The sequence below is a fragment of the Pelobates fuscus genome, chromosome 5 (genome assembly GCF_036172605.1).
Source record: "Pelobates fuscus isolate aPelFus1 chromosome 5, aPelFus1.pri, whole genome shotgun sequence".
In the NCBI taxonomy this organism is placed as follows: Eukaryota; Metazoa; Chordata; class Amphibia; order Anura; family Pelobatidae; genus Pelobates; species Pelobates fuscus.
The window spans coordinates 323,883,986-323,956,074 of NC_086321.1; the positions used below are offsets into that span (position 1 = coordinate 323,883,986).

Below are 72,089 nucleotides of genomic sequence, written 5' to 3' on the forward strand. Positions count from 1 at the left end.
CCAGTCCAGAGTTCCTGTTTAACCCTCAAAATGAAGTGTCGTCTCGTTCTTGGGGGGAATTGGATTGTAAGCTGACTGCCAGGAGTGTAAGCGGATTGTATGCTTTTCTTGTTCAGCTGTTCCAGTTCGGAGTGTTATTTCGTATCCAGATCGGGAGTTTGGTGTTCTGCAGTAGCTGTGCCTGTCTCTAGGAAAAGGGGATTATCGCCTAAACGGATTTTTCCTCTTTTATGCTGAAACGGTCCGTTACAATTGGTGGCAAGCGGCGGGATCGTTCCTACAACCAGAGGGACAGCTACAGACAACACCATTCCTGGATTACAAAGTAAGGGCAACGCCAGTACTCGTACAGCGTCCCCACCAGCAGTCATGTTCTATCGATATGAAGGCGTAGAGTTTGCTACTGAGGTAATGAGGAGAATAGCCAAATATGGCCCGAATCCCCTGAAGGTGATTGTTGATGCAGCTATACAGCAACTGCTTGAAGAGAACCAGAGGTCACGTGATCTCGAGCACGATTTCATCCTGTTAATGGTGAGTCGTGGTCAAGAAGATGAGGTAGCCGATATCCTCCTCCAACACAAACCAGAGAAACCCAAAGTAGAGGACTGCATGGAGTGGTACTGGAAAGGCCCCCAGCAGGCAGGTGGAGATGGGACCGAGGTCTCTCTACCGGCCCTACAGGGATGCTGGGCAGTCGGCCCAGATCCCCAACAGCAGTGTGTACCCCAGGGAGCTGATGGTGTTGTCCATCCTCCCCAGCGGCAGTGTGTACCCCAGGGAGCTGATGGTGTCGTCCATCCTCCCCAGCGGCAGGCTGAGTTACAGGGGGCAGAGGTAGTTGTTCCTGCCCCCCAGCAGCAAAGTGATATGCCAAGAAGGCAGTGTGAAGTGAAGGGAGAGGAGAGCAGCGTCCTCCCTCCCCAGCGGCAGTGTGTACCCCAGGGAGCTGATGGTGTCGTCCATCCTCCCCAGCGGCCGTGTGTGTCCCAGGGAGCCGAAGGTGCAGTCCTCCCTCCCCAGCGGCAGGCTGAGTTACAGGGGGCAGAGGTAGTTGTTCCTGCCCCCCAGCAGCAAAGTGATATGCCAAGAAGGCAGTGTGAAGTGAAGGGAGAGGAGAGCAGCGTCCTCCCTCCCCAGCGGCAGTGTGTACCCCAGGGAGCTGATGGTGTCGTCCATCCTCCCCAGCGGCCGTGTGTGTCCCAGGGAGCCGAAGGTGCAGTCCTTCCTCCCCAGCGGCAGGCTGAGTTACAGGGGGCAGAGGTAGTTGTTCCTGCCCCCCAGCAGCAAAGTGATATGCCAAGAAGGCAGTGTGAAGTGAAGGGAGAGGAGAGCATCGTCCTCCCTCCCCAGCGGCAGTGTGTACCCCAGGGAGCTGATGGTGTCGTCCATCCTCCCCAGCGGCCGTGTGTGTCCCAGGGAGCCGAAGGTGCAGTCCTTCCTCCTCAGCGGCAGTGTGTAACCCAGGGAGCTGATGGTGTCGTCCATCCTCCCCAGCGGCAGTGTGTACCCCAGGGAGCTGATGGTGTCGTACATCCTCCCCAGCGGCAGTGTGTCCTGCAGGGAGCAGAGACAGTCAGTCTCGCACCCCAGCAGCCGGACCAGAGAATGAAAGGGGAGACAGCTGGTTCCCCTTTCCACCAGCAGAGAGAGTGCCAGGGAGAGGAGCCTGCTAACCCCTCTCCCCAGCGGCAGTTTACCATCCAGAGAGAGGAGCTTGTTACACCCTCTCTCCAGCGGCAGCCTAACCCACCAAGGGGAGATGTTAAGCCCCACAGCTGTGCAGATGGGACCGTAGTCTCTGCACTTACAGCACCAGGGGTAGGGACGGTCGGTCCTGTTCCCCAGCCACAGAGCGATATATCCAAAGGGGAGACAGTCGGTCTCCAGCAACCAGGCTCCAACCAGACTACTCCCGTGGTAGTGCTGGCAACAGGACAGAGTACCGCTGGTCTCTGCCCCCTCAGCAACCCACCAAGGCAGCCTACCAGCCCCCCACACAGCCGTGGTGAGGCACCTGAACCCGGACAAGATCCTCCCTCACCCAAGTGTAGTAACTATTTATTGTGGGTGGGCTGCTCTACTATTTCTGTTTTGTGGGTGGGTTGCTGGACTAACCAGGGCACTGACCGGCAGGAGGTCAGATACCCTGTTAGTCTAATTGGTAAAGGGGAGAATTGTGGCGAAACCAACTTCGCCACTGTGAACTGGAGAAGCCTGGTTGCTAGCCTCCTGCCCTGCGACTACGGCCCATGGACATATTGCTCTATAAACACTATATTTGGGCATTTATATTGCTGCTACTGGCCCTTTAAAATCAGCGATGGACATATTGGGACTTTTGGGACTAATGTCCCTTTAAGACTTTGTAACATATCCGAGTAATACTGTCTTAAATATTATGTAGGTATTTATGTGTTCAGTTAAACTGGGGATATGTAGAAATGTGTGTTTTATGTGTTAAATGTATCAGTATGTAATTTTATGTCTTTTACTGTCTTTTTGCAACCATGTGGTTAATGGAGTCTGACTCTAGTCCTAGATAATTGGATTACTTCTCCAATTATCTCCAGGGCAGAAGGGAGGAAGCCGGGATGCATTGTGGGGGATATTTTACTTCTGTTTGAGCCAGATTGTGCCATGCTGCAAGCCAGGGCCCAAAATATACTTTTAGTAACTTTTAAACCCCTGGTCGGATTCATGCCATTTTTTAATATGGTGTTCCCCTGAATGGATTGATTGTGGATATGTATTTTTATGTGAATGTGATGTATGGTTTTAAAGTTATGAAAGTTGTGTAAAAGTATATTTTACTCTGTATGCATAATGGGATTATGTGTCACACTAAGGGGAGGGGATGTGTGGGAGGTAACATCTATGTCATTGGTTCTTTTATGCCTCCCCCTGGGTGTGGCCTGTATAAGTGAGTTGGAAATAAAAGCCAGGCTGGATGAGCCAGTCCAGAGTTCCTGTTTAACCCTCAAAATGAAGTGTCGTCTCGTTCTTGGGGGGAATTGGATTGTAAGCTGACTGCCAGGAGTGTAAGCGGATTGTATGCTTTTCTTGTTCAGCTGTTCCAGTTCGGAGTGTTATTTCGTATCCAGATCGGGAGTTTGGTGTTCTGCAGTAGCTGTGCCTGTCTCTAGGAAAAGGGGATTATCGCCTAAACGGATTTTTCCCCTTTTATGCTGAAACGGTCCGTTACAATATATATATATATATATATACTTAGATCATATATATAGTATGTATATATATATATATATATATATATAAAATGTAAGTATATAATTTTTTTTTTTACACTTATTTTAATTTTATTTTATTTTATTTCCAGCCAGCAGGGGGACTGTCATTACAGGCAGTCCCCCTGCTGGCAATGCAGCAGTCAGCTAACCCTGCCATGTGATTGTGAGGTCCTCGCAAGGACCTCACTCTTACATGGCCAGGGGGACCGGAGGAGGCAGGATCCGCCGCGGGGGACCCCCTGGGATCCCAGGTGAGTCTCCCCAACCACGATCGCCGGCCTGGGATCGTCGGCGACCGGGTAAGTAACAAAAAACCGGAGGGCGTACTATTACGCCCTGTGGCGTTTAGAGCCGCTTAGAATAGGGTGTAATAGTACGCCCTCCGGTTTTAAGGGGTTAAATATGGTCTCCTCCTTTACTGTGTTGATTCCCTTTATGTATTTAAATGTTTCTATCATATCCTCCCTGTCTCGTCTTTCCTCCAAGCTATACATGTTAAGTTCCTTTAACCTTTCCTGGTAAGTTTTATTCTGCAATCCATGAACCAATTTATCAGCCCTTCTCTGAACTCTCTCTAAAGTATCGAAAGCCTTCTGGAGATATGGTCTCCAGTACCAGGCCCGGACTGGCCGTGGGGCCGAGGCCGGCAGGGGAGATCCCAGGATCTCCCCTGCCAGCCCCTGCAGGGCCAGCGCTACCCGAGCGCCGGCCCCGCTGTGTGCCTCCATGGGCCGATGGGGAGATCAAAGATCTCCCTCACCGGCCCACAGGCACTGGTACAGGCGTCCGGTGCTGGGGTGTGAGGGAGGCAGGCAGGAGGAGAGAACACCGGCGGAGCTCTAGCCAGCAGCTCCCCCGGGTCCTCTCGCGGGATTCTGAGCACCGCGGCAACGCTCAGATCTCGCGAGAGTGAAATCTAGCCTGCAGGGGCTAGAGTTCACTCTCACCACTGGACCACCAGGGAAGGAAGCTGCAGAAAGGATCCCCCCTCCCAGGCATAATGTAAGAAGGGAGGGGGGATATTAAACAACTGCCCCACCTCCACTAGGACCACTAGGACTAGGACCAGGGATCAGGCAGCACCCTCCATGGCACCACGGCACCCCCCCATGGAAACCCGGCTTCCCACCCCCTCCCAGGCTAAAGGTAAGAAGGGAGGGGGGGGAATATAAATATAACAGTTTATTTTTTATTATTAATAAAAAATTATATATTTAATTTTAAATACAAAATACACTCACACTAACAGCCCCCTCACACACACACAGCACCCCCAGACACACACAGCACTCCCAGACACACACACACACACAGCACTCCCAGACACACACACAGCACTCCCAGACACACACCCACAGCACTCCCAGACACACAGACACCGCACAATCCCAGACACACACCCACAGCACTCCCAGACACACACACACAGCACTCCCAGACACACACCCACAGCACTCCCAGACACACACAGCACTCCCAGACACACACAGCACTCCCAGAAACACACAGCACTCCCAGACACACACAGCGCACCCCAACACACAGTGCACCCCGACACACAGCGCACCCCCAGACACACACAGCACCCCGACACACAGCGCACCCCCAGACACACACACAGCACTCCCAGACACACACAGCGCACCCCGACACACAGCTCACCCCGACACACAGCTCACCCCCAGACACACACAGCACCCCGACACACAGCGCACCCCCAGACACACACACAGCACCCCCAGACACACACAGCGCACCCCCAGACACACACGGCACCCCGACACACAGCACACCCCCAGACACACACAGCGCACCCCCAGACACACACAGCACACCCCCAGACACACACACAGCACCCCCAGACATACAAAATACACTCACACTAACAGCCCCCTCACACACACAGCACTCCCAGACACACACACACAGCACTCCCAGACACACACACAGCACCCCCAGACACACACACAGCGCACCCCAGACACACACAGCGCACCCCCAGACACACACAGCGCACCCCCAGACACACACAGCGCACCCAGAAACACACAGCACTCCCAGACACACACAGCACTCCTAGACACACACAGCACTCTCAGACACACACAGGACCCCCAGACACACACAGCACCCCGATACACAGCGCACCCCCAGACACACACAGCGCTCCCAGACACACACAGCGCTCCCAGACACACACAGCGCACCCAGACACACACAGCGCACCCCCAGACACACACAGCGCACCCCCCGACACACACAGCACAGCCCCCAGACACACACAGCGCACCCCCGAACACACACAGCGCACCCCCAGACACACACAGCACCTTCAGACACACACAGCACCCTCACTCACACACACACACACACATATATATATATAATTTATAATATATAGATATAATTTATAATATATATATATATATATATATATATATACACACACACACACACTACAGAACCCCTCACACTGCACCACTAAACACATTACGCTCCAGATAAACGCTAGATCCCTTGCCCTATATGCACTCTTAATCCTCCACACACACACACACTCTCTCCCCTATACACACTCTGGGTCCTTTACACACTAGATCTCCTACACTCACACACACACTGCACCACCTACACACACACTACATTCCTTGTCAGCAAACACATACAATATTCTCTAAACACACACCTAAACAACCCCTACACACACTACGTCACCTATGCACACACATTACAGCCCGTATGCACACACTCGCTACATCCCCTATAACACTATGCCCCCTATACACACACTCTCTACAGCCCCTAGCCACACATATTACACCACAAACACAAATGAAATTGACCTATTTACACAATACCACACCACGCTCTACACACACGCAATCCCACAAGCAGGCTCCAAACCAGGGCTCGAGTCCTGCAGGAACGCGTGGGAACGGCGTTCCTGCACTTTTTTCACAGCAGGAACGCCGTTCCCCCTGCAGGCACTCAGGGGGCGGCAAAAAATGCCGCCCCCAAATGCCCTCTGTTCCCCCTGTCATGGGGGGGCCACCTGATTGCCTGCCCCCCCCGGCGGGCGGCTCTCTCCCTGTCACACGCGGCGAGGGAGCTGTATCCTCTCTGCTCCCTCTCGCCGCGTGGGTTGTCTGCTGATGCAGGGAGCCGGAATATGACGTCATATTCCGGCTCCCTGCATCAGAAAACGGCGCGCGGCGAGAGGGAGCAGAGAGGACACAGCTCCCTCGCCGCGTGTGACAGGGAGAGAGCCAACCCGCCGGGGGGGGCAGGCAATCAGGTGGCCCCCCCATGCCAGCCTCACTGCAGCCCCACTGGACCCCAGGGACCCATCCATGCCAGCTTTCCTGAAAGGTAGGGAGGCTGGGTGGGTGGGCAATGTTTATTTGAATAATTTGTATATATGTATGTCTGTGTGTATGTCTGTTAGTGTATGTATGTCTGTGTGTATGTCTGTTAGTGTATGTGTATGTGTGTGTGTGTATGTCCGTTAGTGTATGTGTATGTATGTCTGTGTGTATATGTCTGTTAGTGTATGTGTGTGTATGTATGTCTGTTAGTGTATGTCTGTTAGTGTATGTCTGTTAGTGTATGTCTGTTAGTGTATGTCTGTTAGTGTATGTGCATGTATGTCTGTTAGTGTATGTGTATGTATGTGTGTGTGTATGTCTGTTAGTGTATGTGTGTGTGTATGTCTGATAGTGTATGTGTATGTCTGTTAGTGTGTGTGTGTATGTCTGTTAGTGTATGTGTGTATGTCTGTTAGTGTGTGTGTGTATGTGTGCGTGTGTGTGTGTATGTCTGTTTATGTGTGTGTATGTCTGTTAGTGTGTGTGTATGTCTGTTAGTCTATGTATGTGTGTGTGTATGTCTGTTAGTCTATGTATGTGTGTGTATGTTAGTTCATGTCTGTTGGTGTATGTGTGTGTTTGTGTCAGTGTGTGTGTGTGTATGAGTGTATTTACGTCTGTTAGCATATGTACGTGTGTGTGTATGAGTGTATGTGCTTCTGTTAGTGTATGCATGTTTGCGTGTATGTGCTTCTGTTAGTGTATGCATGTGTGTGTGCGTATGAGTGTATGTGCTTCTGTTAGTGTATGCACATGTTTGCGTGTATGTGCTTCTGTTAGTGTATGTTTGTAAGTGTCTGTCAAATCAGTGAGAGTCTGTTTGTCATTTAGTGTGTGTGTGACTATTAGTGTGTGTCTGTCAGTGTGTTTGTGTGTGTCTCTCTGTCAATGAATGAGTGTGTGTCAGTGAATGTGTGTGTGTGTCAAATCAGTGACGTCTGTGTGTTTGTCACGTAGTGTGTGTGTTACTGTCAGTGTGTATCTGCCAGTGTGGGTGTCTGTCAGAGAGTGTGCTTAGAGGGACACTATAGGCACCCAGACAATTTCAGCTCATTGAAGTGGTCTGGGTGCAGTGTCCCAGTCCCCTTAAACCTGCAAGTGTAATTATTGCGGTTTCTCAGAAACTGCAATAATTACCTTGAAGGGTAACTCCCCCTCTAGTGGCTGTCTATCAGACACTAGAGGGACTTTCGGCTAACTGATGCTGGACGTCCTCACCCCTGTGCATGAGGACATCCAGCATCTGCTAAATACCCATAGGATTTTACCCAGGATTTTAACCCCATCAGTGTCGAATGAGGGAGGGGGGGCACTACAGGGAATTATAGTGCCAGGAAAACAGCTTTGTTTTCCTGGCACTATAGTATTTCTTTAAAAGGAGCAGGAAAAGGTGGAGTCTAAAGAGGAAGGGGTGGGTTCTTAATCAGGAAGCGGTGCACCCTTGACAGGAAGGGGTGGTAAATTTAGATTAGGGGGTGCTCAGGTATAGTCATGCCTAGGGCAGCACAAAATTAAATTACACCACTGTGTGAGTGTCTGAGTATGTGTGTGCGTCTGTGTGCATGTGTGTGTCTGTGAGTGTATGTGTGTGCACGCGTTTATATATGCATACGAGTGGGGTTTTTTTTGGTGGGGGAGAGTTCCCACACTTTTTTCCCCAGGACTTGACCCCTGCTCCAAACACATGCACCATACACTTTCCTGGCCCTTTTGTCCTCTGGTATCCCACTTGTGGAGACACCAGAGACAATTTAAAAGCAAACACAGCGCAAACATGTTATTAAATTTGCTTGCGCTGCGCAGAACAAATTCAGGGCCTTTTTCTAATGCCAGCGCTCTTCAGTGGGGCTCTGTGCATTGAACCAACATGCTCACTTTGAGAGGGGGCGTACTTGTCATTAGTGATGACAAAACACACCCTCTCTGGCCCCGCCCCCTTCTTAGGGGGCCGCTCTGATTGAAAAATGCCCGGGCCTAATTTTTTTCCCAGTCCGGCCCTGTCCAGTACTGTGTACAATACTCCAAGTGAGGTCTCATCAGTGTTCTGTACAATGGCATGAGCATTCCCTCTTTCCACCGCTAATACCTCTCCCTATACAACCAAGCATTCTGCTAGCATTTCCTTCTGCTCTATTACATTGTCTGCCTACCTTTAAGTCATCAGAAATAATCACCCCTAAATCCCTTTCCTCAGATGTTGAGGTTAGGACTCAATCAAATATTCTGTACTCTTCTGCCCTTGGATTTTTACATCCAAGATGCATTATCTTGCACTTATCCAGATTAAATGTCAGTTGCCACAACTCTGACCATTTTTCTAGTTTCATTTGCCATTTGGCTTATCCCTCATGGAACATAAACCCTGTTACATATATTAGTATCATCAGAAAAAAGACATACCTTACCATCAAGACCAGGGCCGGACTGGGATAAAAATTCGGCCCGGGCATTTTTTTTATCACAGCGGCCCACTAAGAAGGGGGCGGGGCAGAGAGGGTGTGTTTTGTCATCACTAACGACAAACACGCCCCCTCTAAAAGTGCAGGCCAGGGCAGACCATGCGCAGAGCTCTGCTAAAGAGCTCTAGCATGAGAAAAAATCCCTGTATTAGTTCTGCACAGTGCAAGCAAATTTAATAACATGCTTGCACTGTGTTTCCTTGCAACTTGTCTCTGGTGTCTCTATAAATGGATACCAGGAGACAAAAGGGCCAGGAAAGAGTATTGTGCATGTGTTTGGAGCCTGCTTGTGGTATTGTGTGTGTGTATAGAGTGAGACGATTGTGGTGTGGTATTATGTAATAAGGTCGGTTTTAGTCGTGTTGTCTTTGTGGTGTAATGTAATGCATATGTGGCTAGGGGCTGTAGAGAATGTGTGTATAGGGGATGTAGCAAGTGTGTGTGTGTGTGTATAGGTGATGCAGTGTTTGTAGAGAGTGTGTGTTTAGGGGTGTAGTATGTGTTTGCTTACAAGGAATCTAGTGTGTGTATAGGGGATCCAGAGTGTGTATGTCAGGAATGTAGTGTGTGTGTGTGTGTATATATATATATATATGTGTGTGTATGTATACATATATGTATGTACATATGTTTGGAAGTATTGTGTATGTGTATGGTGCAGTGTGTTGGGGAGGTTCTGTGTGTATGTGAGGGGTGCAGCATGTGTGTATGATGGATGCTGTGTGTGATGTGTGTGAGGGTGCTGTGTATGATGTGTTTTGTGATAGTGCGGATTGTGATGTGTGTGTGAGTGCGATGTGAGTGAGAGTGCTGAGTGTGATAGTGCTGTGGATAATGTGTGTGAGGTGTGAGGGTGCTGTGTGTGAGGGTGCTGTGTGTGAGGGTGCTGTGTGTGAGGGTGCCGAGTGTGATAGTGCTGTGTGTGATGTGTTTTGTGATAGTGCCGAGTGTGATAGTGCTGTGTATGATGTGTGTGATAGTGCTGAGTGTGATGTGTGTGATAGTGCTGAGTGTGATGTGTGTGTGTGAGTGCTGTGTGTGATAGTGCTGTGGATGATGTGTAAGAGTGCTGTGTGTGATGTGTTTTGTGATAGTGCTGAGTTTGATGTGTGTGAGAGAGTGCCGAGTGTGATAGTGCTGTGTATGATGTGTGTGATAGTGCTGAGTGTGATGTGTGTGTGAGTGCCGAGTGTGATAGTGCTGTGTATGATGTGTGTGATAGTGCTGAGTGTGATGTGTGTGTGAGTGCTGTGTGTGATAGTGCTGTGTATGATGTGTGTGATAGTGCTGAGTGTGATAGTGCTGTGGATGATGTGTGTGAGTACTGAGGGTGATGTGTGTGAGGGTGCCGAGTGTGATAGTGCTGTGGATGATGTGTCTGAGAGTGCTGAGGGTGATAGTGCTGTGGATGATGTGTCTGAGAGTGCTGAGGGTGATAGTGCTGTGGATGATGTGTGTGAGAGTGCTGAGGGTGATAGTGCTGTGGATGATGTGTCTGAGAGTGCTGAGGGTGATAGTGCTGTGGATGATGTGTGTGAGAGTGCTGAGGGTGATAGTGCTGTGGATGATGTGTCTGAGGGTGATAGTGCTGTGGATGATGTGTGTGATAGTGCTGAGGGTGATGTGTGTGATAGTGCTGTGGATGATGTGTGTGATAGTGCTGAGGGTGATGTGTGTGATAGTGCTGTGGATGATGTGTGTGATAGTGCTGAGGGTGATGTGTGTGAGTGCTGATGTGTGTGAGAGTGCTGTGTGTAAATGTTATGGATTGTGTTTTGTGGTAAATATACAAATAAATAAATCTAAGCAGGCATTATGTCCCCCCCTCCCTTCTTACCTTTTAGCCTGGGAGGGGGGGACCGGCATGGTGGTATCTGGGAGGGGGGTTCAGTCACTCGCCCAGCATCCCTGGTGGTCCTCGTGGTGAGTGAACTCTAGCCTGCAGGCTAGAGTTCACTCTCGCGAGATCCGGTCGTTGCCATGGCAACGCGCCGGATCTCGCGAGAGGAACCCGGCGGAGCTGCAAGATAGAGCTCCGCCGGGTCCTCTCTCTCCCTCCCTTCCTCCCCAGCCGCAGGTCTATGAAAGTGGGCCGGTGAGGGAGATCTTTGATCTCCCCACCGGCCCGTCGTGGCAAACAGCGGGGCCGGCGCTCGGATAGTGCCGGCCCTGCAAAGACCGGCAGGGGAGATCCTGGGACCTTCCCCTGCCGGCCTCGGCCCATGGCCACCGCGGCCCACCGGGCATTTGCCCGGTGTGCCCGATGGCCAGTCCGGGCCTGATCAAGACCTTCTGCAATATCACTAATTAAAACATTAAAGAGAATGGGTCCAAGTACAGATCCCTGAGGTACCCCACTGGTGACAAGCCCATGCTTCGAATATACTCCATTGACTACAACTCTCTGCTGCCAGACACTCAGCCACTGCCTTAACCAATCAACAATATTGGAATCCAAACTTAAAGATTGCAGTTTATTGATAAGCCTTAAAATGTGCAACAGTGTCAAAAGCCTTACTGAAATCTAGGTAAGCAATGTCTACTGCACCAGGCTGATCTATTATTTTAGTTACCCAATCAAAAAAATCAACAAGATTAATTTGGCATGATCTCCCTGAAGTAAACCCATGTTGTCTCTGATCTTGAAATCCATGTGTTTTTAGATGTTCAACAATCCGATCCTTTAACATGGTCTCCATTACTTTCCCCACTACTGAAGTAAGGCTTACTGGCCTATAGTTGCCCAACTCCTCCCTACTACCTTTCTTATGAATGGGCACAACATTTGGTAACTTCCAATCTTCTGGGACTACTCCAGTTAACAATGATTGGTTAAATAAATCTGTTAATGGTTTTGCTAGTACAATACTAAGCTCTTTTAATAACTTTGGGTGTATTGCATCAGGTACCATTGACTTATTTGTCTTTATTATTGACAGTTGAAATAGAACCTCTTCCTTTGTAAACTCACATGTAACAAATGACTCATTTGTCCTTTTTCCTAACTGAGGTCCTTTTCCTTCATTTTCATCTGTAAATACTGAACAAAAATATTAATTGAGGCAGTCAGCTAGACCTTTATCCTCTTCTACATACCTTGCTTCTGGACACTATAATTCCACCAGCACCCAGTTAGTCATTGATTGAGATGTGCAAATCCTATCCTGAGGTACAGCTCATGGTCTTTAAGTTCACAACATGCGAAGAGCATGAGGTCCATATTTTATGCTTATAAACATGATATGTTCTCCAGTCTAGGAAGCAATCTGCTTCTGTAAAGTATTATGTTTTCTATACAAAAGAACTAGTGGCAACAGAAAAATAATATATGAAATGAGGAAGCAGGTTAAAGCTTAAAGCTCTAGTCTTCCAAGTGATCTTATATTTACTGAATTGTGCCACATTTAATGTAATACAAAGTGGAATAAATTAGATAGGAACAAACTATTTCAAAATTTCTAGAGAGTTGATTCCAAAAATAAGTGTGCAAACTTTTTTGTTAATTTAACTGAATATGTAGGTCTACTAGTTTAATCTGATGTAAATTAAACTGATATTAGAGAGATCTGCGGCACCCTCCCCCTCCCCCGCCCCCCCAATCTGTTTATGATTGCACAGTTGTGGTCTGAGAACTCTAGGTGGCAAGGACACACGTGGTTGTTAAAGGGACACTCTAAACATCAAAACAACTGCAGGATCCGGAATGTGACGTCACTCCAGCACCCTGCATCACTAAGCGGCATGCGAGGGAGCTGAACAAGAGGCTAAGAGTTCCCTTGCCGCCTATTTTGCTCACCCACTCCCCCTTGCCTGCCCGCCCTCCATCCAGTGTCTAAGTGAGTGTATCTGTCAGTGAGTTTGTTTGTCTGTCAATTAATGTGTGTGTATATCTGTCTGTCAGTTTGTGTGTGTGTGTGTATATGTCTGTCTGTCAGTTTGTGTGTGTCTGAGTGTGTTTGTATGTCAGTGTGTTTTTGTCTGTTAGTGTGTGTGTGTCAGTGAGTGTGTGTGTGTATGTGTCTGTCTGTCAGTGAATGTGTGTTTTTATCTGTGAGTGTGTCTGTCAGTGAGTTTGTTTGTCAGTGAGTGTGTGTTTCTGTGAGGGAGTATGTGTGTTTCTGTGAGTGAGTTTGTGTATGTCTGTGTATGTCTATCAGTGTGTGAGTGTGTGTGTTTGTCAGTGAATGTGTCTGTCAGTGAGTGTGTGCGTGTCTTTCAGTGCATGTGTCAGTGCGTGTCTGAGTGATTGTGTGTGTCTGTCAGATTTTTGTCAAAACAGTAATTGTGTGTGTGTCTGTCAGATTGTGTAAAATCAGTGAATGTGTGAGTATGTGTTTTACAGGGCTGCCATCAGAAATTGTGGGGCCTCTAACACAGCTCAAGGTCTGGGCCCCCGTGTGCCCGCCTCCAAATCCCGCCCACAGGAATACACACACACAGACACAAAAGGACACAGACACATACTAACAGACACACACACATATAGACACATACACAGATACACACACTGATATACAGACACACACACTGACGTACATACATACTCACATACTGACACACACACATACATAAATACTGACAAACAGACATACATACAAACTGACATACAGACATACACATACACACACACACACACAAATATATATATACATACACAGATACATACATACACACACAGACATACACACTGACAGACATACACACACACTGACATACACACTGACATACACACAGACACACACAGACATACTGACACACACACAGACATACACACAGACAGACATACACACAGACAGACAGACAGACACATAGATAGACATACACACACACTGACATACAGACATACACACAGACATACACACACACACAGACATACACACACAGACATACACACACACACACTGACATACAGACATACAGACATACACACAGACAGACATACACACAGATATACACACTGACATACAGACATACACACTGACATACACACAGACAGACATACACACACAGACATACACACACATACACACTGACATACACACACACAGACATACACACACAGACATACACACTGACATACACACACACAGACATACACACTGACATACAGACACACAGACATACACACTAACATGTAAAACACTAAAAAGCACAACCTAAAATAGTACAAAGGGAGACCGAATAGTGCAGACACAAAAATAAAAACACATAACACGAAAAAAGACTAAAATGCACTCACAAACAAAAGGTGTAAAAAGGCAGGGTATAAACGGTCTTCTTTGAGATGCTTCTTCTCTTCTCAGTGGAGAGATGGAGGCTTAAAACAAAACAAAAAGGCAGACCATAGTGTATAACTGTATAGTATTAAAATGTGGCTTTATTGGATACACTTACAATGTAACAGAAGTTAAAAGGCTCTTCAAATCAGACTCAATGTCTTCCACCAAAGCAAAATTTCGCCATCAGAATGTAAAGAAGTATGGAGACAAAAGAGATGAAGAAATCCACAGTAAAAAAAATTAATATAAAATAAAGCCTGCCGCCCTACGCGTTTCGTCAAAATGACTTCATCAGGGGCTTGCTCAAAGATGGGACACGGCTCTTGAAAAATGCTCTAAAATACTAATGGAAATTATTATTGATTTTGAGAAGGATAATCTTAATAAATTGTCCTCAGACATGGAGAAATTAGAACAAGATTTTTGCTTAGATAAAGATAATGAAGTCTTTAAGAAGAAAGAAAGATTTTTGTTTGAAAAAGTCAAAAAATTGATGAAAAAATTGCTGAGACAAAAAATAGAAAATATGTCAGGGACAAAAATGACAAAGATTTGAATTTCCATTCGATTACTAACAAGCCAAATAGGTTTAACCACAATGGTGGCTATAAGAATAATTTAATTTTTTTTAGGATATATAAGAAAGGAGAAAAAGGGATTAATACTCCTAATTATAGAAAAACCGGTGGGTCTCAAGTTCCTTTTAGGAACAAATCCCCTGTAAAAACAAGAAAGGATAAACCTGTTGAGAGTCCATGGAAAGTCGTGAAACCTCAAGGTATGACTAATAAGAGAAAATTCCCAATAAAAAACCCTGAACAGAAGAAAGATCTCTCCAAGATCCATTCGGATTCGCAAAAGATTTTTGAGGAGATAGATCATTTTTTAGACAAGGGGCGAAACCTAAAGAAAAAGGGACAAATAAATCAGTTTTTCCCCCCCAAACTATCCGAAATAGATCTTACGAACAGATTTGCCCCCCTGGGGGAATGGAATGCCCCAGAAAAAAGGAGGCGTTTAAGCGAAGGGACGACCAGTTTGAAATAAAGCCTTTTGCTTTATCAAAAGGAATTTTTATCATTGCTGATGCGAGTTTGACACAAAGAGAAATCGTAATTTTAGAAAAGGGTTTAAAATTTTCCTCAAATACTGCTGCTAAACCCTTTGATCTATTTATTGATCTTAATAAATTTATACGAAAAATGTCTATTAAACGTTTTTTTAAGAAAAAGGAAGTAGAAGGTTTTTATAACAAAAACGATAAATTAAATAGTTCTCCAAAATCTATTTTTAAACCAAAATCTACCTTTTTTCCGAATGAAAAGGGTCATCAGATAGAGGCCTTTTCAAAAATGGTCAATAAGGATATGAATAAATTGGATTTTAAAATGAGAAATTTTAATCTAACTAGAGAAGAAAATAAAACATTAAAAGATTTGAAAGACCGTAAGGATATCACTATTAAGAGTGCTGATAAGGGTGGAGGCATTGTGGTTATGTCCACAGAGTATTATCTCGAAGAATCTAATAGAATTTTGGGTGACATTACCACTTACAAAAAATTGCCCTCTAACCCTAATGCTACTTTTAATAGTGAGTTAAAGTTTTTACTCACTAAATATAAAGAAGAAGGTATTATTGACGGGAAAAACTTTTCATTTTTGTATTCAGATAATCCCAGAATTCCGACTTTTTATTTCCTGCCGAAAGTGCATAAATCAACAACTAACCCCCCAGGTAGACCGATTATAAGTGGCATAGATTCTTTAACATCAAAACTATCCGAGTTTATAGATTTCTTTCTTCAAAAATATGCCCAGGGGGCCAGATCTTATTTAACCCCTTAAGGACCAAACTTCTGGAATAAAAGGGAATCATGACGTGTCAGACATGTCATGTGTCCTTAAGGGGTTAAAAGACACAAAAAGTCTTCTACAAGAACTGGAGTGCCTCGAATGGAAAAAAGAGTTTTTCTGGGTAACAGTTGATGTTACCTCACTCTACACCATTATTCAACATGATTTAGGACTTACAGCAATTAAAGCAGCATTGGATTCAGATTTCGAGATATCCCATAATTTTAATAGTTTTTTATTAGATAGTATTCATTTTATTCTCACTCACAATTTTTTCTCTTTTAACCCCTTAAGGACCAAACTTCTGGAATAAAAGGGAATCATGATGTGTCAGACATGTCATGTGTCCTAAGGGGTTAATGATGATTTTTATTTACAATTACAGGGAACAGCCATGTGTACCAAGTTCGCGCCAAGTTATGCTAACATTTTTTTAGATTTTTGGGAAAAGAATTTCATATGGACGAATAATCCATTTGGCGCGAACTTGGTATTCTGGAGAAGATATATAGACGATATCCTTTTCATATGGGATGGCTCTGAAAGTAATTTATTAAATTTTATTGATTATATTAACTCAAATCAAGTTAATTTAACTTTCTCTCCAATTTTTAGTCACCATGAGATTAATTTTTTAGATCTGACTATTTTTATTGATGATGAAAAGATAAAGACAAAAACGTTTTTTAAACCAACGGATGCCAACAGCTATATCAATATAGAGAGTAACCATCATCCTAATTGGCTCCGTGGTGTTCCACGTAGCCAATTTACCAGGATTAGACGAAATTGTACCGACAAAGAAACTTTTCTAGACCAGGCTTCCCTCCTCAAGAAGAAGTTTATAGAAATGGGATATGCAAATAATTTCATAAACAGGGAAATAGTACATTCCTATAACAAAGAAAGAGGAGATTTATTGCGAGATAAGGAAAAACAAGTTCTAATGACTAATAATAGATTTGCTTTCTCTTTTAATACCCAGTACAATGTCCATGCTAAAAAAATTAAGAATATACTAACGAAACATTGGCCTCTTTTATTAGAAGATGATTTTTTAAAAACAGAACTCCCTCCTGTCCCACAAATTATTTTTAGAAAAGGGAAAAATTTTAAGAATGTTTTGGCTCCAAGCACCTTTAGAAATGAAGATAAACAAGAAGTCCGCAAGCAGGGGGGGTTTTATACTTGTGGTTCATGTAAAAGTTGTCACTATAAGAACCAAAAATCGCACCTCTTCTCTAGTTCAAGAACGAAGAAGAATTTTAAAATTAAAGAACACATTTCATGCAATTCTACACATGTGGTTTATCTCTTAACATGTGGTTGTGGGATTCAATATGTTGGACGGACCATTAGACCATTGAAAAAAAGATTTTTAGAACATTTTAACAATATTAAGAATAAATTATTAACTAATTCAGTTCCCGTTCATTGCAATAAGTGTCAGTATTTTAATCCAAGCACCTTTTCATGTATGGGGATTGAAAAGGTGTCTTTAGATATGAGAGGTGGCGATTTGGTACTTAAATTAAGACAAAGAGAAGGCTTTTGGATTCATACCTTAAAAACCATGCAACCAGAAGGTATGAACGTAGATTTTGATATGGCATGTTTTTTATAATTGTTTTGTATAACGTTTTTAGATTTTTCACTGTGATCCCTTATGATGTTTGTTTCTTGTTTATATTGTTTTACTGAGTTTTAAATATATATTTTTTATATATATATACTTTTATCTATTTGTATCTATTTGATATCTGAAACCTTTTTCCTCGGAGCGTATTCTGCTCCACTTTCATAGATTTCGTTTCCTTTCCCCTGGGAGAAGAAGTGGAACGCATTTTTGCCTCCCATTTCTTTTTGTGTTTCCGGTCCGGGAGGATTTGTTACACTGCTGCGTTCTGCTTCATTTTTGCTTCCGCCTTCCGGTGAGCGTGGAACGCATATGCGTTTCAAACACGGACTAAATGGGACTTCCGGTAACACGAGAATGAGGCTTGGAACGCACACGCTGTTTGAAAGCGCGAACAGTGGATGAAATCCGACGGAGGAGATTGTGTGCAGATGTGTTCAGCTGAAGAAACTATCCGGATTGACTATGTTTTAAGGCAGGGTATTTAAGTGTATTTATGTATGTATTATGTGTATTCTGTTGCTGCAAACCCATGATGAAGTCATTTTGACGAAACGCGTAGGGCGGCAGGCTTTATTTTATATTAATTTTTTTTACTGTGGATTTCTTCATCTCTTTTGTCTCCATACTTCTTTACATTCTGATGGCGAAATTTTGCTTTGGTGGAAGACATTGAGTCTGATTTGAAGAGCCTTTTAACTTCTGTTACATTGTAAGTGTATCCAATAAAGCCACATTTTAATACTATACAGTTATACACTATGGTCTGCCTTTTTGTTTTGTTTTAAGCCTCCATCTCTCCACTGAGAAGAGAAGAAGCATCTCAAAGAAGACCGTTTATACCCTGCCTTTTTACACCTTTTGTTTGTGAGTGCATTTTAGTCTTTTTTCGTGTTATGTGTTTTTATTTTTCTGTCTGCACTATTCGGTCTCCCTTTGTACTATTTTAGGTTGTGCTTTTTAGTGTTTTACATTTTCGATATTTGAAGACATTGAGGAGTCTTCGCACTTCCTAATTGGGGTATTTATATATTTAATATTTTTCCCCTGTTTGATAGCCACGAGGGTTGTTTTGCATTGTCTTTGCAAATCATTTTTTGTTTGTATACACACTAACATACAGACATACACACTGACATACACACAGACACACCGACATACAGACATACACACTGACATACACACAGACAGACATACACACACAGACATACACACTGACATACACACACAGACATATACACAGACATACACACAGACATACACATAGACAGACATACACACACACAGACATACACACACACTGACATACAGACATGCACACAGACAGACATACATACATAAAGACATGCACACACAGACATACACACACACTGACATACAGACATACACACAGACAGATAGACATACACACTGACATACAGACTGACATACAGACATACACACTGACCTACACACACACAGACATACACACTGACATACACACAGACAGACATACATACATACATACAGACATACACACACAGACATATACACAGACATACACACAGACATACACATAGACAGACATACACACACACTGACATACAGACATGCACACAGACAGACATACATACATAAAGACATGCACACACAGACATACACACACACTGACATACAGACATACACACAGACAGATAGACATACACACTGACATACAGACTGACATACAGACATACAGACTGACCTACACACACACACACACACACAGACATACACACTGACATACACACAGACAGACATACATACATACATACAGACATACACACTGACATACACACACAGACATACACACACCTCATTTATCAGCCACCCTCCTCTTACCTTTAAGTTGCAGGAGGGTGGCTGGGGTTGATGGGAGTGAGCGGATGCCTCTCCTCTCCTTTTTCCTCTCCTTTGCTCTCCCTCCGCTCTCCTCCCGTGCGCAGTAAGCTGGGAGGAAGTGACCGGACGTCACTTCCTCCCAGCAGCCCTTGCGGTGCTGCCGCAATTTTTTAAATTTTTTTTTAAAGGGGCCCGGTCGCGCAATTACCCGGTCGCAGCGCTGACCGGGCCCCTGAAGATATAGGGCCCATCGGTGCAAATGCACCTGTGGCAGTTTTGCCGCTCCACATGGGGCCCGGGCGGCCGGGCCCCCCAGGGCCGCCAGGCCCGTGACAACCATCATGGTTGTCACCCCCTGATGGCGGCCCTGTGTGTGTCTGCCAGTGAGTGTATGTCAGTGTATCTGAGAGTGTGTGCCGGTCAGTGAGTGGGTGTGTCTGTGTGTATGTCAGTCAAAGCGTGTGTTAGTCTTTAAGCGTGTGTTAGTCTATAGTGTGGTCTTGACCGGAAGGGGTGTGGAAAATTTAAATTAGGGGGTGCCCGAGTTCCATCATAACTAGGGCAGGAAAAATTCAAAATACACCACTGCTTATTACACAGTGCGTGTTCAATGAATCATGTCTTATCTTCTGCTCTTTTAATTGTGGTCCAGAGCATGTAGCAGCCTTCTGTGTGATAATTTAAAATAACAGAGGGAAGAACTTCTAAAGTCAACACACTGTGCTATAGAAATTAAAACAATTTCTTTCAAAGAGATTATGTGAGTCAAAGTCAGGGGAGGCGTGGCTGCATAAATAAATTAATTTAACTCTTAAATGGCAGAGAACTGAGCAGTGATACTGCAGGGCCATGATCTATAGACCAAAACTGCTTAATTAAAGGAACACTATAGGATCAGACACACAAACATGTATTCCTGACCCTATAATGTTAAAACCACCATCTAGCCCCCCTGCCTCACCCTTACCCTCCGAAATAGAGCAAAATCATACTTTTTTTCCAGTATACTACTGGTTGTTCTGCCCCTGATCTGCCTGCTTGGCTGACATCTTCAGAAATAGTGTTCTGAGCCAATCACAATGCTTCACATAGGAAAGCATTTGATTGGCTGAGCTTTTCATTGAGGCAGATCAGGGGCAGAGTCAGCACAAGTCAAACACAGCCCTGGCCAATCTGCATTTCCTCATAGAGATGCATTAAATCAATGCATCTCTATGAGAAAGGTTGCGTCTGCATGCAGAGGGTGGAGACACTGAGTGTCAGTGCACACTGTGCAGCACTGCCACAGGAAGCATCTCTAGTGGCCGTGTTCGACGTGGCCAGTGAAGCTATCACTAGGCTGTAATGTAAACACTGCATTTTCTCTGAAAAGACAATGTTTACCGCAAAAAGCCTGAGGAATGATTCTACTCACCAGAACAAATTCAATAAGCTGTAGTTGTTCTGGTGACTATAGTGTCCCTTTAAGATCAAGATGCGTTGGTGCTTAGAATATCTAATAATGAAATTTGTAGAAATGACAACAACAACAAAAACATTTTATTATGCTCAAGTTGCTTTGGTGCTTAGAGTATACTTTTGAGGAAATTCATAAGATTAAAAAGGTCATATAATTTATATTTAGTAGCAAACAGCAGATATATGACCACTCGATTCTGAATTTAAATGAACCGTTTTGGCAAGTTGGCAATATTCAATATTTTTTCATATTGTGCTCAGTTTGTTTGTTTGGGAAACTGATAGAAATGGATAATTATAGACAGGTGTGGGTTATATAATCTCTGTGCAGGACTGCACATGCTTACCTGTTTGACATTCAACAGTTTCTTCATGAACATGACTTTGTAAAGAATGCAGATAATACCAGTTTGACAAGAAAGTCTGGAACCTAATTTATTCATCTCTCAGTTTCAGAAAGGTCCGGGCAATATGTCTCTTAAAAATGGTAAAAGCAAATTGAGAAGAATATCTTCTTTTTGGATTAAATACGAGATCCTGATTCACTTACCAGAAGATAGTCAGATGTTCTCTGTGTCCGTCAGACCAACAGATACTATTAAGGACCTGCGAGTACTTTTAGTGCAACAAGGGGTCACTTCCTGGAAGAAACATTTCTTTTACAATGGGAGACAGTTGGGTGAATATGAAACTATTAAAAATGTCAACATCAAAAATGGATCCGTCATATTGCTACATAAGAGCACCTGAAGGTAGGTAAAAGATTTTCAATCATGCATTCTTTCTGTTTCACATTTTATATATAGAGAAACAATACATCTACGATTTAGGTCCTCCATTACAATGACATTGTTACTTCCTGATGATAAGTTATGCTGGGTTATTGTAGATCTATGATGGAACGTGTAAAGGATTTTTAACTTGGTTTGAGGACTTTATATATATAATAATCAAGAACCACAAGGAAAATGGATATTATACCCCTGTTGGTTATCACTTCACTCATGCTGGTCACTCCATCCAAAACCTTAAATGGAATTTCAAAGACTCTCATGAACGAAAGACATTTGAGATGAAAATGATCACACATTTCAACACCAAAAACAAAGGACTTAATGTAGACTCTGGCTTTCTCATACACTACCAAAACTTTATATAAACACACATATTAATGTCTTATATAGCTCTTTTTCAATATTCTTGTTTCACCTTTATTGGATCAAATTATATACATACATATATGCAGCTATATACTTGCTTGCCCTGCTCTGCTGTTTCTTTGTTGTTGTTTTTTTTTTCTTTTTAACTAGCGTATTGACTCTCCTGTGTTTTTTTTTACCAGTTGTTTTAAGTGTTAAACTCTATCAGATTGATCATTATTGCTTCAGACCTGAGGAAGAGAGGAAAACCATTGAAAGCTTGTCTTTGAAATATTATGTTAGTCCTATAAAAAAGGTATAATTGCATACTGCAATACTCCGGGATTTTGGCATCATATATATATATATATATATATATATATATATACATACCTAGTAGGGGTAGCAAAACTTCATGTCTGTAAGAGCCTCATTAAATTTATTGATGTAATCAACATTATATTTGAGATATTTGAATTATAATTTTTATTAATATGACATTAATTATACAAAAACAGAAATCAAGAGACCAAAATTAATAAAAAAAAAAGTTTTTTTGTCAATCTTTCTTTTATTGAGGCATAGTCACTATTTTATTGATTTTGTTCTCACTCACTTATTAATTTTGTTCTATTGATTTCTATTTTTTGTATAATAGTGGAAAACATTACAGAAAAAATTAGTCATAGCAAAAGTACATATATCACTAATGCAGTAGTTTGAGGTATACTCCTGTACAGGCAGCCTCATATTTTATAATTAACAGGTTAGGCCAGTGGCGTACACATGACCCATGGGGCCCCGGTGCGAAAATTTATCTGTGGGCCCCCCCCCCGCGGGCCGGGGCAGCAACACATGGCGGCGGGCACCTGGTCGCAGGGGTTGCAGGGCTGCGACCCCTGCGACCGCGGTATGTACGCAAGGACCACTACAGACACCCAGATCACATCAGCTCAATGAAGTGGTCTGGGTGTCTAGTTTTAACCCTGCAGCTGAAAGCATAGTTTCACTGAGGGTTAATCCAGCCTCTAGTGGCTGTCCCACTGACAGCCGCTAGAGGCGCTTCTGCGATTCTAAGACACTGAACGTCCATAGGAAAGCATTGAGTAATGCTTTCCTATGGGCGGTTTGAATGCGTTCGCGGCTCTTGCCGCGCATGCACATTCAGAGCTGAGAGGCGGAGGGATCCCCAGCGCCATGGGAGTCCGGCGCTGGAGAAAGGTAAGTGCTGAAGACACACACACTCTCACGAACAAACGCATACGCACTAGCTAACAGACACACACATTTACTGACAGAGACACATTCAGCGGCAGACATACATACACACTCACTTACAAAACATACACTCTCACTGACAAACACACATTCACTAACAGACATCAAACAGACTTACTAACACACACACACAAACACACTCAGTAACAGACACACACAGTAACACACTCACTGACACTCACTAGCAGACACACACACACTAACACTCAGACACACACACTAACACTCACTCACACACACACTTACACACACTTACACTCACTCACACACACACACACACACACTTACACTAACACTCACACACACACTAACACTCACACACTCTAACACTCACTCACACACACACACACACACACACACACTCTAACACTCACTCACACACTCTAACACTCACACACACACTCTAACACTCACACACACACTAACACTCACTCACACACCCACTAACACTCACTCACACACACACTAACACTCACACACACTAACACACACTTACACACACTTACACACACAATAGTTTTTTTTTTTTTTGTTTTTTTATTAATCCCCCCAGCCTCCTTACCTTTTGGAGTGCTGAGGGTATTCCCTGGGGTCCAGTGGTGCTGCTGGGCTCCTGGGCGGCCGGTCACCCGGCGGGCAGGCAGGCTGGCCGGCGCGCGAGGGAGCACTCTCCCCTGAGTGCTTCCTCTTCAGCTCCCTCGCGCGCCGCGTAGGGATGCCGGCGCCGGAAGATGACGTCATCTTCCGGCTCCGGTATCAGTGCGGTGCGCGAGGGAGCTGAAGAGGAAGCACACAGGGGAGAGTGCTCCCTCGCGCGCCAGACTGACCGGCCATGGGGTGACAGCAGGGCCAGCCTCGGGGGGCCCTGAGGTGGCCGGCTCCTGGGGCCCCCAGGAGAAGAGGCTGGCCCTGTGGGTACATACAGGGTCGCAGGGGCAGCCGGGCCCACTGGTGGGCCGGGCCCGGTCGCAGCCGCGACCCCTGCGACCCTGGTATGTACGCCACTGGGTTAGGCAAACATGTCCAAGCATGATACAAAACAATGTTTAATTGTGCCCCCAGCAACTTCATTCTCATTTCCCCAGTATCCCCCAAGTGTCTCATTCCCCCAGTGTCCCCATGTGTCTCCTTCCCCCAGCCCCCATGTGTCTCATTCTCCCAGTGTCCCCATGTTTCTTATTCCCACTTACCCCTCACGTTTCTCATCCCAACCAGCACCTCCATTTATGTGTTTTATTCCACCAGCCCCCTATGTGTCTTATTCCCCCCAAACACCTCCCATGTCTCATTATTCCATAGCACCTCCATTTATTTGTCTAATTCCCCCAGCCCCCACACATCTCTCATCCCCCACCCTCCCCATGTGTCTCATTTCCACAACCCCCCATGTGTCTCATTCCCTTAAAGGGAAACTCCAGTGCCAGGAAAACGATCCGTTTTCCTGGCACTGGAGGGTCCCTCTCCCTCCCACCACCCAATCCCCAGTTGCTGAAGGGGTGAAAACCCCTTCAGTGACTTACCAGAGGCAGCGACAGGTCCCACGTCGCTACTTCCTCCTCCCCCGCCGCTCCTCCTTCTGCTTACGTCAGCCGGTGGGCGAGACTGATCTCGCCCGCCGGCCGAGGAGATGCCGCGCATGCGCATTAGTGCACCCCATAGGAAAGCATTGAAAATGAATTTCAATGCTTCCCTATGGGGAATAGAGCGATGCTGGAGGTCCTCACACAGCGTGAGGACGTCCAGCGACGCTCTAGCACAGAAAACCTGTGCTATGAAGCAGGAAGTTCCCTCTAGTGGCTGTCTAATAGACAGCCACTAGGGGAGGACTTAACCCTACAAGGTAATTATTGCAGTTTAAAAAAAACTGGGTTAAGGGTAGTGGGAGTTGGCACCCAGACCACTCCAATGAGCAGAAGTGGTCTGGGTGCCTGGAGTGTCCCTTTAACCCCCCCATGTCTCTCATTCCCTCAGCCTCCCCATGTGTCTCATTCCCCCAGCCTCCCATGTCTCTCATTCCCTCAGCCTCCCCATGTGTCTCATTCCCCCAGCATCCCCATGTGTCTAATTTTAAACACTTGTTTTTAACCCCATCTCCCCGCATGTGCCAGCTTACCTTCTCCTTGTAGCGTGGCCGAGCTGTAGACGAGGGTAGACGAACTTGTTTCCCTCCCACTGTCTGACAGGAAGCAGTTCTGCTGTTGCGGTCACCGGCCCGCCGAGCCTCACGGCCGTGCCCGACTGGCACGGCCGCGCCGACAACACGAGCTTAGCTGCTCGTCGGCGAGCCGGGAACCGCTCCTTCCATTCTTCCGGGCATCACGTCCGAATCAAACATGGCGCCGACCACGTGGTCGCGCCTAAGAGTAGCTCCGCCCCCGAGCATTATACCAACGTGTGCGTGACGTCACGACGTCAACGCACACGCACGTTTTGGGGTCAGAGGTCGCCCTCTGACCAATCATAGCCTAGAGAGGGGTATTTAAACCCCTAGCTTTTTCCAGTACTTTGCCCTGTCGTGGTTTCAGTTTCCTGATTTCCTGAGAGTGCTATTTCCGTGATTCTGATTTCCTGGTATCCTGATCCTTGGCGTTTCCCTGGTTATTCTGATCTCTGGTTTCCCTGACTTGGCTTGTTTTATCGGTATTGAGTATTTTCTGGTTTCCTTGACTTCGGCTTTCCCTTTGACCATTCTCTGTCTCTAGCGTATTAGTCCGTCCATTCTAAGGTCCGGTTTACGCTCTATCCTGTTATTTTCCTTTTCTTACCTATGTATATGTTTACATAGTTTCTGCGTGCTGGACCACATTACTAGTCGTGACATTACGACAGGGCCATGGATCCTGCAGAACTATGCAAACATATGATCGCCTGTGAAAGTAGGGTGGAGGATATGGACCACAGGTTAGACCAATTTGCCCAGGCATTTCAGACCTTGCTCCAGAGGACTGCCTATTTAGAGGTCCCTCCGGTACCACCTGTGGTTCCGCCACCTGTAGTGGTTCCCGTACCACATAAACCACCGTCCATAACCTTGTCACCGCCCCCTCGCTATGGAGGTGATTCTAAGGAATTCAGAGTTTTTTTAAACCAAATTGAATACCACTTTGAGGCCTCCCCAGGTTCATTCCCAACAGATATATCTAAAATAGGCTATCTGATGAACCAATTAACTGGAAAAGCCTTGACCTGGGCTAACCCCTTATGGGAAAGTGGTGACGCAGTAGCCCGTGATTACAGTACATTTCTTACGGCCTTTAAGGCTACGTTTGAACCTAAAGGCAGGGAGAAGAACGCTGCCAAAGCCCTTATGAGAATCAAGCAAGGCAGTCGTTCTGTAGCCGATTATGCAATAGAGTTCAGGACATTAGCGTCTGAGGTTGATTGGACCAATAGTGGTCTGGTGGCTGCTTTCTCTGAAGGTCTAGCTGAGAGTATACAAGATGAGACTGCAGCTAGAGACCTTCCGGTTAATCTTAATGAGTTTATTGCCTACATGATAGACATTGATAACCGGCTCAGAGAGAGAGAGAAAAACAAACAACGTAACAGACGTTCTAATTTGTCCATAGCTCCTCGTTTCTCTAACCCAGTGGTGAGTAGCCAAACGCCTCTTCCAGAACCTGAACCCATGCAATTGGGTAGCGCTAAACTCACTGAGGCAGAGAGACAACACAGACGTAACGAGGGGTTATGTATGTATTGTGGCAAGAAGGGACATCTAAGATCGTCATGCCCGGTTCGGCCGGAAAACTTGCACACCTAAGGCACGTACGGGGACCGACCTTAGGTGTGATGTATATGTCCCCTAAATTGACTAAGAACCGTTTCCTTGTCAAAGTAACCTTATCTTTCAAGAACACTACTGTTCAGTGTGAGGCTATGATTGACTCTGGGGCAGCGGAGAATTTCCTAGACAAAGAATTCTCTGCAAAACATCTCCTGCCCTTAAGACATAAAGAGAAACCTATAGCAGTCGAGGCCATTGATGGAAGACCTCTTACCCAGCCTTTCATCACACACGAAACTCTGCCAATCACTGTTTCAGTGGGTATTCTCCACTCTGAAGAAATGACCTTTCAAATCATATCTTCACCTACAGTTCCGATAATACTCGGTTTCCCTTGGCTCCTGAAACACAATCCACGTTTGGATTGGATTGAAGGAGAGATTGTGAGTTGGGGTGAGAGATGCAAAGGTGTTTGCTTTAAGCAAATCCCACAACCTATTGGTACAATTAATGTTCCTGTTGCACCTCTTTTGACCACACAAATTCCACCGCAGTATATGGATTTGAAAGAGGTATTTAACAAGGTCCAGTCAGAAGGGTTACCTCCTCATAGACCTTATGACTGTACCATAAACTTATTACCAGGGACTATGCCTCCCAAGGGAGGAGTCTATGCCTTGTCCCCCCAGGAAAATCTTTGTTTGGAGGAATATATTAAGGATGCTCTCAGAAAGGGTCATATCCGTAGGTCCTCCTCACCAGCCGGGGCTGGATTCTTCTTTGTCTCTAAAAAAGAAGGAGACCTACGCCCTTGTATTGATTATAGGGGTTTGAATAGGATTACCATAAAAAATGCCTACCCTATTCCCCTTATATCAGAGCTGTTTGACAGATTGAAGGGAGCTCGAGTCTTTACCAAGCTCGATCTCCGAAGTGCATACAATCTAGTCAGGATTAAGGACGGTCACGAATGGATGACCGCATTTAACACCAGAATGGGACATTACGAATACCTGGTTATGCCGTTTGGATTATGTAACGCTCCAGCGGTATTCCAGGATTTTATTAACGATGTCCTAAGAGAGTACCTTCACATGTTCGTTCTAGTGTACTTGGACGACATTCTCATCTATTCCCCAGACCTAGAGACACATCACGAACATGTGAGAATTGTACTAAAAACCCTGTTACAGAACGGCCTTTACTGTAAACTGGAGAAATGCCAGTTTGACCAAACGGAGATACAATTCCTTGGATACGTTATATCTCCGTCTGGTTTCCAGATGGATCCCCGTAAACTGGAGGCAGTCTTACAGTGGCCATTACCCAAGGGCCTTAAAGCCACTCAACGCTTTATAGGTTTTGCGAATTACTACCGCAAATTCATAAAGGGTTTTTCCTCCGTGATTTCCCCTATAACCAATTTAACCAAAAAAGGAGCAAATTGTATATCTTGGCCCAAAGAAGCAAGAGAGGCATTTGAACTGTTAAAATCTTTATTTTCCTCAGCACCTGTCCTGACCCATCCTGATCCAACCAAACCATTTGTCCTAGAGGTGGATGCATCAGAGACAGGAGTTGGAGCCATTCTGTCTCAAAGAGAAAGTCCTGATACACCTTTACATCCCTGCGGATTTTACTCTCGCAAACTCACACCTGCAGAGAAGAATTATGACATAGGGAATAGGGAACTTTTGGCCATTGTACTTGCCCTTAAGGAATGGAGGCATCTCTTGGAAGGTTCCAAAGAGCCACTTTTGATCTTTACTGATCATAAGAATTTGGCTTATATTGGGGACGCTAAGAGACTGTCCACTCGTCTGGCTAGATGGTCATTGTTCCTCTCCCGATTCAATTTCATAATTACGTACAGGCCTGGTACTAAAAACACCAAGGCAGATGCACTTTCTAGGCAGTTTGAGACAGATGAAGCTCCGGAACAGGTGATATATCCTATTATACCTCCTGAATGCCTCATTGCCACTACAGTTACCGAAGTGTCTTCTCCACTCTTCTGTGCCATAATAGCAGATCAAACTCAGGCACCTGTGGGAAAACCTCCGGACAAACTGTATGTGTCACCTCAGTTTCGAAAGAAGGTACTAGATTTGTTCCATGACAACCTCACAGCAGGCCATCCTGGAGTCCATAAAACTCTCTCTGCCATCTCCCGGAGGTTTTGGTGGCCTGCTCTTAGAAACGATATCAAAGAATATGTTGGGGCATGTCAAATATGTGCCGTTTCTAAAGTTCCTCCTAGATCGCCTCCTGGATTGTTACAACCACTGCCCATACCCAGTGCTCCTTGGACCCACTTAGCCATGGATTTCATTGTGGATCTACCCAGTTCAAACGGGTTTAATACAGTCCTTATGGTTATCGATAGATTCACAAAGATGGCACATTTTGTCCCCCTTAAAAAATTACCATCTGCTCAAGATCTAGTTCAGATATTCTTGAGAGAGATCTTTCGGTTGCACGGTGTACCCAAAAGCATAGTATCTGACAGAGGTACCCAGTTTGTTTCTAGGTTTTGGCGTTCCTTTTGTAAACAATTGGGCATCGAACTCTCCTTTTCGTCAGCGTATCACCCTCAAACAAATGGAGCAGCAGAGAGGGCGAATCAGTCTTTAGAAGCCTATTTACGTTGCTTTATAAATGCCAATCAGTCTAACTGGTATGAGCTCTTACCCATGGCTGAGTTCGCCAGGAACAACGCCACTCATGAATCTTCTAATCATAGTCCATTCTTTGTTAATCAGGGTTATCACCCCGCTGTTTTTCCTTCTGAATTCTCAGACACGGAAATTCCTGCTTTGAACACCCGTTTAGAATCAATTCATGATACCTGGGATTCCGTCCATTCAGCTCTGCAAAAAGCTTCATTACGAGCAAAGGTCCAAGCTGACAAAAAACGGGGCGCTAATCCTGTCTATCTTCCAGGTGACAGGGTGTGGCTCTCCACAAAACATATCAAGCTTAAGTGTCAGGGTACCTGTGGTCTCTACCTCCAAAAGAGGTAGAGACTTAGCTGTTCCACCATTCAGACGGTCTGATGACTCCCTTCCCTGCGGTATATCCGGTCATGCAAGGCCGGCCGCGAGGGAGTGACTGCCTTTTACACCATCTAGGCAGGAAGTCATCATCAGGACACTCCCCCGGATCGACCTGTCAGTCAATTGCTGCAGGACCAATCAGGACGTCTCGGAGGTGTGGTTACTGCTCTGAACAGGGTATTTAACAGAGCTTCCTTCATTAGCTCATTGCCCTGTCGTGGTTCTAGCTTGTTCTAGTCACTCAGTGCTTGTGTTTTCTATTATCCCTTTTGGTTTTGACCCGGCTTGTTTACCTTACTCTGCTTATCTCTGTTACCCTTGATTCGGCTTGTCTCTCGCTTACCTGTCTTCTGTTACCCTCGACCTCGGCTTGTCTTTGACCATTCTATACTGTACTACTTACGTTAGTCCGGCCATTCTAAGGTCCGGTATACGTATCTGGCTACTGTTTGTACTCTGCGTGTTGGATCCCTGTCCCGATCCTGACATTACGACAGGGCCAATGGATCCTGCAAGTACAAACAGTCAGCTGGCTGCTCCTGATCCTAGGTTTGAAGCCATGGATCACAGAATGGATCAGATGGCGCTTGCGCTACAGGCTCTATTAGCTGGTGCCAATAACCCACCAGAGGAGATACGTAATACCCCTGTTTCTCCTGTCGGTTCAGGTCTAGAGGTAGCCACAGTGGGTGCTTCTTCTCACATTACCCCCCCAGTACGCTATGGTGGGGCTCCTGAGAAGTGTCGTGTTTTTTTAAACCAAATTAGTATCCACTTTGAATTGCAACCTCGCTCTTATCCTACAGATAGGGCAAAAGTAGGATTTATTATCACCCTACTCATTGAGAAAGCTCTGAGATGGGCCAACCCACTATGGGAGAACGATAATCCATTAGTTTATAACTATAACGCATTTGTAGCTGCTTTTAGAAGAACATTTGACCCTCCAGGTAGAAAGGTTAATGCAGCCAGATTACTGTTGCGCCTGAGACAGGAGAACCAAACACTGGTGGATTATGCACTAGAGTTCAGGTCTCTGGCGGCAGAAATCAAGTGGAATGAGCAGGCGTATATGGATGTATTTTTGAATGGCCTATCTGATGTAATCCTTGATGAGGTTGCTACCAGAGAACTCCCTGAGAATTTAGAGGATTTAATTTCATTCATCTCTCGTATAGATGAACGTCTAAGAGAGAGACAGAACACTCGAGAGAGGAACCAGAGACCTTCTTTTAGGTTAGCTCCCGCTGTTCCAAGTCCTGACTCCACGATATCTTTGCTTACTGAACCTATGCAGATAGGGTATACCCGCCTCTCTGAGGAGGAAAGACAGCACAGGAGAAGAGAGGGTTTGTGTATGTATTGTGGAGCCAAGGGTCATTTACTCTCGAACTGTTCTAACCGCCCGGGAAACGCTCGCACCTAAGTCTCTCTAGAGGACAGGCCTTGGGTGTTTCTATTTTGTCCTCTACTCCTGATTATAAAGATCACAGGCTTCTGCTACCAGTTTCCTTAACTTGGGGGAAGGAAGTAGTAAAGGCTATGGCATTGATAGATTCCGGTGCTGCTGAGAATTTTATCGACCAAGCCTTTGCTAGTAAGAACAATTTCCCATCCCAGCTAAGGGAGACACCTTTGGCCGTTGAGGCCATAGATGGTAGACCACTACTAGACCCTGTTATCTTTCGTGAGACCATACCCATTAATTTAAATGTTGGTATCCTACACGTGGAGAATTTATCTCTTCTGCTCATTTCGTCTCCTTCCGTTCCCATAGTTCTGGGGTACCCATGGTTGAAAAAACATAACCCTATTATCGATTGGGAGTTAGGAGAGATACTCTCGTGGGGCCAGGGCTGCCAGGATCGGTGTTTGTGCAAGGTTTCTCCATTAGCTAATATTAACATACCGGAGAATCCTACTCAGTCCACAGAAAGACAAATACCAGACCTTTACCTAGACTTAAGGGCAGTGTTTGACAAGAAGAATGCCGATTCTTTGCCTCCACACAGGTCATTTGACTGTAAGATTAAGCTTCTACCCGGCACTATGCCTCCGAGGGGCCATGTATATCCTTTGTCTGTTCAGGAAAACTCGGTTCTAGAGGAGTATATTCGGGAGAATTTAGAAAAGGGATTCATCAGGAGGTCTTCTTCTCCGGCCGGGGCTGGGTTCTTTTTCATTAAGAAGAAGGATGGCACGCTGAGACCTTGTATCGATTACCGAGGCTTGAATAAAATAACTGTCAGAAATGCCTATCCTATCCCACTGATTACCGAGTTATTTGATCGTCTTAAGGGCTCCAAAATCTTCACCAAGTTAGATCTCAGAGGGGCTTACAATTTGGTGAGAATCCAGCAAGGTCACGAGTGGATGACGGCATTCAATACCCGGTATGGCCATTACGAATACACTGTGATGCCATTTGGACTATGCAATGCTCCTGCAGTATTTCAAGATTTGATTAATGAGGTACTTAGGGAGTTTCAGCATGATTGTGTTATCGTTTACCTGGACGACATACTAATACACTCTAAGGAGATTGAGACTCACCATAGACAGGTCAGAAAGGTATTACACAAGCTGCTGCAACATGGTCTATATTGCAAATTGGAGAAGTGCAGTTTTGATCAGTCTCAGGTAGACTTTCTTGGATACGTGATTTCTGGGGAAGGTTTTAAAATGGATCCTGTAAAACTTCAATCTATTTTAGACTGGCCCTTGCCCAAAGGACTCAAGGCTATCCAAAGGTTTATTGGTTTTTCCAACTACTATAGGCGCTTCATTAAAGGATACTCCTCTATCATTGCGCCTATTACCAATATGACCAAACAAGGGGCTGATACTAAGTTCTGGTCTAAGGAGGCTCTGGGTGCTTTCAAGACTCTCAAGGAACTTTTTGCCTCGGCTCCCATTCTAGTCCATCCTGATACGACTCTGCCTTTCTTGCTCGAGGTCGATGCCTCTGAGACAGCAGTTGGGGCTGTTCTGTCTCAAAGGTTAGGGGTGGATAAACCGTTACACCCTTGTGGTTTCTTCTCTAAGAAATTTTCTGGGCCTGAGAGCAGATATGACATCGGGGAAAGGGAACTGTTAGCAGTCATTAAAGCCTTAAAGGAGTGGAGACATTTGTTGGAGGGGACCCTACACCCTATTACGATTTTGACGGACCACAAAAACTTGTCCTATATTGGGGAGGCTAAGCGCTTATCCTCTAGACAAGCTCGTTGGTCCTTATTCCTGACTCACTTCAATTATGTACTGACTTACAGACCTGGTTCTAAAAACTCTAAAGCCGATGCATTATCTCGCCAATATGAACCTTCTACTGTACCTGAACCAGTTCTTTCTTCTATAGTTCCGAAATGCAATATCATTGCTAATACGAATCTCAGGATTCATTCTCCATTATTGGCCGAGATCATTAAGTTGCAACATCTAGCACCTAAACAGACTCCTGCGGGCCGTCATTTCGTTCCTCCTGCTCTTCAACTGGAACTTTTACAGTGTTTACATAATAGCAAGATGGCGGGACATCCTGGTATTCGCAAGACTTACGCGTTGATCTCTAAGGACTTCTGGTGGCCTGCTTTACGGAGGGATGTTGAGGAGTTCATCGCTGCATGTGAAGTTTGTACTAAAACCAAACAACCCCATACGCTTCCATGTGGACTCCTGCAACCCTTGGAAGTTCCAGAGAAACCATGGTCCTGTTTGGCCATGGACTTTATTGTCGATCTACCTATCTCTAAAAGACAGACTGTTATCCTCACCGTGGTTGACAGGTTTACTAGGATGGCACACTTCATTCCCCTGCCTAAACTTCCGTCTTCTCCCGAATTGGCAGAGATATTCGCCAAGGAGATTTTTCGCCTACATGGGATACCCTCTCAAATTGTATCGGACAGAGGCTCCCAATTTGTTTCCCGCTTTTGGAGGTCCTTCTGCTCTCAACTTGGTATTAAATTAAACTTTTCTTCTGCCTATCATCCTCAGTCTAACGGAGCTGCTGAACGTACCAACCAGAAAATTGAACAATATTTACGATGCTTTGTTTCTGAACACCAGGATGATTGGGTCGGTTTGATTCCTTGGGCGGAGTTTGCACACAACAATCTCGTTTGCGATTCTACTCATTCAAGCCCCTTCTTCATGAATTATGGTTTTCATCCGTCTATTCTTCCTTCGGATTCTCCTTCCCAGGGGGTGCCGTCGGTTGATGTTCATGTTGCCAATTTGAGGAAGTTGTGGGATCAAACTCGACAAATCCTTGTGCACAACTCTATGTTGGTCAAGAAACACGCTGATAAACGTAGAAGGGCGGCTCCGGTCTTTGTTCCAGGTGATAGGGTATGGCTGAGCACGAGGAACATCCGTTTAAAAGTGCCCTCCATGAAGTTCGCTCCTCGGTATATTGGACCCTACAGGGTGCTGACCCGTATCAATCCGGTTGCGTATCGTTTAGCTCTTCCTAATACCTTACGCATTCCGAACTCGTTTCACGTTTCATTGCTGAAACCACTCATATGTAACAGATTTTCCTCCACAATAGCCCCTCCTCGCTCCGTTCAGGTGGAGGGTCAGGAGGAGTATGAGGTCAACTCTATTATTGATTCTCGAATCTCCCGGGGGAGAGTACAATATCTGGTTGATTGGAAGGGATATGGTCCTGAGGAGAGGAGTTGGGTACCTCAGGAGGATGTTCATGCTCCCCGTCTCCGCAGGGCGTATCACTCTCGCTTCCCATCTCGTCCCGGTTCATTCCGCCCGGTGGGCGTATCTGAGAGGGGGGGTACTGTCAGGGTACCTGTGGTCTCTACCTCCAAAAGAGGTAGAGACTTAGCTGTTCCACCATTCAGACGGTCTGATGACTCCCTTCCCTGCGGTATATCCGGTCATGCAAGGCCGGCCGCGAGGGAGTGACTGCCTTTTACACCATCTAGGCAGGAAGTCATCATCAGGACACTCCCCCGGATCGACCTGTCAGTCAATTGCTGCAGGACCAATCAGGACGTCTCGGAGGTGTGGTTACTGCTCTGAACAGGGTATTTAACAGAGCTTCCTTCATTAGCTCATTGCCCTGTCGTGGTTCTAGCTTGTTCTAGTCACTCAGTGCTTGTGTTTTCTATTATCCCTTTTGGTTTTGACCCGGCTTGTTTACCTTACTCTGCTTATCTCTGTTACCCTTGATTCGGCTTGTCTCTCGCTTACCTGTCTTCTGTTACCCTCGACCTCGGCTTGTCTTTGACCATTCTATACTGTACTACTTACGTTAGTCCGGCCATTCTAAGGTCCGGTATACGTATCTGGCTACTGTTTGTACTCTGCGTGTTGGATCCCTGTCCCGATCCTGACATTAAGGTCCAGTCCATGAAATTTGCCCCTCGGTACATAGGTCCCTTTCGAGTTACCCAACGTATTAATCCAGTGACCTATTCTTTGGCACTTCCGGCTCATATGAGAATTGCAAATACTTTCCATGTGTCTCTGCTCAAGCCCCTTACTTGCAATCGCTACACCAGGTTATCCACTCCTCCTCCGCCCTTGGTAGTGGGTGATCAAGAAGAATACGAAGTCCATTCTATCATGGACTCCAAATTATCCAGAGGTGTCTTGTCCTATCTCGTTGACTGGAAGGGTTATGGTCCCGAGGAACGTTGTTGGGTTCCTGCTGACCGGGTCCATGCGCCCCGTCTTATCCGGTCATTTCACAACCGCTTTCCTCTTAAGCCTGGTCCTTCCCGCCCGGTCCGCGGTCTTCGAGTGGGGGGTACTGTTGCGGTCACCGGCCCGCTGAGCCTCACGGCCGTGCCCGACCGGCACAGCCGCGCCGACAACACAAGCTTACCTGCTCGTCGGCGAGCCGGGAACCGCTCCTTCCATTCTTCCGGGCATCACGCCCGAATCAAACATGGCGCCGACCACGTGGTCGCGCCTAAGAGTAGCTCCGCCCCCGAGCATTATACCAACGTGTGCGTGACGTCACGACGTCAACGCACACGCACGTTTTGGGGTCAGAGGTCGCCCTCTGACCAATCATAGCCTAGAGAGGGGTATTTAAACCCCTAGCTTTTTCCAGTACTTTGCCCTGTCATGGTTTCAGTTTCCTGATTTCCTGAGAGTGCTATTTCCGTGATTCTGATTTCCTGGTATCCTGATCCTTGGCGTTTCCCTGGTTATTCTGATCTCTGGTTTCCCTGACTTGGCTTGTTTTATCGGTATTGAGTATTTTCTGGTTTCCTTGACTTCGGCTTTCCCTTTGACCATTCTCTGTCTCTAGCGTATTAGTCCGGCCATTCTAAGGTCCGGTTTACGCTCTATCCTGTTATTTTCCTTTTCTTACCTATGTATATGTTTACATAGTTTCTGCGTGCTGGACCACATTACTAGTCGTGACATCTGCACTATCAGTGCACACACTTCCTGTCAGACCGGGTAGAGGGAAACAAGCTCTTCTACCCTGGTCTGAGGCTCAGCCGTGCTGCATTCTGAGACCGGCAGGAGGGGAGCTCTGTGCAGCGCGCTACTCTCCTGCTAGTGAGCCGGATGGTGCGTCCCCCAGGCCTTTTGGTAGCACCAGCCCAGAAAAGTGTCGCCAGCAATGAACAAATCAAACAAAAGCAACTTAAATAGCTCAACACAACGATTTTAAATCAGCGGTATGTCGGGAGGAAGAAAATGAAGCAAACACTGAAAAGAACACCCTGCCTACAGTTAAGCATGGGCATGGTGGTGGCTCGGTGATGCTCAGACCTTTGCATCTTCTGGCACTGGAAACCTGCAGCGTGGATGGATTAACTGAAGTATCAGGAAAGCCTAGGAGAAAACATCATGCTGTCTGTGAGGTACGTAATTTCTATGGGCGTCATTGGATCTTCCAACAAGAATCATGTCTCAAACTTCATCAAGGCTTGGTTGGAGAACAAGTCCTGGAAAATGTTAGTGGCTCACCTGACTTGAACCCCATAGAAAATCTCTGGTGGGATTTGAAAAAAGGCAATTGCCACACGCAAACCCAAGAATATTACTGAACTGGCGGTCATTGCTCATAAGCAATTGGTTAAGATTCTTCAGTAACACTGTCAGAAGCTGGTGTCTGGCTATGCATCTCGTTTACAGCAGGTCATAACAGCAAAAAGGTGATCTACTAAGTACTAAAGATGCTTGCCATGAAGGGGTTGAATAATTTTGAGACTGGATAGGTCATTATAAGTTGCATTTTCAGTTGGGTTTGAGATCACTTGAAGCATTCGTTGTGTTAAACTATTTCAATTGCTTTTGTTTGATTTGTTCATTGCAAACAGCTGAAAGTCTGTAAATTTTAAAAATAAACCTGATTAATTTTGATTACAACTGTATATGTATGTATGTATATATATATATATATATATATATATATACATACATGTGTGTGTGTGTGTGTGTGTGCACGCTTGGTATTTTCATCCATGCCCAGTACTTGGTTATGGACTGCTAAAATATCAATGGATTTATACAAGCACTCTGTGCCTAAAAATACATTTTACATTTTATTTTCCCTCCAGATTAGAGGCAGTGCATACAGCAAAAACTAGAAGTACACTAGAAGGATTCAAAAGTTAAGCTCCTCCTCATACTCCTTCCCACACAGTTCGGGAAGGCCAGCTCTGACAGTGCGCCCAGTTCTTCCCTCTTTGCATAGCGTTGGAATGCATCTGAGTTTCATGCTTTTATTACTTTTACGCCCAAGTCCCACCTGTGCTAGAAATTGCGAAGGTGCATCGGAACACACTTGCTGGAAAGTTCTGGTGGTGGATTGCATGTGCAGGTTGCGATGCATTCCACAGGGAGATCCCAGAACCATAGAGGCAGTTTTCCCAGCAGCAACTACCTGTCTGTCTGGTGTTTTTAGATCTCACAAGCCCTCCAGTACATCCAGAGCCATTTAAGATCTGTTCTTTCAGCAACCAGAGCGTATGCATCAATGAAGCTTCTGAGGAAGCTAAAACATTGAAAGTCTTTTCATGTATGTCATGGTTTCAGATAGTCTACAGCAGACCTTTGGGGATATTCAGTCAGCTGCAATTCAATCAACCAAGTCCTCTATGCCTCTTGAGCAGGTATCTAAATCTCCAGGTAAGAGCAAGAAAGGGAAAGGCTGGGAACACGCATAATCTATCTAAAACTCCTCTTCTACATGCTCATCATTGGAGGATTCTTCAGTTTCTTCAGATGAAGAATATTATTTTCCTGCTGAGAGTCTACATAAGCTTATCAAAGGAATTCAACTTCTTGTGGAAAATAAAGATTCTTCTAATTAACAGTAAAGTGTTAAACACAAGAAGCTCAGATATTTTGCCTTTCATCCTAAACTGAAGGAATTGAAGCTTAGGGAATGGAAATATCCATCCAAAAAGGCCTTTTTAACTAAGAATTTTAAAAATATTTTTGCTGTTAAAGAAGAGGACAACAAGAAATTGGAAGATCATCCTAAGGTGGATGTGCTAATTGTACAGTTGTAGAAAAAGACCACCCTACCCATTGGAGATTCTAGTGGACTACAGGATGCGATGGATAAGAAGGCTGAAGCAACTACTTAAATTATATGTCACGACTGCTGCACAAAGTAAAGCTCTTATTTCAGGAAAATCAGTGTCTAAAGTCCAACATATTTGGCTGGAGTCCAAGAGGTGTATATGGGAGAGTCCAAGGCAATCCTTTGAAACGTTTACAGAATATCAGATTGGCTTCCGATTTCCTTTCGTACTCTACTTCGGAAGCTCGGCTAAATCTATGATCTGTCACCAGCACTCCCGGTTTTTATCAGGTTACTAGTGGTCATCACAGCTGTTAAAGGAAATAATGTTTCTGTATTGTCCCATACTTAGACAATTAACTCGTCACACTTTCCTCAAGAGAAAAACGTGTAAAGGATATAGAAACCGCCTCAATTTGCCTAAAATCACATTGATGGATTTTAAACCTGGAAAAATCAGTGCTGGTTCCAACCAGAAGTGTTCAATTTTGGGGTTTAATAATAGACTCCGTTTATATGAAAATTTTTCTCCCAACAGAAAAAAGAATGCGTATAATCAGATCAGCTATGCCTCAAGAAACAAAGACATTCTGTACTATAAGTGAAGCCATGAGGTTGTCGGGTCTTTTTATCTCCACAATTCTGGCTGTCAACTGGGCAAAGTCAAGAATGCAACCTCTACAGAGAAATATTCTGGTGTAATGGAACAGAGAATTATCCTCCCTGCATCTGCTGATGCTCCCAGTTTCTTTCAGAAACGTCTTTCATTCAGAATGAAAATTTACACCATGGACGCATCAGTTGTTAGCTAGGGATCAAAAATGGGAATATATGCAACAAAAGGTCGATGGACATCTCAAGAATTCTGGAAATCATCAAATCACAGGGAAGGAACTCAAGGCAGTATGGTTGGCCCTCCTGTTTTAGGAAAACATTTTCAGGGACATCACGTTTAATTCAGATCGGACAATGTGACCACAGTTGAATATCTAAACAGGCAAAGAGGAATTGATCTACTTTCCTGACATGGTTAAGCACCAAAGTGATGCTTTGGTCAGAAAGTCACCTGCATTATTTATCAGCAGTCCATATCAACAAACACATATTCTGGCAGATGCACTGAACAGGAACCACTCTTTCCCATCAAAGTTTTCAGAAGATACGTTTGAATTTCGCTACTCCTTAGATAGATCTGATGGTGTCAAGAAAGAGAAAATAAGATATTTGCTTCATTTAGTCACTCAGATGATCTGGATTATTTGGATGCTCTAACGATTCCTTGGGACTATCAACTAACTTACATCTTCCCTCCAGTCATTATAATTCCAAGAGTTTTGCAGAAAGGTTTTCTGGACAAACAAGAATCATTGCTATCATTTCCTTTTGGCCTTGCAGAAGTTGGTTCTCTATCCTTCTGAACCTCTCAAACGGGACATTCTGTCATCTTCCTCTATTGAGAGGAATTCTAGAACACAATCTAGTTTCTCTGAAAACATTCAAAACTTTAGATCTCACAGTGTGGTATCTGAATGGTAGATATTGAAATCCATAAATACAAACAAATGATTAGCAGCGCTTAGTAATTAAAAAGGATTATATATACAATCAACAGAGGAGGATAATTATGAGATGTATCTTGTAACAAAGAAATGTACAATAGTAAAATACTGTAAGAAATGCAGTAGATATAAAGACAGTGCCAATAGAACATTCACACTTTCCAATTAGCTCTATTATTGCACGCCAGGACGGAACAATCCCTGTCCAAGGATATGATATCTGATATCTTAAGAAGCAGTCAGTAATATATGTGGAGGGAAGCACAGATAGGAAAACCAATGGTGTAGTCCAATTATAAAATAAACACATTATACATGTAAGTATTCTACTTACAATTTCCAAAGAGTGAACCTGCTATGGTATGGAGCACTTGGGTGGAATGATCCCCCCATACTGAAATCCATAGACATGCGCCCAGAGGTTATTGATATTCTGGTTGCAGTTTGGAAAATGTTTTCTTTAGGGTGCATTGCCTTTCATATAAATCGTTTAACAGCTTAGTATTCTGAGGTGTCTTCAGTTGGGTTTTGCAAAGAGCTTACGTCCAGCATCTTTAAAAGTTCAAGTTTCAGCTATCAGTTTCTATACCATCATGAATTTGGCATTGGATCCTCCAATCTCCAATCGATTTTTCAGGGCAGTCTCTAATCCCTTTCCTATGTCCTTCTATGTGATCTGAATTTAGTTTTAACAGTGCTCTTTAAGCCCCTTTTGAACCTTTACATGATTGTATCTTAAATGTCCTAACCTGGAAGGCGGTCTTTCTGGTGGTTGTGACAATGGCTAAAAGACTAGAAGAATAACAAGCTTTGGCTGTTTACCCTCCATATCTTATTTTTCATCTTGATAAGGTGAAAGGTTTAAAGCGTCACCCTTCATTTCTGCCTAAAGTATCATCAATGGACAATATTAATCAAGACATTGTGCTGTCAACATTCTGTCAGAACCCTCAGAACATGAAAAGAAATATCGTATATAAGTAAATATCATTGCCTGGATGTTAAGCACCCCTTCAGAAAATAAAAAAAAGTATTTTGTAAGTAAAATTCAACTTGAGCACATTCAGCTTGTTTGTTTATATTGGAGCGGTGTAGACATCTGAACTAAATTACTGTCTTTTTTTCTCCTCCCTTTTATGTGTGGTGTTTTGTTTCATAAGAAGAAAGATGTCTACCTGCAATGGCAAACCTGTGTGAATATTGAGCCTTATTGTTACCAGGCACTGCTTCTATTGAGTGTTCCTGGTTATTTGAGCTTTACCTCACACTGTACCATCTGCACTATATTTTGTCTATTTTGTTTTTGCATATGCTGCCCTCCTGCCTTTGTATCACTGTTGTTTGAGGGTAAAAGAACCCATTTTAACGCTCCACTTTTTATAGGTGTTTTTTTTTACTTATATGTGCATTCTTTTTTATTTTGATGAGGGGAGTAAGGTGAACCCCACACAAGTGTTTCTGAGCTGCTAATTTGGGTCTAAGCTTTTAAGCACTTATATTGCACTTTACACCTTTGTAGTCTGCAACTCAATAATAAACTAGTAATACCTATAATCATTACTGAAGAGTGATAACAGAATATGTTTCGATCGTTTTGACTTGACAGTTCATTCGTTTCAAGAGACTGTTTTGGATTTAGCTCCCAGAATTTGTAATACTGAAAAAGTATTCTGAATAGTTCCCTTTTAGACAATTACCACGTGACAAAGTAAATGCTATACATTTTTTATTAATACGATAATAGTAATATAATAGTTTGCTCACGGCTACCACCAGGACACTGCATAAATAATGTTAAGATTCCTAACTATAAAATGATCACTAACGTTTACGTTACGTCAAAAGAAAGTCATTTAAATTTAAAATGCTTCCCCATGATATGGAATATAGGCAATCTGGAACGTGGTGTGTGAACGTGGATATATTAGTAGATGGATAAAAGTTAATCCCTTTTGAACTTCTTCTTCTGTGAGTACTGTTTAACAGACAGTCGAATTTGAACCTCAGTTTTCTGAATAATGGATGTCGATCCCTATAAATCTTTCTAAAGGTGGAACTTCTTCTACTATGTTATTTGAAATGAGGTCTATAATTGTTATATACATGAGATTTGTTTTGTGAACTGATTTCATGAATCTTGACATCAGTTTCTCTGAAGAAAATCCTTCTTTTATAGACCCAAGAATCTGGAATGTTAAGTGGAAATCTAGCTGTCTCCCTTCTACTTTGGTCAGGTTCTATATATCTTCAGAAATATTTTTCCCTCTATCTCTGGTATTTTTGGTATACTGAGAAGATCTTCACTGTTATCCCCAGAATAATTCTTTCCTCGGACAATATTGTTGACTTTCCTTCATTCAGGACAAAGATTTTCTTTCCTCAATAACATTTTCAAAGGCATCATGCAAGGGATTCTCAAATAATCTATGGTAGAACGCATAGATTTGTTTTTTCTGCATGGTCTGCACCCCAAGATTGTAACCAGAGGACACATCGAAATTACACTGTCATTGTCATTCCCTTTACCACCATCTTGGTGATGTCTAAAGATATGTCTCCCAGGACTTGTGGCCAGGATTAAATGTTTAGTAGTTTTCAACAGCAATTCTCATTTTACCCATGTTGCTAAGTCCTTCCATGCTTCATATCCAGGCTTTCATAGAAAGCCTGAACAAAGACACCAACAACACTGCTGGACGAAGGCTTGCACCTAAACATATGTATCAATTTAATATTGTTGAATAAGGTTTCCAATAGATTTAATATTTTTGGATAAACTTTGAAAAATATTTTTTTATAATATATCATATATAAAAACAAATCTACATCAACATATCACAAACTATCAAAATATTACAAAGTTTTAATATTTTTCACAGTGTTATTATTTTAATATTTATATGTTACATCATTTCTAAAGTTTATCCAAGAATATTAAATCAATTTGAAAGCTTAAATCAATATTAACAGTATTAAATCGAGGCCTAAGTATGTGTCCATATTCTTTTCCATTTGTTCTTTCAGAGAGATCGAATTGACAGTAGGTAGAGCTAGACAGATAATTGACGTGTATATTTTTGGAGCTGTCCAACATGTCAAAATCTTGTTACCTTGTCCCAGAATCCTTTTCTCTGGTCTTGACCTTTCAGCCAGAAGGTCTTAATGGCAGCTGCTGTTAACAATAAGGTCAGGGTTGGAAACCAATGAGAAATCAGACATTAAGTAGTGGCTCTCTTAGAGAATAACAGGAGCCGTTAGCTGCTACTTACATACTAGCTTTAAGTGGCATCAGATGGCAATTCTATGTCACTACTGGTGAAAGTGTGCAATTGCCATAGCGGCTACTTGCTAATAGTAGAAAGTAGCAATATTAGAATAAAGTTCTATAGTTATAGAGAAATAAATAATGACTTCCTATCCTGAATGCTAAGAGGCCGGATTTAACCCATTATTAATGCCAGTGTGGATAGGAAAGAACTGAAATTAGCCCCATGGGGTGGGTTCAATTATTACACAAATGTTTAATAACTACAGAGTAACCTGGAGTGTTGTGGAAGGCTGTAAGCAGGGATAATCAACTATCAGTGTTCTATAAAATTTAGAAGTAAACTAATTTTTGTGCCATGTACCTGTGTCTTATTTTGTCATATGTCGCAGGTTCAAATCCCGACAGGGTTCACTCAGCCCTTCATCCTTCCGAGGTAGATAAAATGAGTACCATTAAATTGGGTAATAGTAACAACTACAGAAAATATCAAAAGGCAATCTACAATACAACAATAAAGAATAGACATAGGGCAATATTGTTTGCAAAAGTAATGGGTTAATGGATAAGAATGATTTGCACTCACAAACCCAATTTGATTGTAGGCATATCACTAGAATCAATGTAACGACTTCAGGACCTTGGAACCTCAGTAGCATGCATAGGAAGAATAGAAAATAATGATAGTGCAGGGTATCTCAGTAAAAAATATACGATTTATTTAGTATCACACTTACAAGAACGAAGTGTCAAAAAGGCACATCAGGTGGAAACACTTTGATCCAGAATCCACGAGAGCAGAATAGCCAAATAAAACAAATAAATACACAATATAAAAATTTTTTAGATACACTGTACACTAAAAACGGCCCTACGCGTTTCGTTCAGGGTTGAACTTCCTCAGGGGCAAATATCCAGATGCTGTCCTTATGCAAGCATAATATGAAGTGCCAAAGTTCTCCTTTTTAAATTCGTTTTCGGCGCGAAGTAAGCAGCCGTGCGCCATACTTCCGGGTTCGGTGCACTTCCGGTTACGCTTGCGTTGCGTTCCGGAATTGGTAACCAAGCCTCGTTTTGGTTTGCATCAGTAAGGACGGCCAGCCTTGCGTTCCATATGCGTTCCAATGCTCGAAAACGAGCAAAAAGTCCCAAAAGTAAAAAAACCACAATAGGTAAACAGATTAAATAATCAAACAAGAAAGAAATATCTCAGAAATAAAATGTCAATATAAAAGAATGAATAAGAATAGATAAACAAACGAAAATGTAATAAAGTTAAGTAAATATAATGATTAAAATCACAAAAAATCACAAAAAACAAACCAAATCAAAATCTACATTTAACCCATTTGGTTTCAGAGTTTTTAACGTATGTATCCAATACCCCTCTCTCTTCCTTAAAGCCATCATAAGATCACCTCCTCTTTCATTTAAAGTAACTTGTTCTATACCTATACAACTTAGGGTATTAAATTTAAAAGAGGGGCAGTTATTGCAATGCACTGGCACTGAGTGTGTTAACAGACCATTTTTTATATTGTTTCTATGTTCTTGAAGTCTTACTTTTAATTTTCTTCCAGTTCTACCTACATATTGCATCCCACACCCACAGGTGAGTAAATATACCACGTGGGTGGAGGAGCAAGACACCTTATTTTTAATCTTGAATTTGACTTTTGTCTGTGTACTAACAAAATCTTTAAATGTGTTACATTGATGACTGCAGCTTTTGCAATTCCTACAGGTGAAAAAACCTCCCGTATGGTTGGTTGAAGTTTTCCCAGATCGAAAAGTACTAGGGGCCAGAATTTGTTTTAGATTATTGCCCTTTCTAAAAATAACTCTAGGAGCTTGTGGGATCTTTTGACCTAGAAATTCGTCCTCGATGAGTAAACCCCAATGCTTTTTGATAATCCTTTGTATATCAAAAGCCCTTCCGTTATATTTGGTGTTAAAAGAAAAATCGAAAATTGGATTTCTGGTGGTTATGTCTTTATTTTTATCTTGGAGTAAATTGCTGCGGCTAATCTTCCCGACTCGATCGATTTCTGTGTCTAAAAATTCAGGGGAATAGCCTTTCTCCAAAAAACGTTTTTTGAGAGTCTCAGATTGTTCGAAAAAGGAATCCAGATCACTACAATTCCTCCGTAACCTTACAAATTGACTTTTAGGGACACCTTTTAGCCAGTTAGGATGGTGTCCGCTTGTAGTGTCAATAAAACTATTGGAATCGATGGTCTTGAAGAATGTTTTGGTCTTGATCTCCCGTTCCTCAATGTAAATTGAGAGGTCAAGAAAATCAATACTATTAACACCTACTTTGGGGGAAAAAACTAGAGACAGAGAGTTGCAGTTGACATACTTGAAAAAGTCATAAAGGAGATCCAGGGGACCCCGCCAGATTATCAGGACATCATCGATGTACCTTCTCCAGAGCACCAAGTTTGCACCGAACGGGTTGTTAGACCAAATAGACGACCTTTCCCAACAATCCATAAAAATGTTGGCATAGCTCGGTGCAAACTTGGTGCCCATGGCTGTACCCTTAATCTGGAGAAAATATTCCCCATCAAAGCTAAAAAAATTATGGGTAAGGATGAAACGGATAGCCTCCTCCAGAAAAGAACAAAAAGGAGGCTCTAATTCGGTGTCTTGTATCAGATTACTCTTGACCGCCTCTACACCGAGATTGTGATCAATTACGGTGTAGAGTGAAGTCACATCCAAAGTGGCCCAGACATAGTCATCACCCCATTCAATACTTTCCAGTTCTTGAATGAGGTGTTTAGTGTCCTTAAGATATGACAAAGCACCCTGAGCATATTTCTGGAGGTGGAAATCGATATACTCAGAGAGCTTTGAAGTCAAGGAATCAATGCCACTTATAATCGGTCTCCCTGGGGGCTTATCCCTACACTTATGAAGCTTTGGAAGAAAATAAAAAGTAGGTACCCTAGGAAATTCCGTAAAAATGAAGGAATAGGTGGATTCATCTATGGTGCCTGCTGTTCTAGCACTACATAACATGTTTTTAAGATCTTGATTGAATTCGTGATTTGGATTGGAGTTGAGTTTGATATAAGTAAGATGATCATTTAGAAGTCTTAAAGATTCTTCAACATAATATTTTGTCGACATAACAACCACTCCTCCTCCCTTGTCCGCACTCTTTATAGTCAATTCACTTCTTTTACTTAAATTAATAAGGATATTACTTTCTCTCGGAGTAAGATTCTTATGCTTAAATCTCCTGGCCTGATCTCTCCCCAGTTTCTCGAAATCCCTAATAATCATTTTATTGAAAGCTTCAATCTGGCTTCCTCGATCATTAGGACAAAATTTAGATCTAGGTTTAAATCTCTGAATCTCCCTATCTTTAATAGGATTGGAGGAGGTATTTGGGAAACCTTCACTAGCTTTCTTAATAAAAAATCTCTTAATCGACATTTTCCTAATAAATTTCTGGGCGTCAATAAAAAGTTGAAAGCAATTTGGGGGTTCTTCCGGGACGAATTTCAAACCCTTACTCAAAAGGAGGATTTCTTGTAGTGTCAAATTACATCCAGATAAATTGAAAACTCCTAGGTTTTCTTCTTGCTTTTTAGTTAAATTCCCACCCTTTCTCCGCTCAATCTCCTCTTCTTCCCCGGGATATGTTGTTCTCTGAGGGGAACAAACCGATTGGTTAAGGGTAATTCTTGAGACCTTGGTGGAAAAAATTCTGTGATGTCCCCCTTTTTTCGGTCTTGCCCCTTCCCTAAAAAATTCCTGTTAGAATTGGAGTTCTGAGCGGTAGATCGGGTGGTATTCACCACACTAGCAAATGTATCCCCTTGTGGTCTGGGCAAAAGATGCACATTAGATGAACTTTCATTCCGTTTTCTCGGATTGGTTTGATTTCTTAAGGGTGTAGTCCATTTGGGTTTAGCCCCCATATGGTCACCTTTTCTTTGATTAGATCTATCTCTATTTACATTGAATTTACCATGATCCTTAAATCTAGATTTTCTATCGATTTTGTTTAATGTTGAATGGGTATTATTGATTTTATCTCGTTTATCTCTAAGATATTTCTTATTCTTAGTTTGTGCGATATTATCGTCAAGTTTCTCTATCCTTTCGAACAGAACCTTTTCTTTCCTCTTGAAATCAGAGGTATCTTTATCAAAGGTATTAATGTCAGCTAATTTCCCCATTTCATCAGAAACCACATTCAAATTGTCTCTTTCAAAATCGATAATGATTTCCATAAGCGTCATAGAGCATCTCTCCAGTGCTACGTCCCAACGTTCAATATGTTTAGATTTTTCTAATCCATTGGCAGGTCTTTTATCTAACCTTAAACCTCTTGGAATCAATCCCTCCTTGAGGTATGACTCCAAGAAGGATACCTCCCACCATTTTTTTGTCTCTCTAAATGAGAGTTTTTCTAGTTTAAAGAAATAGTCATCCATGGAGGTATTGTTTTCTAAATTTGTATTTTGATTATTAAAAAGGGACTGGAGCTTGGCTTCCCTTAGCTCCCTTAGATCTGAGAACATGCTCATGACGCTTTACAAAGGGAAAAAATTCAATAAGCAGTGTATTTGTGCAGTAGAGGAAAAACAGAAAGAATATACAACAGAAAAATGCAAATACACCTGTGTGCAGATCAAAACACACACAGTGGGTAATAAGTGAAGGAAAACACACAAAAATTACCCTTAATTAGGAAGTATTGTAGATGAAAGGACTCCTCTCATGTCCTCATAACAAATACAGAAAATACCAAAAGGCAATCTACAATACAACAATAAAGAATAGACATAGGGCAATATTGTTTGCAAAAGTAATGGGTTAATGGATAAGAATGATTTGCACTCACAAACCCAATTTGATTGTAGGCATATCACTAGAATCAATGTAACGACTTCAGGACCTTGGAACCTCAGTAGCATGCATAGGAAGAATAGAAAATAATGATAGTGCAGGGTATCTCAGTAAAAAATATACGATTTATTTAGTATCACACTTACAAGAACGAAGTGTCAAAAAGGCACATCAGGTGGAAACACTTTGATCCAGAATCCACGAGAGCAGAATAGCCAAATAAAACAAATAAATACACAATATAAAAATTTTTTAGATACACTGTACACTAAAAACGGCCCTACGCGTTTCGTTCAGGGTTGAACTTCCTCAGGGGCAAATATCCAGATGCTGTCCTTATGCAAGCATAATATGAAGTGCCAAAGTTCTCCTTTTTAAATTCGTTTTCGGCGCAAAGTAAGCAGCCGTGCGCCATACTTCCGGGTTCGGTGCACTTCCGGTTACGCTTGCGTTGCGTTCCGGAATTGGTAACCAAGCCTCGTTTTGGTTTGCATCAGTAAGGACGGCCAGCCTTGCGTTCCATATGCGTTCCAATGCTCGAAAACGAGCAAAAAGTCCCAAAAGTAAAAAAACCACAATAGGTAAACAGATTAAATAATCAAACAAGAAAGAAATATCTCAGAAATAAAATGTCAATATAAAAGAATGAATAAGAATAGATAAACAAACGAAAATGTAATAAAGTTAAGTAAATATAATGATTAAAATCACAAAAAATCACAAAAAACAAACCAAATCAAAATCTACATTTAACCCATTTGGTTTCAGAGTTTTTAACGTATGTATCCAATACCCCTCTCTCTTCCTTAAAGCCATCATAAGATCACCTCCTCTTTCATTTAAAGTAACTTGTTCTATACCTATACAACTTAGGGTATTAAATTTAAAAGAGGGGCAGTTATTGCAATGCACTGGCACTGAGTGTGTTAACAGACCATTTTTTATATTGTTTCTATGTTCTTGAAGTCTTACTTTTAATTTTCTTCCAGTTCTACCTACATATTGCATCCCACACCCACAGGTGAGTAAATATACCACGTGGGTGGAGGAGCAAGACACCTTATTTTTAATCTTGAATTTGACTTTTGTCTGTGTACTAACAAAATCTTTAAATGTGTTACATTGATGACTGCAGCTTTTGCAATTCCCACAGGTGAAAAAACCTCCCGTATGGTTGGTTGAAGTTTTCCCAGATCGAAAAGTACTAGGAGCCAGAATTTGTTTTAGATTATTGCCCTTTCTAAAAATAACTCTAGGAGCTTGTGGGATCTTTTGACCTAGAAATTCGTCCTCGATGAGTAAACCCCAATGCTTTTTGATAATCCTTTGTATATCAAAAGCCCTTCCGTTATATTTGGTGTTAAAAGAAAAATCGAAAATTGGATTTCTGGTGGTTATGTCTTTATTTTTATCTTGGAGTAAATTGCTGCGGCTAATCTTCCCGACTCGATCGATTTCTGTGTCTAAAAATTCAGGGGAATAGCCTTTCTCCAAAAAACGTTTTTTGAGAGTCTCAGATTGTTCGAAAAAGGAATCCAGATCACTACAATTCCTCCGTAACCTTACAAATTGACTTTTAGGGACACCTTTTAGCCAGTTAGGATGGTGTCCGCTTGTAGTGTCAATAAAACTATTGGAATCGATGGTCTTGAAGAATGTTTTGGTCTTGATCTCCCGTTCCTCAATGTAAATTGAGAGGTCAAGAAAATCAATACTATTAACACCTACTTTGGGGGAAAAAACTAGAGACAGAGAGTTGCAGTTGACATACTTGAAAAAGTCATAAAGGAGATCCAGGGGACCCCGCCAGATTATCAGGACATCATCGATGTACCTTCTCCAGAGCACCAAGTTTGCACCGAACGGGTTGTTAGACCAAATAGACGACCTTTCCCAACAATCCATAAAAATGTTGGCATAGCTCGGTGCAAACTTGGTGCCCATGGCTGTACCCTTAATCTGGAGAAAATATTCCCCATCAAAGCTAAAAAAATTATGGGTAAGGATGAAACGGATAGCCTCCTCCAGAAAAGAACAAAAAGGAGGCTCTAATTCGGTGTCTTGTATCAGATTACTCTTGACCGCCTCTACACCGAGATTGTGATCAATTACGGTGTAGAGTGAAGTCACATCCAAAGTGGCCCAGACATAGTCATCACCCCATTCAATACTTTCCAGTTCTTGAATGAGGTGTTTAGTGTCCTTAAGATATGACAAAGCACCCTGAGCATATTTCTGGAGGTGGAAATCGATATACTCAGAGAGCTTTGAAGTCAAGGAATCAATGCCACTTATAATCGGTCTCCCTGGGGGCTTATCCCTACACTTATGAAGCTTTGGAAGAAAATAAAAAGTAGGTACCCTAGGAAATTCCGTAAAAATGAAGGAATAGGTGGATTCATCTATGGTGCCTGCTGTTCTAGCACTACATAACATGTTTTTAAGATCTTGATTGAATTCGTGATTTGGATTGGAGTTGAGTTTGATATAAGTAAGATGATCATTTAGAAGTCTTAAAGTCCTTTTTGTTCTTTTCTGGAGGAGGCTATCCGTTTCATCCTTACCCATAATTTTTTTAGCTTTGATGGGGAATATTTTCTCCAGATTAAGGGTACAGCCATGGGCACCAAGTTTGCACCGAGCTATGCCAACATTTTTATGGATTGTTGGGAAAGGTCGTCTATTTGGTCTAACAACCCGTTCGGTGCAAACTTGGTGCTCTGGAGAAGGTACATCGATGATGTCCTGATAATCTGGCGGGGTCCCCTGGATCTCCTTTATGACTTTTTCAAGTATGTCAACTGCAACTCTCTGTCTCTAGTTTTTTCCCCCAAAGTAGGTGTTAATAGTATTGATTTTCTTGACCTCTCAATTTACATTGAGGAACGGGAGATCAAGACCAAAACATTCTTCAAGACCATCGATTCCAATAGTTTTATTGACACTACAAGCGGACACCATCCTAACTGGCTAAAAGGTGTCCCTAAAAGTCAATTTGTAAGGTTACGGAGGAATTGTAGTGATCTGGATTCCTTTTTCGAACAATCTGAGACTCTCAAAAAACGTTTTTTGGAGAAAGGCTATTCCCCTGAATTTTTAGACACAGAAATCGATCGAGTCGGGAAGATTAGCCGCAGCAATTTACTCCAAGATAAAAATAAAGACATAACCACCAGAAATCCAATTTTCGATTTTTCTTTTAACACCAAATATAACGGAAGGGCTTTTGATATACAAAGGATTATCAAAAAGCATTGGGGTTTACTCATCGAGGACGAATTTCTAGGTCAAAAGATCCCACAAGCTCCTAGAGTTATTTTTAGAAAGGGCAATAATCTAAAACAAATTCTGGCCCCTAGTACTTTTCGATCTGGGAAAACTTCAACCAACCATACGGGAGGTTTTCTCACCTGTGGGAATTGCAAAAGCTGCAGTCATCAATGTAACACATTTAAAGATTTTGTTAGTACACAGACAAAAGTCAAATTCAAGATTAAAAATAAGGTGTCTTGCTCCTCCACCCACGTGGTATATTTACTCACCTGTGGGTGTGGGATGCAATATGTAGGTAGAACTGGAAGAAAATTAAAAGTAAGACTTCAAGAACATAGAAACAATATAAAAAATGGTCTGTTAACACACTCAGTGCCAGTGCATTGCAATAACTGCCCCTCTTTTAAATTTAATACCCTAAGTTGTATAGGTATAGAACAAGTTACTTTAAATGAAAGAGGAGGTGATCTTATGATGGCTTTAAGGAAGAGAGAGGGGTATTGGATACATACGTTAAAAACTCTGAAACCAAATGGGTTAAATGTAGATTTTGATTTGGTTTGTTTTTTGTGATTTTTTGTGATTTTAATCATTATATTTACTTAACTTTATTACATTTTCGTTTGTTTATCTATTCTTATTCATTCTTTTATATTGACATTTTATTTCTGAGATATTTCTTTCTTGTTTGATTATTTAATCTGTTTACCTATTGTGGTTTTTTTACTTTTGGGACTTTTTGCTCGTTTTCGAGCATTGGAACGCATATGGAACGCAAGGCTGGCCGTCCTTACTGATGCAAACCAAAACGAGGCTTGGTTACCAATTCCGGAACGCAACGCAAGCGTAACCGGAAGTGCACCGAACCCGGAAGTATGGCGCACGGCTGCTTACTTCGCGCCGAAAACGAATTTAAAAAGGAGAACTTTGGCACTTCATATTATGCTTGCATAAGGACAGCATCTGGATATTTGCCCCTGAGGAAGTTCAACCCTGAACGAAACGCGTAGGGCCGTTTTTAGTGTACAGTGTATCTAAAAAATTTTTATATTGTGTATTTATTTGTTTTATTTGGCTATTCTGCTCTCGTGGATTCTGGATCAAAGTGTTTCCACCTGATGTGCCTTTTTGACACTTCGTTCTTGTAAGTGTGATACTAAATAAATCGTATATTTTTTACTGAGATACCCTGCACTATCATTATTTTCTATTCTTCCTATGCATGCTACTGAGGTTCCAAGGTCCTGAAGTCGTTACATTGATTCTAGTGATATGCCTACAATCAAATTGGGTTTGTGAGTGCAAATCATTCTTATCCATTAACCCATTACTTTTGCAAACAATATTGCCCTATGTCTATTCTTTATTGTTGTATTGTAGATTGCCTTTTGGTATTTTCTGTATTTGTTATGAGGACATGAGAGGAGTCCTTTCATCTACAATACTTCCTAATTAAGGGTAATTTTTGTGTGTTTTCCTTCACTTATTACCCACTGTGTGTGTTTTGATCTGCACACAGGTGTATTTGCATTTTTCTGTTGTATATTCTTTCTGTTTTTCCTCTACTGCACAAATACACTGCTTATTGAATTTTTTCCCTTTGTAAAGCGTCATGAGCATGTTCTCAGATCTAAGGGAGCTAAGGGAAGCCAAGCTCCAGTCCCTTTTTAATAATCAAAATACAAATTTAGAAAACAATACCTCCATGGATGACTATTTCTTTAAACTAGAAAAACTCTCATTTAGAGAGACAAAAAAATGGTGGGAGGTATCCTTCTTGGAGTCATACCTCAAGGAGGGATTGATTCCAAGAGGTTTAAGGTTAGATAAAAGACCTGCCAATGGATTAGAAAAATCTAAACATATTGAACGTTGGGACGTAGCACTGGAGAGATGCTCTATGACGCTTATGGAAATCATTATCGATTTTGAAAGAGACAATTTGAATGTGGTTTCTGATGAAATGGGGAAATTAGCTGACATTAATACCTTTGATAAAGATACCTCTGATTTCAAGAGGAAAGAAAAGGTTCTGTTCGAAAGGATAGAGAAACTTGACGATAATATCGCACAAACTAAGAATAAGAAATATCTTAGAGATAAACGAGATAAAATCAATAATACCCATTCAACATTAAACAAAATCGATAGAAAATCTAGATTTAAGGATCATGGTAAATTCAATGTAAATAGAGATAGATCTAATCAAAGAAAAGGTGACCATATGGGGGCTAAACCCAAATGGACTACACCCTTAAGAAATCAAACCAATCCGAGAAAACGGAATGAAAGTTCATCTAATGTGCATCTTTTGCCCAGACCACAAGGGGATACATTTGCTAGTGTGGTGAATACCACCCGATCTACCGCTCAGAACTCCAATTCTAACAGGAATTTTTTAGGGAAGGGGCAAGACCGAAAAAAGGGGGACATCACAGAATTTTTTCCACCAAGGTCTCAAGAATTACCCTTAACCAATCGGTTTGTTCCCCTCAGAGAACAACATATCCCGGGGAAGAAGAGGAGATTGAGCGGAGAAAGGGTGGGAATTTAACTAAAAAGCAAGAAGAAAACCTAGGAGTTTTCAATTTATCTGGATGTAATTTGACACTACAAGAAATCCTCCTTTTGAGTAAGGGTTTGAAATTCGTCCCGGAAGAACCCCCAAATTGCTTTCAACTTTTTATTGACGCCCAGAAATTTATTAGGAAAATGTCGATTAAGAGATTTTTTATTAAGAAAGCTAGTGAAGGTTTCCCAAATACCTCCTCCAATCCTATTAAAGATAGGGAGATTCAGAGATTTAAACCTAGATCTAAATTTTGTCCTAATGATCGAGGAAGCCAGATTGAAGCTTTCAATAAAATGATTATTAGGGATTTCGAGAAACTGGGGAGAGATCAGGCCAGGAGATTTAAGCATAAGAATCTTACTCCGAGAGAAAGTAATATCCTTATTAATTTAAGTAAAAGAAGTGAATTGACTATAAAGAGTGCGGACAAGGGAGGAGGAGTGGTTGTTATGTCGACAAAATATTATGTTGAAGAATCTTTAAGACTTCTAAATGATCATCTTACTTATATCAAACTCAACTCCAATCCAAATCACGAATTCAATCAAGATCTTAAAAACATGTTATGTAGTGCTAGAACAGCAGGCACCATAGATGAATCCACCTATTCCTTCATTTTTACGGAATTTCCTAGGGTACCTACTTTTTATTTTCTTCCAAAGCTTCATAAGTGTAGGGATAAGCCCCCAGGGAGACCGATTATAAGTGGCATTGATTCCTTGACTTCAAAGCTCTCTGAGTATATCGATTTCCACCTCCAGAAATATGCTCAGGGTGCTTTGTCATATCTTAAGGACACTAAACACCTCATTCAAGAACTGGAAAGTATTGAATGGGGTGATGACTATGTCTGGGCCACTTTGGATGTGACTTCACTCTACACCGTAATTGATCACAATCTCGGTGTAGAGGCGGTCAAGAGTAATCTGATACAAGACACCGAATTAGAGCCTCCTTTTTGTTCTTTTCTGGAGGAGGCTATCCGTTTCATCCTTACCCATAATTTTTTTAGCTTTGATGGGGAATATTTTCTCCAGATTAAGGGTACAGCCATGGGCACCAAGTTTGCACCGAGCTATGCCAACATTTTTATGGATTGTTGGGAAAGGTCGTCTATTTGGTCTAACAACCCGTTCGGTGCAAACTTGGTGCTCTGGAGAAGGTACATCGATGATGTCCTGATAATCTGGCGGGGTCCCCTGGATCTCCTTTATGACTTTTTCAAGTATGTCAACTGCAACTCTCTGTCTCTAGTTTTTTCCCCCAAAGTAGGTGTTAATAGTATTGATTTTCTTGACCTCTCAATTTACATTGAGGAACGGGAGATCAAGACCAAAACATTCTTCAAGACCATCGATTCCAATAGTTTTATTGACACTACAAGCGGACACCATCCTAACTGGCTAAAAGGTGTCCCTAAAAGTCAATTTGTAAGGTTACGGAGGAATTGTAGTGATCTGGATTCCTTTTTCGAACAATCTGAGACTCTCAAAAAACGTTTTTTGGAGAAAGGCTATTCCCCTGAATTTTTAGACACAGAAATCGATCGAGTCGGGAAGATTAGCCGCAGCAATTTACTCCAAGATAAAAATAAAGACATAACCACCAGAAATCCAATTTTCGATTTTTCTTTTAACACCAAATATAACGGAAGGGCTTTTGATATACAAAGGATTATCAAAAAGCATTGGGGTTTACTCATCGAGGACGAATTTCTAGGTCAAAAGATCCCACAAGCTCCTAGAGTTATTTTTAGAAAGGGCAATAATCTAAAACAAATTCTGGCCCCTAGTACTTTTCGATCTGGGAAAACTTCAACCAACCATACGGGAGGTTTTTTCACCTGTGGGAATTGCAAAAGCTGCAGTCATCAATGTAACACATTTAAAGATTTTGTTAGTACACAGACAAAAGTCAAATTCAAGATTAAAAATAAGGTGTCTTGCTCCTCCACCCACGTGGTATATTTACTCACCTGTGGGTGTGGGATGCAATATGTAGGTAGAACTGGAAGAAAATTAAAAGTAAGACTTCAAGAACATAGAAACAATATAAAAAATGGTCTGTTAACACACTCAGTGCCAGTGCATTGCAATAACTGCCCCTCTTTTAAATTTAATACCCTAAGTTGTATAGGTATAGAACAAGTTACTTTAAATGAAAGAGGAGGTGATCTTATGATGGCTTTAAGGAAGAGAGAGGGGTATTGGATACATACGTTAAAAACTCTGAAACCAAATGGGTTAAATGTAGATTTTGATTTGGTTTGTTTTTTGTGATTTTTTGTGATTTTAATCATTATATTTACTTAACTTTATTACATTTTCGTTTGTTTATCTATTCTTATTCATTCTTTTATATTGACATTTTATTTCTGAGATATTTCTTTCTTGTTTGATTATTTAATCTGTTTACCTATTGTGGTTTTTTTACTTTTGGGACTTTTTGCTCGTTTTCGAGCATTGGAACGCATATGGAACGCAAGGCTGGCCGTCCTTACTGATGCAAACCAAAACGAGGCTTGGTTACCAATTCCGGAACGCAACGCAAGCGTAACCGGAAGTGCACCGAACCCGGAAGTATGGCGCACGGCTGCTTACTTCGCGCCGAAAACGAATTTAAAAAGGAGAACTTTGGCACTTCATATTATGCTTGCATAAGGACAGCATCTGGATATTTGCCCCTGAGGAAGTTCAACCCTGAACGAAACGCGTAGGGCCGTTTTTAGTGTACAGTGTATCTAAAATTTTTTTATATTGTGTATTTATTTGTTTTATTTGGCTATTCTGCTCTCGTGGATTCTGGATCAAAGTGTTTCCACCTGATGTGCCTTTTTGACACTTCGTTCTTGTAAGTGTGATACTAAATAAATCGTATATTTTTTACTGAGATACCCTGCACTATCATTATTTTCTATTCTTCCTATGCATGCTACTGAGGTTCCAAGGTCCTGAAGTCGTTACATTGATTCTAGTGATATGCCTACAATCAAATTGGGTTTGTGAGTGCAAATCATTCTTATCCATTAACCCATTACTTTTGCAAACAATATTGCCCTATGTCTATTCTTTATTGTTGTATTGTAGATTGCCTTTTGGTATTTTCTGTATTTGTTATGAGGACATGAGAGGAGTCCTTTCATCTACAATACTTCCTAATTAAGGGTAATTTTTGTGTGTTTTCCTTCACTTATTACCCACTGTGTGTGTTTTGATCTGCACACAGGTGTATTTGCATTTTTCTGTTGTAATAGTAACAACCCCTGGATGTTGGGCTAAGGTAACATCCCCAGGACATACTTGAATGTACATTTCCTGGTTAAATACTTTGTTATTATTATTATTATTATTGTTATTATTATTACATATGACCGATAACATGAATATTTTCACATTGAAATATAATTTCTAGGATCATCAGGTGGTTTTATCAGAATCTGCACAAATGTTTAAACAGCAACCGAATGCTTACTTGCAAACACATATTATTCAGTGATATTGTTTTTAATTAGTGGAGTAATACCTTCTTGATCCAAGGAGATATCTGACTGCCATTCTGGGGGTCGAGAAGAATTTTTTCCCTAATTTGTAGCAAAATTGGGAAGTGCTTCAACCTGAGTTTTTTTTGCCTTCTCTTAGATCAACAGCAAAAACTGATGTGAGAAATGCTGAACTTGATGGCACATGACTCTTTTCAGCCTATGTAACTTTGTAAAATTGCTGATCATGTCTTTTCTTCTTTCTCTTCACAGAGCCATTTCTCACAGCTCCTGCCTGTTTAAATAGAAAAACTACAGCACAGCGTTTACAAAAAGAGACCTTTAACCTCTCTCTCCCTACACTAAGGAAACTCACACGACAAAATTATGAAATAAGTATTCACTGCAAATAAATAATAATTGCGCAAATAAATCACATAAAAACTGATTACAATGGAAAACATCAGAAGCATTATAAAAACACTCATTACAAGTATTATTTAAAAAAATGTCAACAAATTCTGGAGCGCTGTACAATAGGCAAGCATTCTACTGAATCATGATGCAGGAATTCTACATTCAAACATGACGCTCCAGCGCTATTCAGCGTCTCAACATCACGTTGCGTTCTTCGCTGTTATATATTACATCATAATTTATGTTTCAGCTATGAATCCTAACCATGGGAGGTCTACTGTGGAGAAATTATTGGACATTGCTATGCTAATTCATACACATTATCAACGCACAAAGTAAGAGAGAAACGAGGAATAAATTGACTTATATGAACAAGTATTCCACGGCTCATGCCTTTGCAACAACATACTTGTACAAAGAAGAGTATTAGAGGATTAATCCTCAATAGGATTACTCAGTACATCATGAGAAGAAAAACGGCACACCTGGCAAATATTGCATCCAGGATAAATTATTTGAATGTGTATTTTATCTATCAAGCTATTATTTATGGATATGTTTAACATTGCTTCCTTATATTAAATGTATTTATACTATGGACATTATTGTTTTTTGTGCACATTGAAAGCTTTTATGGGTTTAATAAATTTAAATTTTTTGTGACCTTTTTAAGGAACTCTCCAAGCTCTTCAGCCCGATGTAGAAGTTATAGTTCCAAGAATACACTGGCACTGACCCATGTTTTAGCGTTCGGGAAGGTCAATGTCAATTTGTTCAGTTCAGCGACAAATTGAACATCAGCATCTGGCTTCTCCTGTCCGGGCCCAAATAAGTATCAAAACATACTGAACAAGCTTGACTGATTACGCTTGGACAGTGCCCCGGCACTCCTGGAACCATAACCACTACAGTGGGCTGTAGTGGTTATGGTACTTGGATTGTTCCTTTACTTTTTTATATGTATAGGTAAATGTTTAATATATCTGTGTTCTATATTTACAAGTAGGGGAGAAACTGAAACACGGCTGATGTTGACAGGCTGTTGCAGAATAATATATTGGTAACATTATTTTCTTAGTGACAAGCTGATTTATTAAGGCAAAGTTTGCTATGTTGGTAGTAATAATAATGACATTTTATAAAAGAACGTTAGTGCATTTTCTCATATATTAAGGAATTGGCAGCAAAGAGATAATGACACAATATAATTTCATCACATTAAAGAATAACGAACATTTCAGTTAAGCCTGCAGTCTGAGCTGAGCTATCTCACCATCTTAATAGCAAAATGTTTGTGCATTTCAGGTGAGAACTGAGATGTAATGTAAATATCATTTTAATGAATGAAGTTTTCAAAAACCTAGTTTTGTAAAGCTGAACGAGACATGTAGGTGTCAAGCCAAGCAAAGGAAAATTCAAGTACAATCGAAAAGTTTCCAAAAATTACAATGTAAATGTAAGATTTGCAGATCTCAGTTTTTGCAAAGTGAAATTAAGACATGCTGCAATTCTCAAGCCAAGCAGAGGTAAAATTCAAGTACAATGAAATAGTTTTCAAAAATCACAACGTGAGATTTGCAGATCTCCGATTTTGTTTAGTGAAACGAGACTCGCAGGTCTCAGGTCAAGCAAGGGTGAAATTATTTTACAATGGCAACCAAAATAAAGGATCTACCGGTAGTGTGTGCATTTTTCATATGAACATTACACAAATGACACATCTAGATCATTATTATATATATGTATGTAATTCAAGTTCAATTAACAGAGCAGGAGATAAAAACTTTTAAAGTAAGCTACATCTGATTGAAAAGGAAAAAACATTTTGTTTCCATGCAGGTTGTGTGAGACACAGTCATGGAAGGTGTGGCTAGGGCTCTATAGAGAGAAACAAAAGTGATTTAACTCCTAAATGGCAGAGAATTGGGCAGTGAGACTGCAGAGACATGTTCTATACACCAAAACTGCTTCATTAAGTTGAAGTTGTTTTGGTGACTATAGTGTCCCTTTAACTATAATTGCCTGACCTATTTCAGTTATATTCAACCAACAGATAATCCCTCTGAGGCAGAGGTCCTTAGAATATTTTTCAGACACGTACTTCTACTGAACAAGTTGATAATCATTGACCTACTTGTATCTAACACAAAACCTATAATTCCTGGCTGTGCCAAGGTTAATAACTTACACATGTCTCATAATTAGGGTGACAAATAAGGCTAAATTGGGGGTAATGATTGCTTGAAAAATAGTAATGTAGGAAACAGTGAGTGTATTCACTAAACATGAAAAAAGAGAAAAAATTTGTGTGAATACGTGTTTTTTTATTTTTTTGTGAATGCATGTCTATATGTATGAAAACATGTTGATAAATGTATAATTTTGTATGCATAGTCGTACTAAAGCTTTTGGCAGGGTATGAATGTTGTATGTCTTGTGTGTGAATATTTAAAGCTAGTTATACTAAACATATGCTAAAACTATTGATTGAACTAGAACTCAGCAAGACATGGCCACCCTTTCCTGCAACATTTGCAGTTAGCAGTTCTGCAACCCTTGCAGGCAGGTTCCTGTAGACCAGGGGTCCTCAAACTGTGGCCCTCCAGATGTTGCTGAACTACAACTCCCATGATTCTTTAAATTACATAGATAGTTCAGCAACATCTGGAGGGCCACAGTTTGAGGATCCCTGCTGTGACCTACTCGTGCTACTTGCAAATCCAGGTCTGATAAGAGTGCTGTTTTCTAATGCAATATGCATTCCTTGTTTAAAGGGACAGTTTAGCAACCATAACCATTTCATCTAAATTACATGGTAATGGTGCCTTATTGTGCTAGGAGGCCCCCAGGAGAAATCTTACCTCAAGGGGTTAAACTGTTCTTGAACGGTTTAACCGTAAAGTTGTCCCCAGCGCCGATCTCAGCTCCCCCCCAGCATAGCATCCGGCTTCTGAAATTTCAGGTTCAGGAAGCGCGGACTGCCACTGGGCAGGGGTGCCGTTGATTGTCTGATAAAGGTCAGCTGACATTCTCGACCTAGGGCAAATCAATAATCCTTGATGACTAGCGCTGGGAACCTACAATGGATATGTACCAACTTTTGTTGTCCGCCAATCACATGCTTCTCTATGAGAAGCCTAAACAGTATCCAACATCATCAAAATGGACGTGGTCATGCTAAATGCAAAGAGCTTCGATTTGCAACGGTTTTAATGAGGAAATGCTTCTAGTGGCGGTCAGTCTGACACTAAAGATGTTTTCTCATACAAATGTAAACATTTCCATTTCTCAAAAACAGCAATGCTTACATTTGTGAGATGAAATTGGCAGTATCTAGTCACCAAAACCTTCACATTAAGATGTATTAGTTTGGTGCTTAAAGTGTCCCTAATATATGATCTCAACTTCACACTGCCATCTGGAGGTGCTCTACATTACTGCATGCAAAGATGGAAAGATAGGTTGGCAGTTACACATTCTCGGTTGCAAAAATAGGAAATGCTAAAATATTTTGCTATCCTAATGTTATAAATTCCGTCAATTATTTGACCTTATTTCTTCTGTTCTATATGTATTCAGAGAAAATATTTGGACTTGGAATTGTGATGTTTGCATATATTTGGTTGTATAGAGTTATTTTTGTCTAATAATTTAGAGCAAAAAATGTCAAGATAATATATAGCTTTGGAATTCACATATTGCCCAAATAAATAATTTAATAAAACTAATTCCTACGGTATAACAGCAGCGATTAAATAACAGATTTTTCCCGGCAGCATTTGAAGCCTACATACTGCCAGGAAGCACAGCATATTGTCCTTGTAATTATTGTTGTGGAAATTGGACTTAAATCTCTTGAGGACTAAGGCCCTAAGGCAATAACATGTAGTGGCAGTTTATCTGTCCTGATAAGTATTTCCTGGTTTGAATCGATTACATTACTGCCATTAAAGGCTTATTGGAAGCCTCTCCTACACTAGTTTTGAGACAAGTGAGACTTACTTGATTGAAATTTTATCACATGACAGGAGGCTTCCTATTTTGCATTACTCTCTTTACTAAACTCCACAGCAGTAAAGAAAGTGAAAACATTTAAACCAATCAAAATGCAAAACAGTGAGCATATAGTCCCTGTGAACAGGCTCCTCCCCCTCTTTCTTTACTGCTCCATCGCAGACAGGTCAGAGTTTTTGGCTCTTCCCTATTACCTCATAATATTTATATGTTTCATTGTTATCGCTATATATTCTTTTATATATTTTTATATATTATTATATTATTATTACCTATTTCTATTATCTGTATTCTTCTTTTCTAACTATCTTAATTCTTATGCTCCTTACTGGGACTGGTTGCTCTCCAGCAACTTCGCTCCCGGTTCTTTTCCCCCCTTTTTTCGTCATTTCCATTCCGCCCTCGGGCGGCCCCAGAACTTTACCGGCTATCGGCCTTTCTCACTCAGTTCCCGCGGCTCGGCTCCAGCCGCGGCTACACTCACGGCGGCCATCTTTAGTCACGCATTTCGCGAGATTACGGACGCCATTTTGTGAGTGCCGCGAGTGCCGCGAGGGTCACACAGGAGCTCCCTTCACGGATTTTTGTACGATACTGTCGCTGAGGTCAGTTAAGCTTTTTTAGCTGTTTCAAAACCGTTGTAAAGCTGTTTAAGCACTTAGGTATTTATACCTGTGCATACTTGGGGTGCTGCCCTTAAATTGTGCTGCTACAGAGGTCGCTTTGTGGCCACCTCTACAACCTGGGTGAGGCCCAGAACAAAAAATCCCAACCAGTGGTTTGCATCCTGCCTTACTGGCACTATCTATTACTACTATAATTTCTGGCATTATACTCTGCCTTTGGACAGAACCCGGAAGGTATACCTTCCCTTTCATACCACTACATACCCTGCTGGGGTATTATATATATTTACAACCCTGCTGGGGTTATTTGGTTTCTCAAACCATTACCTTTTATTGAACCCTGCTGGGGTATTTTGTACTCTGTACAACGAAACAAATTATTACACCCTGCTGGGGCTCGCATAAAGATATCACAACAGCTTATTTTTGTCACTATACAACATACTGACCTCTATTATACGCCCTGTGCCAAACATATTCAGGCATTATGGAGACCTCTCAGACAACAGAGCTCCAAAATATGGTAAACGAGGCCGTATCCGCCTCCATGGAGAAAGTTCTCTCCAAAATGATGGCCTCTGGTCCCGACAAGAGGAAACCATCAAAAACCCACACAACCCGCAATGACTCAGATTCTGACGAACCAGAATCACGCAAAAGCCCAGAAACTTTCACGGGCAAACGCCACTGGAAAGGCGAAAAGGGTCTCCAAAACCCTATTAAAGGCAAAATTCCCGCCAAACGCGCTAAACCCACTATAGCCACCACCCCGAACCCGCAACATGAGTATTCTTCAGATGAAGAAGAATCGCAAGCTAAACCCATGGCCATCATAGATGAATGGCAAGCGGATGACTCAGATTCCAACGAAGACGCTTGGGATGCAGATTCAGGATCCCAATCCTTTTTCCCACAACACACGTTCACGGGAGAACCCCATGAACCAGACACTGCGGTGACCCCGCAAGAAGATGAAGACACTATATTAGACCCGTTAGGGCAAAAACTGTTTGACCCACGAAAAATACGACACCCACGCTCAAGCGACTGGACACCGCCCGACCACTTAGCGAGGTTCATGCACCTCTGGTTACGGAAGTCCATGGACAAGACAGTCCGCAACCGCTTAAGGTCGGAATGCCCACGACCGTTTTTACCTGATCACGTTGCGGACACTCCAGAATTTGACCAGGTGATGACCACCTTTATGTCGCGAGGTGGCCGCGACCCACGCAAAGGTGTGGAGAAAGGGTTCAGAGGGGTACAGGATAAACTCCTGGATGCTGTGGGACCATTGTCCAGAATTATGTTTTTAGCTGACGACGCCCTAACCAAAGCCGATCAATTTGACGCTACTATGGTACGAGAATGGGCGCATGATGTGCGGGAATGGGCACAAAGGTGCTTCTGTTTTGTGGGTAATGCCAATGTCGCCTTATCTTCTGAGCGACGCAAAGCAGCACTTCTCCGCATTGACGGGAAATTGGTGGAGTTGGGCACCAAGGAACTAGGTCCTATGGCACAGGGCAAGCTCTTTGGAGAAGCTTTCCTAAAAGAGCTAAGCAGACATGTAAACGTCTACGCATCCTTAAACAAGGCTCAGACTTCTATGCGTAGAGTCTTCAGACAAAACCCTACCAGGGGTGTTTTTGGACGGGCTGGCCGCCAAAGGGGCCGTGCTGCCAGCCGATTTTGGCCTTCAGGCCCCCGCTCTACAAGACCCCAACCTTTTTACCCAGAGGCGGGATATCGCCCATACTCCTACACTCGAGGCGCAGACAGGGGTCGAGGACCACGCACCCGAGGCAGAGCTCGTTTTTCCTCAGGTAAGCAACCATTTTACTCATTCTCCTCTCCCCATGCATACAGCAGGTCGTATATCCCTTTTCTTTCAGGAATGGACCTCCATCTCCACGGACGCATGGGTCCTTCAGACGGTACAAGGCTACGTCATAGACTTCGTAGACGAACCACGACAGACGGAACTACCACGTCCCATCCACAACTCAAGGATAGACACCTCTCTCATCGACGACGAACTTCAAACCCTATACTCGAAAGGCGCGATCGAACCCGCCTCCGACCCTCTAGGCTTTTTCAGCAACATCTTCTTGGTAAAGAAGAAAATGGGAGACCTTCGGCCCGTCATAAACCTACGACTACTCAACGAATTCGTTTCTTACAACCACTTCAAGATGGAAGGCATACATCTTCTACGAGACCTGCTACAAGACAAGGATTGGTTCACGAGATTAGACCTCAAGGACGCTTACCTATCAGTTCCCGTCCACCAATCCTGCAGACAATACCTTCGTTTCCACTGGCAAGGCCTTCCCTGGCAATTCACGTGCCTCCCCTTCGGCCTCAGCTCGGCCCCTTGGTGTTTCACCAAACTGATGAAGCCCGTGGTCGCACATATTCGAGCGCAAGGAATTCGCTGCATCATATACCTAGACGACCTCCTACTGTTCTGCTCAGACAGACTCAGACTGATACGTCACACACGGTATACCACGGATCTCCTGTCATCTCTGGGCTTCATAGTGAACTTTCAGAAGTCGGCTATCTCCCCGTCACAGACGGTACAATTTCTGGGATTCGAGATAGATTCCATCTCCAGCACCCTACGGCTGCCAACAGCAAAGATCTCAGCCATCCGCAAGGAATTACGCAGAGCCATCCGCTGCCACACCATTCCACTCCGCGCCCTCGCACGCATAGTGGGACTTCTCTCTGCTTCCATTCAAGCTATATTCCCGGGTCCACTTCACTACCGGGCGATGCAACGTCTCAAAGCTTCTTTCCTCAGGGAAAACCCCTCCTACGACCAGCTGGTCCCGATGACAGAGGAAGTCAGAGACGAACTCAGATGGTGGTTGGACAGCATGGAGGCGTGGAACGGCCGAGCCATCTTCGGAAAGGCTCCCGACATGATACTAGAATCAGACGCCAGCCTCTGGGGATGGGGCGCAACGAGCGGAAATATATCGACAGGAGGTGCCTGGACATCCCAGGACCTCAACTTACATATAAACTGCCTAGAACTTCTGGCGGGGTCCTTCGCCATCCGAAGCCTAGCGAAGGACAAGTCGGACTGCTGCATCCTCCTCCGGATGGACAACATCTCCGCAGTCCGCTACATCAACCGCCTAGGCGGAGCCCGCTCCCGGCTCCTATCAGAAATAACGAAAGACATCTTCAACTTCTGCCTACCTCGCAACATCTCCCTCACGGCGGAATACCTCCCAGGAGAGACGAACCTCACAGCGGATTGGTTCTCACGCCACTGGCGGGACACCAGCGACTGGAAATTGGATCCACAAATCTTCAACCACATCGCGGATCGCCTAGGTCCACTCCACCTAGATCTATTTGCGTCCCGCAACAACAGACAAATGAAATTATACTTCAGCTGGCTCCCAGACCCGGAGTGTGCAGCAGTAGACGCATTTCTACAACCATGGCCAATCACGGGAGCCTACGCCTTCCCTCCCTTCGCCATGATAGCGAGGACCATACACTACCTGAAGAACCAGCAAACCTCGCTGGTACTCATCACTCCACTATGGAGGGGACAACCATGGTTCCCAGATCTCCTAGCTCTATCATGCAACGATCCTCTCCTACTACCTCATCATCAGTACATTCTCACAGATCCCAAAGGCAATCCGCATCCTCTCATCTTAGACAATCGTCTCCATCTGGTGGCTTGGACGCTTTCAGGGGCTCCTGGCAAGTCGGCGAACTATCGCAGGCTGCTAAGGAACTACTATGGGACTCATGGGCCCCTGGAACCAGAAGATGCTACCTATCTGCCTGGAATTCCTGGTCCACTTGGTGTCTGGAACGAAACTTCGATCCATTTACGGCCACTATTTCAACCATTTTGAACTTCCTATCTCACCTATTCTCATTGGGCCGATCCTACAGATCACTAAACGTAATCCGTTCAGCTATTTCAGCGGCCCATGTCCCCATTCAAGGGATCCCGGTGGGAAAGGACCCACTCGTATGTCGACTCATGAGAGGCATTCGATTACAACGCCCCCCAGGGCCGAAATATTCTCAATTCTGGGACGTCGACATTATCCTCCGATTCCTGAGAGATTGGCCAACTAACGACAGACTCTCCCTCCGTCAGCTATCAGCAAAACTCACAGTCTTGCTTTGCCTGGTCTCCTTCCGCAGGGTCTCAGACATTCGAGCTCTGGACATAGACGCTTTCTCAATCTCCCCTGAAGGAGTTACATTCCGGATATCTCGTCGCACTAAGACGGACTCCACATCTGTGTTTTATCCATTCTTCCCCACAGATCCACAACTCTGTGTCGTCTCCACTCTACAACATTACGTGGAAACTACCCTACCACTCCGATCCTCACCATCAGGTCAACTCCTAGTGTCATACGTTAGACCACATGTCCCCATCACTACCACCTCTCTAGCAAGATGGGTTCGCTGGCTACTATCGCAAGCCGGCGTTGACACTACGTTTGGAGCCCACTCGGTGCGCGGAGCAGCAGCATCCTCAGCCTTTATGGCGGGCGCTTCCCTATCGGATATCCTACGCTCCGCAGACTGGTCTAGAGAATCTACATTCCGCACCTTCTATTTCCGACCGAACTCTGGTGCGGCTATGTCTCTTATCCTACAGCGTTAAAAATGCAAAATAGGAAGCCTCCTGTCATGTGATAAAATTGAAGATTATGCTAGCGCTAGTGTACTTATAATCTTAATTTTAATAATGACAGGAGGCGAGTATTTTCCCACCCTTCCCACCCGGAGGAGGGGAACTACTCTAGTTATATTTCTTGTCTACATCTTTCCTTTCCTGTTGTCTAATTGTTTCTCAATATTAATGTGTTGGCTTAACATATCCATTATTATCATCAGCCTATTAAACTACTAGTAGATTTCACACTGAACTCGCAATTATTATTATTATTATTAATGCAATATTATCCGATGGATCACTGTCATGACTACAAACAGTTTTAAGACCGGTGCCTAACCTTCTCATATTCTCCTTTCAGTTTAACTTCGCAAAGATTGGGAACATCTACCATATATCCATAGGATTACGGCTCATATTTCAAAGACCAAAGACCCTATTGGACACTTCACCTGTTGGTACCTGTTTTTCTACTCAAGCCAAGAAGTTCATCACTCCCGTCAAAGATTACTACTGATGTTCATTACAGACTTTATCATCAACCTTCTTCCCTGTTCCGATGTCGCTCCGAAAGAGGGGGAGGAGCCTGTTCACAGGGACTATATGCTCACTGTTTTGCATTTTGATTGGTTTAAATGTTTTCACTTTCTTTACTGCTGTGGAGTTTAGTAAAGAGAGTAATGCAAAATACTCGCCTCCTGTCATTATTAAAATTAAGATTATAAGTACACTAGCGCTAGCATAATCTTCAATTGTATATCATAGGGAAGTCCTTAGAAGAGCTTTTCCGGCTATGCAAATTAAGTGTGTGTGGATTTCTCAATGGGCAAACTTGGATTATTATTTTTTTGGTAGTGTGCTTCTTTCTCTGTTGGGATTTTGTTTTTTTGCGATTTTGTCCTTTTTCTATTGTAAAATTTACAGTGGAACTTAATGGATTTTTTTTATCCTTCTTTGGAGCTGAAGAAAAGAAGATTTAAGAAAAAAGAAGGCATCTAATGGTAAGTATACTTTTTTTTTTTTAAACACCTATTAGATTATTTGCTCTCCCTTCACTATTATCAGAGTAGGGAGGGGAGGGGGTATGGCAGACATTATTTTTTGGGGAGTGGTGGCTAGGGGGGGACTTTGATGACAATTTTGCAGAGGTAAACAATAGATCTACCCTCCGTTGTATATTTATTATGCCTCCTGCCTACCACCCATGGGCCTGGGTGGACAATAGGACTCCCAGGATTTTAGTTTTTATTAGAGTCCACACCCACCGCCTAAGTGTGGGGCAGGAGGGTGGACAACAGGTCCTGCCTATTATTATAATTAGTTACCCCCTGCTGATTATGCGTGGGGACAGAGGGAAGACCCTAGGTCCCCCTGTTTATTATATAATTAATTGGCCCCACCTTGGGGCACCTTGCAACAAGATGTCGAGCAAACGAATGGCTGCAATTAATGTAACAACTCTATTGCGAGTGAAAGGCAGAATAACTGAAAGTGAAATATGTAGTCTAATATTAGCATGGTTTAGAACCAACACCCAATTAAAAACAAATTAGACAGATACGCTTACATCGTCATTAAGGGACAGCGAACCCTGGGTGTGCCAGTAAGTAAATATCCTATTGAATTGATAGTATCAGTTTGATACCACCAGAAGATGCAAGTATGCAGGTTCAGCTCCAATTTGGTGCACCTGAAATAGAAATTAATGAGCATTGCAGGTCATTCCTTTACTGCTTAACCCCTTCCCGACTGCAGACGTATCAGGTACGTCTGGCAGAAAACAGTCCATAATGACCTTGGACCAACCTGGTACGTCTGCACCTATTTTGAGCTCTGGAAGCTCTGATAGTATAGCAGTGATGCTCTGCATGTGATGAGTGCCTTGAGGGGTCCTGGCACTCCGTGCATATATAATAATATATATAAAATAAATATAAAATAAATAAAATGATCAATATTAACTCCCTTCCCCCCCCCCCGTTTTCTAAAGGCAGTGAATCATAGGGCTTCTGGGGGCGTCCCTAGCATGCCACATCATAAGGGGCAGGCTGGGGTCATCCAATCACAGCTTGCTCCATTAGCAATTTCATCCCAAGTGTGTTCCCCATTTCTCTCATTAGTGTGGATCTGCCTCCCTCTCTTCATTTGTGTTTTAGTGAGAAAGGGAGAGAGATCTGTGGTTTAGCTAGAGAGATTTTGGTATTTTCTAGGTAGGGATTTGTAAAATCTTAAGACCCAAAGGCTCTTTTCAGAGCCATTAACCCCTGTCTTGCCAGTGATCACTATAATCACTGGCTCTTGCACAGCAGCACTTTTCTGCTGTTTGTGCCTTTTTTTTTAGGGGTTCATTTTTTTGTGATCTTTTTTTGAGACCCAAAAGCTCTTTTCAGAACGATTAACCCCTGTCCTGCCAGTGATCACTATACAGATCACAGGCTCTTGCACAGCATCACTATTTTGCTGTCTGTTCATTTTTTCAGGGGGTATTTTTTGTTTTTTTTGTGACAGGTCACTAAGTAAAGTGATTGTGATCATGGCACATGGGTCACGGAAGTCAACCTGCGCTGAGCAGTCATATGCCACCCTTGCGCTAGAGTCTGACGCGTCTCTGTCAGCCTCTGACCCTGATTTTGACCCTGCCAGGTGCTCAGATACATCATCACTAGATACAGTGTCCACTGGAGCCCCCAGACACGCGGCCTACTGAGGCCTCGGGCCCGGGCTCCACCTCATCAACCGGGCCCGAAGAGGGGAACAGGGGAGAGCCTGGCAGGTGGGTGGGAACGCCTGCCAGGGCTGGTGCGGCCCCCAGGGGCAGGGACCGCATGGGAGGCAGCAGGGGAGACCGCAGGGGGTGCTCCAGGGGGAGGTAGGCCGCGGGGGGGGCCCACACCGGTAGCCATACCTCTAATAACGTGCCCAAATCTCTCCACAGGTGCCGGCCACCATCCACGCTGCAGCAGCCCTGAGGGAAGCCAGAAGCCTCAACCATCAAGCTGTGTAAATCTGCAGGCCCAGGCAAACAGGAGCAGGAGACAGGAAGCTGTTTGCTGGCCCGAATCCCAAGTGGCACTGAGGTAAGACCTCCCCCACACTGTCTTACACAGAACATAATCACACCCCCAGACTCATTCCAACCAATCCCATGCATCTATCCCCACACTCCTACATGTGCCCTTGTCCGCTTAGCTGCGCTATCTCCCCAGGGCCTTAAACAGTGGGGGCTGGAAGCATTAATAATTTTCACTAAGTAATGGGGTAATGTGCTGCCATTGGCTGTCTGACGACAGCATGTTGTGCATGCTGGCATCAGACAACACATTTGCATAGAATTCACATTAGCCACCTAGATTTCTGGGATGGCTGACACCTCTTAACTTTGATCTTTGTTTAGCGCATAACTCCCCTATTTCTTATCCTTATGTGGGATTGCCATATTTAAGGACACCAAATAAGGGAGCTATCTGCTAAACAGCACCCTAATTTGGTATCTTTACATATGGAATCTCTTATAAGCGCACCAATTTAGGGAATTCTCTACTAAACAGCTAAAAGATCAAAATATAAAAAGCCTTTTTCTTAATTTTAATCTTTAGGTTGTTTAGTAGATAACTCACTTATTTGTTATCCTTATGTGGGATTGACATATTTAAGGACACCAAATTAGGGAGCTATCTACTAAACATATACACAACCACAGATATACACACGCATTTAGTTATTAAGAGGTCCAACCAACTTCCCTACCTTACTCTGGGAGTGACAAGCGGTTGCTGCTGGGCTGGGATCTCTGTGCTCTTCCTTCACAGCTCACCTGCACGACCAGTAGTGATGCCGATGCCAGGATGACGTCATACCCCGACTGCCGGCTTACTGAAGTGCGTACACAAACTCCTATATGGTCCATAAAAATGTTTAATCTCACTGCCTTCCAGTATATATCTGTCCTATCTGTCTGGGGGATTGTGACAACGTGGATGTATATGTAAGTGGGTGAGTATTACTATCAGGAGAAAGGTATATGGCAGGGTGGGACAGTGTGGTGGATACTATGACAGTGTGTGCCATTGCACACAGTGGATTGAAGGAGGTGACTGCAGGTGAGGTGGTGAGTATATGGTGTTTTATGTCACGGGTGGGAACAATGGGATTGGGTGTTATATGGAAGAGAGGATATTATGTCAAGGCAGGGCCAGGGTGTATGGCAGGATGTGTATTATGATACGGTGGAGGTATATAGCAGGGAGGGGATTATGGCAGTGTGGGTATTATATGACATGTTAAAGGGGTATATGCCAGGGTGGGAATTATGACCAGGTAGTGGGTTTATAGCAGGGAGGATATTATGACAAGGCAGGGGTGTATATGGCGGGGGTGTATATGGCAGAGAGGGCAGGGGTGTTGAAATTTAAAAAAACAACTACTTGTCCAGGGACTAAAGTGTTTGCCCAATCTACTTGTCTGCCGT

General features: G+C 42.9%; 1 protein-coding gene across 1 annotated transcript; it reads left to right on the top strand.

The window, feature by feature from the left end:
- The first annotated feature begins 21,590 nt into the window (after positions 1–21,590).
- Positions 21,591–58,306, top strand: TINCR (TINCR ubiquitin domain containing). The gene is made up of 2 exons (XM_063457385.1): positions 21,591–21,913; positions 58,166–58,306. The coding sequence occupies exon 1, from the start codon at positions 21,633–21,635 to the stop codon at positions 21,909–21,911; it is 279 nt and encodes a 92-aa protein (XP_063313455.1). The 5' UTR covers positions 21,591–21,632; the 3' UTR covers positions 21,912–21,913; positions 58,166–58,306.
- The last annotated feature ends 13,783 nt before the right edge of the window (positions 58,307–72,089 follow it).

Bases quoted from the DNA above. Each gene is read 5' to 3' on its own strand.
- TINCR (XM_063457385.1), top strand. From the start codon at position 21,633: ATGTCTCTTAAAAATGGTAAAAGCAAATTGAGAAGAATATCTTCTTTT.